Below are 72089 nucleotides of genomic sequence, written 5' to 3' on the forward strand. Positions count from 1 at the left end.
ATCCATTCCGATTTGGGCGAATGGCTTTGCTGGTACTTGAACGGAATGTAATAAGCCTGCCGGCCTGCCGGGTAGTGCTTTGCGTCTTTGACAGTCGGCACATGTTTGGACGTGATGTTTCACAGCAGCAGGTAGGTTAGGCCAGTAGTAACTGTTTTGCAGACGGGACAATGTTCGAGTGTAACCGAGATGACCAGAGGTGACTTCATCATGGCAGGCTTCCATAATTTCTTTTCGCAGTGATGCAGGGACGACGAGCAAGTATGGGCTGCCGGTGGGAGAAAAGTTTTTCTTGTATAGGACGTCGTTCCTTAAACAAAAAGATGGCACTCCTCTCGCAAAAATTCGCGGCACGTCTTCCCGTCGTCCTTCTAAGAAATCGATAAGTGAAAGCAGGTCAGGGTCACGGCGCTGCTCTTGTGAGATAGTGGCCGTGTTGATGACTCCCAAGAATGCGGCGTCCATAGACTCGTCATTAATAGCGGCAGGCTCAACAGGTGACCGCGAGAGACAGTCTGCGTCGGTGTGCTTCTTCCCTGATTTATAAATAATGGTCATATCAAACTCCTGAAGCCGAAGGCTCCAGCGTGCTAAACGGCCGGATGGGTCTTTCAAGTTAGCGAGCCAGCAAAGCGAGTGGTGATCACTGACGACCTTGAATGAGCGGCCGTACAGATACGGTCGAAATTTGAGAACCGCCCAAACCACGGCGAGGCACTCTTTCTCGGTAGTCGAGTAGTTCTCTTCCGTGCGAGAGAGAGCTCTGCTGGCATAGGCTATCACTTTCTCGCAGTTATCTTGCCATTGTATCAGTACGGCGCCCAGGCCTACATTGCTTGCGTCGGTGTGAAGTGCTGTTGGCGCTTCCTGGTCAAAGTGCGCCAGAACCGGAGGTGTTTGGAGGCGTTGGCGTAATTCGTTGAACGCTGTTTGTTCCTTTTCGCTCCAAAGAAAGGGGACATCCTCTCGTGTGAGCCGCGTCAGAGGCGCCGCAATAGACGAAAAGTTGGTGATGAATCGTCGGTAATAAGCGCAGAGGCCTAAGAAGCGTCTTACTGCTCTTTTGTCATGCGGTGCGGGAAACTTTGCGACAGCGTCGATTTTGCCCGGGTCAGGTCGAACACCTTCGTGGCTGACCACGTGGCCTAAGAAGCAAAGTTCTTTGAAACCGAAATGGCACTTCTCTGGCTTTAAAGTCAGGCCAGCCGAACGTATAGCTTGTAGAACTGCGAATAATCGACTTAGGTGTTCCTCGAATGTAGCTGAGAAGACGACAACGTCGTCTAGATAAACCAAGCATGTCTGCCACTTAAGTCCTGATAGCACAGTGTGCATTAAATGCTGAAAAGTGGCTGGCGCTGAGCATAACCCAAATGGAAGCACTTTAAATTCATAAAGACCGTCGGGCGTCACGAAAGCAGTTTTCTCACGGTCTCTCTCGTCGACCTCTATTTGCCAATAGCCACTTCGCAGGTCCATCGATGAGAAATAGCGTGCATGCCGCAGCCGATCAAGAGAGTCATCTATACGTGGCAGTGGGTAGACGTCTTTCTTTGTTACTTGGTTTAACTTGCGGTAATCTCTACAGAAACGCAAGCTGCCGTCTTTCTTTTTAACCAATACCACGGGGGATGCCCAGGGACTCTTGGAAGGCTGTATTACGTCATCTTGAAGCATCTTCTGAACTTGCTTTTGGATCTCCTCACGTTCTTTCGGAGCCACACGGTATGGGTTTTGACGGATCGGTCTCGTATTTTCTTCAATGATGATTCGGTGCCGGGTCAGTGGTGTTTGCTTGACTTTCGACGTGCACGAGAAACAATTTTTGAACTGGTGTATCAGCTCTAATAGACGCTGTTTTTCCGAGGCTGACAGGGTTGAGCAAATGTTGACAGACAAAGGTGTCGAGGCTGGGATGGTCGCCTCATCCGGTTGCAAAGCGAAGCAATCTCTGGCTTGGTCCACGTCGTCGTAGTAGGCAATCGCGGTGCCCTTCTGGATGTGACGACGCTCGTTGCTGAAGTTGGTGATGAGGACTTCTGCCCACCCATCAATTAGTGCCAGAATGCCTCTCGCTATTGAAACACCTTGCGTAAGCAATAGCGTGTCTATTCGCTCCGCTATCACCTCATTACGGCACGGCCGTTCACACAACACCGACACAAGGCAGCAAGATCTCGGCAGGAGCAACACGTCATCGGCTACACGTAAACGTTGCAGTTGTTCTTCAGTGGTGGCGTCGACGTAAGGATGGGCGGAAAAGGTGATGATACGTTCTGGGATGTTGATGATAGGACCGTACTCTCGCAGAAAATCCATACCCAAAATCAACTCTTTACAACAGTCCGGTAAAATGAGAAAAGTGGCGACGAAGTTCGAATCATCGATTACGAGCCGAGCGGTGCATTTACCGGTTGGCGTCATTAGCTGCCCACCAGCACTCCTTATGCTCGGCCCACTCCACGGCGTCTTAACCTTCTTAAGGCGGTCGGCGAGCTCTTGTCGCATAATAGAGAAGTCAGCACCAGTGTCAACCAGTGCTGTTACGTGGTGTCCGTCTATAATAACGCTGAGGTTGGCACGTACAATTTCATTGGCAGTAGTACTCGTGGTTGTTGTCGTCTTCGTCATCACCGTCTTCACGTCGTCTTTGTGTAGAGGCAAGGGGGTCTTTTTGGCGTCTCGGCAATTGGCAACCTTGCCCCCGGAGGTCGCGGCAGTTAGTTTCCCTGGCACGGGCTTGGGGAGCGGTTTCTGATGGCGTCCGCGTATCTTTGGCGATTCGGGGAATTCTGACCTCGTGCAGGTGAGGGAGACCGCCAGCGACGACTTGGTGAAGACGCTTGGTTGGTCGGTAGGTGATCAGCACCATGGTCACGACGGTCTTCAGAATAAAAAGAAGCGGGCCGAGAAAAGTTTCCAAACCGGGTTTCTCGATGATGGCAGTAGCGCGAGATGTGGCCTGGTTCGCCGCAGTGGAAACAAAGGGGTCGGCGGTCGGCAGTGCGCCACAAGTCGGTCCGACGTACTGGTGGTCGCCGCACAGGTTCACGCTGCCACCACGGCAAGGTAACGGGCCGCGGCTGAAAGGGTGGTTCTTCTTGGGCAGGTGGATGACGGCGGACGGCATCAGCATAGGTCAGTGGACGTGGTTCGGGTGGTGGCGCCGGTGATGGAAAGGCTTGCCGTAGTTCCTGGCGCACGATTTCTGCAACAGAAGCAACTGGGGGATCGGTAGACGGAAGGCCGAGGGCCCGCAGCTCTTCCCGCAGGATTTGTCGAATCATTTGCCGTAAAGAGTTTTCGGAAACGGCAGCGTTTTGAGCGGCGGCACCAACAGGCGTTTGGTCGGGCAGGCGGTCAAAGTGGCGGCATCGTTGCCGGAGCGCCCGCTCAATGACAGTCGCCTCTTTGATGAATTCATCCACTGTTGTTGGCGGATTTCGTACAAGGCCGGCGAAAAGCGGCTCCTTAACTCCCCGCATCAGATGACGAACTTTCCTTGCCTCGGGCATGTCAGGGTCAGCGCGGCGAAATAGGCGGGCCATATCCTCAGCGAACATGGCAGCGCTTTCGTTCGGCTTTTGCATGCGTGCTTCGATCATCTGTTGTGCGAGATCCCGTCGGTCCGCACTCAGGAACGTCTCGAGAAGCTTTTGGCGGAAGTTGTCCCAGGTTTGGAAAGTAGGCTCCCTGTTCTCATACCATGTGCGAGCGCTATTTTCCATTGCGAAGTAGGCACGGCCAAGTTTTTCTTGCACGCTCCAACGATTCACCACAGCGGTCCGCTCGAACTGGTCGAGCCAGTCCTCGACATCTTCATACGGTTCTCCACGGAAGACTTCGGGAACACGAGGAGTCTCGAAAGTTACCTGGTAAGGGTGAGTCGTCTGGGCCGGGGCCGGGGGAAGATTCGCAGACGCTGAAGGGGCCGCCATGTTGGTAACAGGAGATGCCGTCAAGAGTTCTGGACTTAGGCCTAATAGGCGCCGGCTGAATCGGTGTACTGGAGTCGCAACAAGACGTTGAGGCTCCGGACTGGGTGTACGGTCCCGAACAACGCTTTCTTGCATCAGGTTGCAGGCCCCAGCACCTCCACCAGTGTCGCGACGTCAAGAGAGAGGTCGTACTCGAAGACGCTGAGAAAACAGCAACCGGTCGGTATTTTTGTTAACCGCGTGAGAGAGAGTTCCTCATCTTTTTCGTTGTTGCGTTCTGCATAAAAGCGTGCAGATGCGCGTATGCGCTGTCGCCTTCGTCTTTTTCGCGGGACGTACGTGACAATATATATTCGAATAAAATAGGTAAATATACATCTTCAAATAAGTAAGATATATATCTTCGAATAAGTAGAGGTTGCAGCACTGACGCCGGCGAGGTTGACGAGCAGGGAAGCCTGGACGGCGTTTCAAGGCGGCTCGTATGTTGAAACAGTACCGCAACGGGCATGTAGGCCATGGGAAGCGGGAGTGGCATTCCCAAAGGACAGAAGCCAGTGCGGACCCCTGCCGTGAAACGGTGGCAGGGTGTCAATCAGGTCGTGCCTTACACTATAAACAGAAATAAGCCGAGATGGGAGTAGATGACCTTGTCTTCTAGCGCACGCCCCGATGGGAGGTTTATAAACACCGTCCGGAGAGAGTAAAAAATTTACTCTCCATCAGTAGGGGTTTTCGCATGTTGCCAGGGCGGTTTTCATATACATCCATTGGGGAACTTTTTCAAATAATTATGGGAGTAAATTTTTTGCATCAACCGAGAAAAAAAATTACGTCAGCAGCCGTACCATGCGCAAGCGCAACTTTAAATACATTACATTAATTGCGCACAACGATGATTACAGTACACAAACATTATCACAACGTTCACGTAATACCACAACACTCACACTCACCACAGCTTGCCAGACGCAGTACACACCTACCATATAGTCACCGGGTATATATAGGCACCACATTATTACCTCCCATGTAGCCCTGGTGAAAGCCTTTTTCGCTAATAATGAAGCAATAAATACGCACGGGGTAAGTATGAACTTGCGGTGGTCTGATGTAAGCACATCAGCACACATGCCTTTTATCCTAAGCCTGCCTAATATTCAATATTTTTCTACTATAGCGATAAAGTTTTATCAGTTTACGCTCTGTCGTACAGGCTGAATTTGCATTAGCAGTATACTGTTTGTGGACCCGTAAAATGCACTGAATCATACACAAAGTGCGCGCGGCATTGAATGAACACATTAACGAAGCTCATTCAGCAGCTCCAGCGATGAACCGAGGTAGACCGCCGCTACCGCGTTCGACGACTAGGCCTCAATCACGAGTACGGCACGGTGATTCGATGAATGAGAGCTGGCGATCACAAAATGCTTGCTGATGTGCAGTTTACGTCTCGTTGTTTTTCCCATGCACAGAAATAGGTGTCCGCTATCCACGCAGTTTAAGCTACGGAGCGATAGACCTAAACGAATGAGACGGTTCGTAGTCGCTGTTCCCGTTGCTCGCATGCATTGCATGTATAGCTCGTAGAGCTCGCCACGGCGGCCAGTGCGCAGTGCGAACTCGATACGATGCCGGCTTGATTCCGACGCCACAGCGAGGCCTTCCTACCGCTTAGATGTTGCAGCCGGTGAAATACCGGTGACACTCCGAGAACTCACCATCGGCGGAGACGGGGCGAGCGCGCCGCCGGCGCAACTCTCACACCGGTTGCTAACCAGCCTGCCGTGGTCGAGCTAAGCCTATTTCGAACCGCTTCGAAGTTTTACGGTGCAATCGCTGACGATCGTACTCCGCCTCGTTCGGCGCTCACCTCGTAGTTAGTCATTGACAGCTGCGGTCGCAAGCGCAGAAGACTGTTATACATCCCAGCAGCCTTCATTTTTTGTGAAACACATTCTTTGCATCGCCGGTGGTCGGTACTAGCTCGTGCGCTTGCCGCGGTGGCCGGCGCGCAGTGCGAGCTCGATACGATGCCGGCTTGATACCGACGGCATAGCGAGGCCTTCTTACCACTTAGATGTTAGAGCCGGCGAAATACAGGTGACACTCCGAGAAGCCACTATCGGCGGAGACGGGGCGGACGCGTCGCCGGCACAACTCTCAGACCGGTTGCCGGCTAGCCTGCCGTAGTTGAGCGAAGCCTACTTCAGACCGCTTCGAAGTTTTTGACGGTGAAACTCCAGGAGCAGCCGCTGACGATCGTAACAGCTCACTTTTGCTACCATTAATTTATTCTTCGAAGTTTTTTTTGTTACACGGCTCTTTGAAGCGCGGCATTCACGGCGTTTCGTTGAGGAATCGGACCGATGTGCAGCGTGGTTTAACGGTGCGAAATATATTGAAATGTTCACAGTTAATACCAACCAGTCGTTGCTATTCTTCGCTGCACTTATAATTTCGTTGCCTGTTGACATATGCTTACACGGTTGGCCACACAAAGCACATGTGTTTCACACCGACGTGCAAACATATGCCCGTACACACGCACACACACACGCACGCGCACACACACACACACACACGCCACACACACACACACACACACACGCTACACACACACACACACACACACACGCCACACGCACACACACACACACACATTCCACACGCAGACACACACACGCCACACACACACGCACACACACACACGTCACGCCCAAAGAGGGTTTTTAAAGCTCCTATAGGGAGTTTGTAACTATACGCGACCTGAAACTCCCTGGGGAGTTTAACAAGGTCATGTCGTTCATAAACTCTGTGATTAAGCAGGGGGCGTTTTACGATAACATGTGCCGAGTTCACTCCCTGTCGGGGAGTAAATAATTGTGGCAGGGGGGTTTTGTGGGCGCATGTGCTGGAGAAACTCCCATCTCGGCTAACTTTTGCTTACAGTGTAGAATCCCGGGGGAGGCCTGGACGCCATCCACTGGTGGTCTCAACGGTAGCTGAAGCGGCGACCCCATCACCAAGGAAGCGTGAACGACGTTCCTCGATGGAGAAGCCCGTGCTGCCAACGAACCACGAAGACAGGTACCGGTGGCTTCCTGCAGATGGTTCACTTGTCGGACTGCGCCCATTGGACCCGATCCTGGGCCAGCTCTGTTCCTATTCCGATATATATATATATATATATATATATATATATATATATATATATATATATATATATATATATATATATATATATATATATATGTATATATATATATATATATATATATATATATATATATATATAACATTCTGAAAAAACTGTAATGGTACGAGGCGAAGGTTACGCTGTATTGTGTCACAATTGTTCGCCTGAAGGCCAGTATCAACCAACATCAATTTGTGCGAGACAACATGGGCATTTCCTGAGCCAGGCTAAACCGCAACACCTAGAATTCTGTCGCAACAAAGGGAACTCAGAAATAAATAAAAATATGAAACCTGCTTGTTACTTTCAAGTGTACATAACTGCCGTGAATGTATAATGAAGCAAATGACCAGCCGCTCCCAGGTGCATTTTACCACTCACTTGCATATATGTTTTCTACGCCTAATTTGTTTTTGCGCACATTCTTTCCGTTTCTGTTCTCCCCCCCTTACCTAATGCTATGTGTCAAACAGAATTTCATCAGTGAAGTTTAACTCCCTTCCTCTCCACGCCAATTTTTCTTCACTGTTCGAGGAGTCGCTTTGTAAATAATCTATACGGGCTGAATTGCGTGGAGTTGATAATTTTGCATAACCAGACATACCTACTTCTCGCGCAGCTTAGTCTTCTTTCAGTATGATGCAACGAACCAGACATTCGTACTTCTCCCACAGTTTAGTCTTCTGTTATTATGATTCAACGAACCAGACATTCCTACTTCTCGCACAGTTCAGTCTTCTTTCAGTATGATCCAATGAACCAGACATTCCTTCTTGCACAGTTTAGTCTTCTTTCAGGATGATCCAATGAACAAGACATTTCTACTTCTTTCACAGTTTAGTCTTCTTTCAGTATGATACAACGAACCAGGCGCTCCTACTTCTCACACAGTTTAGTCTTTCTTTTCAGTATGATCAGATAAACCTGACATTCCTACTTGTTGCTCAGAGTTTAGTTTTCTTTCAGTAAAATCCAACGAACCAGACGTTCCTACTTCTCACACAGTTTAGTTTTCTTTTAATATAATCCAACAAACTTGATATTCCTATTTCTCTCAGAGTTTAGTCTTTTTCTTCTTCAGTATGTTCCAATGAACCAGACAGAGAGAGATAGAAAACTTTATTCGCGCATAACGCGGAGCATTCCAAATGGTCGGGCCCGCCATAGCCATAATCTCTACCCCTCGGACCAGCCAGTGCTGATAAGCAATGACCGAGCTGGACAGCAGTGCGTCCTATCGTTCCTCTGTGTTGTTCATGTTGTGCTGTTCTTCATTGTGATGTGTACACTCCCACGCGATGTGAAACAGAGCTGGTGTGGTCTCATACCACGGACATATATCTCTGTGTGCTGTGGGGTAGAATACATGTAGCCTGTGTAAGTTCGTGTATGTGTTTGTTTCGACTCTGCGTAATTCCACCGATTTCATTGCTGTGAGGTTCTTATGCGGTGCAGAATACAACTTTCTATTGTCCCTGTAATACTGATAAACTGTACCAAAGTGAGTGTCTAGGGGCGTTGGATCCTCTATTGCAGTGTGCAAGGAAGCTCGTTGATTTGTGAAATCTCGAGCCGCCTTATTCGCAAACTGTTTCCCGGTGACGCCCTCGTGCCCTGGCGCCCAGATGATAGTTTGGGTGTATTCAAACAAAAGGCCTTTATGAGCTTTGGTTAGAATTTGAAATGCCTTCATACATATATTTTACGCTTTTCGTAATTCCCACATGCAGCCTTCGAATCCCTGATTATTATCAGAGGGGCTTTTCGCTCCCTGCCCTCCTTAATTGCCAGCTTGATCGCTATCGCCTCCGCTTCTGTGATAGAGGCTTGGGCTACGGAGGCACAACTTGTAACGTTTCCTTTTTGGTCTGTGACCACGGCCACCATGTTCTTGCATTTGCCTGATGTAGTGCAGCGTCTGTAAATCTCGCCGTATTCAAATGTTTTGTCTTTTTATCTATGTAAGCGGCCCTAGCTTTACGTCTTCCAGCATGTAGAACTGGGTCCATGTTCTTCGGTAGGGGACAGATATTGTACCAGACTCTGACCCAGCACGACAATTCCTTAGCTCAACCATGTGCTGTACTTGTTCACCGAGGCCGATCCACTGAAGAAGTTTTCTGCCGCTTGGCGTCTGTAGCAGGCGGTTAATCTGGGTGGTTACTTGCCCTTCAGCTAGCTCATCAAATGCATTGTGAAGTCTGAGAGCTAATAGCTCCGCAGTTGAAGTGCTTTGTGGTAGTCGCAGAGCCGCTTTACAGGCCATCCTTATTAGTTTGTCTGCTTTTTCTTTCTCCACTCTATTCATGTTGTGGTAGGGTAGCGAATATGTTATTCTGCTGATGACTAAGCTCTTTACCAAACGAAGCGCGTCTGCTCTTTCAGTCCAGCACGATTGTTCGTTATTCGAACTATCATACAAACAATTTGTTTAGCTGTTTGGTTAAGCATATTCAGTGTGTCGAGACATCACTGATTGAACTGTAACCACATCACTAAGATTCGAACGGTTGTATTCTCTGGAATAATATTGCCGTCTAGCTTGACCTCACGGTGGAGGCTCGGGTCTGTCCTTTGTTTTTACTCTTGGAGAACGAAATGAGTTCTGATTTGTCTGCTGAGCACTGATGTTCATTTTCTTTAGTGTACTCTTCGATGGTTTTAGCTGCCAGTTAGATGCGCTCTTCTTTTTGTGCCAAGCCACCCTTGGTTGTCTATATAGTGATGTTATCTACATAGAAGGAGTGCCGGATGTCGGGAATATTTTCGGGTTTTTTGGCCACACCAATCATGGCTATGTTGAAAAGCGTAGGCGAGATCACAGTGCCTTGTGGTGTGCCTTTGATCGGTGGGTGGAACACTTATGATTTGTCTTCTCCTAAATTGATGACAGTGGTTCTTTTAGTAAAGAAATTTTGTACACAATGGTACGTCCTTCGACCGCAGTTTGTCGCTGCTAGCCCATCAAATTTGGCTCTATGACTTACGTTGTGGACAGCGCATTTTATGTCAATAGCCGTGACAATGTTTACTCCGGCGTTTGGAACATTTGTTAGTACTTCCTCCTTTAAAAGCAGAAGGATGTCCTGCGTGGAGAGGTTTGAGCGGAAACAAACAAGGTGTTTGGCAACAAGTTATTTTGTTCAAGATGCCGTTGAAGACTGGTATTTTTTAATCTCTCAAACACTTTGCCTAAGCACGAGTTAAGAGAGATCGGCCTGAAGTTTTCTATTGCCAATTTCTTTCCTGATTTTGTATCATATTTACTACAGCAAGCCTCCATTGCTAAGGTATATAGTGCAATTTTCCCAGTGTTTGTTAATGAAGTTTAGAAGCCCAGTGTTTCCCAGTGTTTTTTCAGAAGTTTTGAAGTTATGGCTTCGTCAATCATGTTGCGAATGATGGCATCGGTTATTTGATCCGCGCCAGGTGCTGTGTTGCGTTTCATGCTGACGATTGCCGCTCTGACCTCGGCATGCGTGAAAGGTACATCGAGTTCTGAGTTTCGAAGTGCAGTGTATTCAGCCTGGTAAGGGACTGTGATGGCTCGGGCGCCGAAACACCTAATATTGTTGTCTTGAAGGAGATCGTCTCGTGTGCCTGGATATGTGTGCAACTATCTTTCTGGAGCTTTTTTTGTCCTTCGCGTTTAGTTTTCATAGGGTCAATCATGGCTGTGGGAATATTCCATGTCTTTGCTGTTCCTAGGGTTCCATTTAACGAATCGCAAAATGGTTCCCAGTTGGCTGTCGCGAGTTGATTAGAATACTGTTCGGCTTGCTGCGTTATTTCTTTAATTTTCGCTTTGAGTTTCTTATTTCGCTTTTGCCTTTTCCATCTTTCAGGGAGGTTTCTTCTTGCTTCCCACAGGTGGAGAAGGTGAGCGTCTACTTCAGGGGTGTCATGTGTTCTAGCGACAGTTTTGGTGTGCATTTGCTTTTCATTTCGGATTACTTTGCACCACTCGTACAAGTTTTCTATGGCAGTCACGTGCGCTTTTAGCGATTTTTTATATGCATGCCTGTGTGTTATTTTAGCTGTGCCGATGTGTTTGCGGATTCGGCTGGTGCGGATTGTGGTGCTTAGTATGTTGCGATCACTGCCCAGGTTTTCAAGGGTTTTGTACCAGTCCACACTGTGGCAGTTTTCTATCGTCAAGTCTGGACTTGTGTCCATATATATGCGGTTGCCTGTTCTCGTTGGTATTGCAGGGTCACTTAACAGCGTCATTCCCAGTTTCTCGATTTGTCTTGCGATATTCTTGCCTTTGGTGCCTTGGATCTTATACCCCCAGCTTGCATGCCGGGCATTAAAGCGCCAACTATGATTAACGAACTCCCTTTCACCAGTTTTGCGGTCTCTTGAAAGAGCTTGTCGAACGTTGCTCACTTTTGTCTTGGGGACTATAGATATTAAGTACGAAGGCGTTCTTTCCACTGCTCCCTTTGTAGGGTATTTCGGTTATGAGATGTGGGATATCCGCCTCTTGTGTGGGCTGATGACATATTGCTGTATTTTAGTTATCGACTAAAGTAGCAACTTTACATTCTGTGTCCCCGTTGCTATAAATTTCGTAGCCCCGTAATTTTGATTGTGTTCCGGTTTCCTTGACTGCTATGACAGCAGGTGGCTTTTGTTGCAACGCCACAAGCTGCAACAGTTGCCCTTTTTTCCGCCGAAAACCATGGCAGTTCCACTGCCATATTTCGCACTTTTCCGACCACTGCGTTTGATATTTGGCCATTATACGTCTCCTGGTTTATGACTGACAATCTAGGCCTGTTGTAAATTTTGTCAGCATTTTCTCCGATGTTGACGCCCGTGGCATGATTTCGCAAGGCTTTTGTGAATTCGATGTGATGTGCCTGGATTTTCTTGCCTAGAATCTCGAACTTTCTATCTACCTTTATATATACTTGTTCTATAAACGTCGGTATAACTTTCTTTAATGTTCCTTTCAGTATCGACAACGTAATTATTGAGTCGCCTTCTGCATTCGGTTACGTCTGCGATTTCTGGCCACTCTGGGCTGGTATAGAATTTTGTTGCGGCTGCTGCGTTTGTTGCCTTTTTAGTTTTGCATTTTCTCGTTTTAGGTCACCTATTCTCACCCGCATTATCTATAATTTGCGTTTTAGGTGCGTTAGTTGTGGTGTTTGGTGTGAGTGCAAGGAGAGTAATGCTGCCCAGCTCGCCTGGTTCTTTTCTTTTTTTTCTGCGTCTTTTTGCCATTGTGCTGTTGTTGCTTTGCTTGGGCCTGCTTGTGGTCACAATTCCTGGAGTTGGAGCCGTCTCGAGAGCTGGACCTGGTCGGGAACTGCAACACGCCCCGCCTGGTGGTGCAGAGTCCGTGCTGTCCGTGCTAAACCAGCGTCGCTTGAGTATGCCTGTGGTTTGTGGTGTGCTGCGTTTGTGCGACAGCAGCGACCAGCCCTTTTGAGGGACGCGTTTGAGATTTTGGTGCGTTCCGATGTTGCCTTGGGGTGGCGTCTGCCACACAGGGCACATTCCGTATTGCAAGTGTGGTCCTCATGTGGGTGTCTTAGCCGGCAGTTGCTGCACGCCTTTGTTATTTGCGTGGGGCAAACATCCGTCCTATGTTGCTGGCTCTTGCAGAGTTTACAGTACTGCCATGTGGGTTGATAAGGCACGCACGGCATTTCGCCAGCGTAACAATACACGAAGCGTGGCAGTATTGGTCCATCAAACGTGATCACTGCAGTTCGTGCCTGTCCGAGCATGCGAGCTTGAACAATTGTCGCTCCTTCAGTGCGCACTTGGAGATGGCTCAGGAGTTCAGCTTCTGGCGTTTCGCGTTCTAATTCGTGTACCACTCAATTCAAGTATCATGCAGGAGTGGATATGTAGGTGTTTATGGCATAGTTGGTGCCATTGAGCTCCAGTGTCTTTATCTTCAAGATCTTTATCTTCTTTATTTTCAAGTATGATCCAACGAACCAGATATTTATACTTCTCGCACAGTCTGGATTTTTCAGCATGATTCAACGAACCAGAATTTCCCACTTCTCGCAGAGGTTTGTCTTCTTTTAGTATGATCTAACGACTATGATATTTCTACTTCTCGAACATTTTAGTCTTCTTATAGCATGATCCATTGAACCAGACATTCCTACTTCTCGCACAGTTTCGTATTATTTCAGTATATTCCAATAAACCAGACAAATAGTATTGTTGATCATCTGTCTTTGTCTCCTGATATAAATGACAATCGCTCCATGTGCTCCGAAAAAAAAAGAAAACGCCCAGGTGATAACACTCCCGAGACGCTCAGAATAAATATGGCTTGTGTTCCGTTAGCAACTAAACCTAATAATCATCAAGTCTCAATCACGACCAGATTACAAAGCGGCATTGGCGTATTAGCCGGGATGGGGCAAGGGGGACCAACCCCCCCCCCCACCAAGAAAAGTAGAGGGGGCTGGGCCCCGCCACTTTGGACAGTGGTTACTATTGGCTTAACACTGGGGAAACCAACAAGGCGAAGTTTTTGTCACAACAGTAATCACTCAATTATATTCTTACGGGAGAATGGCAATGTTACGAGGCTGTGCTACAACATTGTGAAATTTAGCTAACATTACCGCTGTGGTGACTTTCTTAGTATGCTCTTTGCGGTGTGGTTCGCCTATGCGACGCTTTCGTGTCTTGTGCTGCATTGTACTGAAGATGAGGCAAATGCCGAACAGGGACCCTATATTAAGAAATCACTTGTTCATGCTTTTATTCTGCTGTTATTCGTTGATGCAGTTAAAGATGGGAACGAGCCAACCTTTAAAAGACCGGTCAAAAGTTTTGCTGCTTTTGGAAAATAATTTTTTCGAAAAAGGATATACCATCACCGCTGCTCTGTCGATGCTCTTGTGAGCTGTTGAGTGGGACGAATTGTTTTAGATGTTTATTTTTCCGTACTGGAATGCCAAAACTTTGTTCCGATTTCGTCTCTAGTATACCACATCAGCCTTGCTTATGGTAGTTTGTAGTTGTAGTGGCAGCTTGTAGATTGGCCACGATTAAAGCTGCAGTGTACTCGAGCTCAGTAGGAAGCTCAACGTCTAAGCTTGCACCACAACTTGACCCCAGTGGACCAGGGAGAAGGTCAAAGACTGTGGTTTTTAGCACTATCGAGGCTTAGTCAAGAGTCAGGCTATGGTTGGTTTTCATTCAACTCGAATTGTCAATTACGGCTCAAAATAGATCTCAAGAAGCTAAAAAGCACACACATGTCACGCTCAGCTTATTTTCTGTCTATTTCTCTTTCTCTCAGCAAGTATGAACTCACAGAATTGTGCACGCGTGATAACTACTAAACACCGTTATGCATGAAGTGAAAATATTTTATTATGCGTATAATTCATCTCGCCAGCTGCATTAAGTAGCCGCTGCTTTTATGATTGGCAGATAGCCCAATTGAATTACATATAAATGAAGAGGCTGTCCGGCTTCGTGACGTCATGTAACAAGCAGGCGATTTTGTGGCACACAGAAAATTTTAAATGCTGAACAAGCAATAGAAAAGATTATGCTGTATTGAAAATGATTTATTGTCGTATTTTTACATGGTCTTGCATAAGTGTTCAGTACGCGATGGACCATTTTCGCGTCATAGGTTGCCTCGCGTAACAAGCTGGTGTTGTGAGCATGACAGAGATTGTTTACACCAATCATATACAGCTAACGAATATTTCAAAACTAAGCAACGAGGAATGGTTCAACGTTATAATTAACATTTTGTTCTTTCAAAGGAAAATTTTGATTGCATGGTTTGTATTTGCATAATTATAAAGGTGCCTCAGGCTCCTTAAGAAATTGTAATACAAATACGATGGATGTAAACAATGTAGTACGCCCCTCTGAGCACAAATTATACTTTTTAAAAATGATGGTTGAGAATAAAATGGGTGTAAACAATGTAGTACACCCCTAACATCACAAAGTATACATTAAAAAAACGTTGAGAAGTTGATATTAAGTAAACTGTAATATAAAAATGGCAATAATATTAATATTCGCCCGCTCCAGAAACACTGTTCAGACAATTAGCAAACAAAGCAAATTATAATGCACACAAGCCTGAATATATCCAAGAAAGTGTAGTACTTATTATTAAAAATTATGACAGCAATCATTTCATAAAAAAATCAGGGTTGATCTTCCCCTCATGGGATCGGCATACAACACGAAAGTAAAATGCGCCTTTACAGGGGTAAATAAACGATTACTGTACATCGATAAAGAAGGGTTGACTGAATGTATGTTTTTGTGTTTATCAGCCATAGCCCTATTCAACGTGGATGTATTCTCGTTGAAGCTTGATACTTCTCCATCCCTACGACTAACATCCGCCAGGATAAATTTATTAAACAAACTATTGTGGTATTTGTAGATGGTATCCACCAAAGCTTAATAAGAGAAAGAGGCGTGATAGTAAGATGAGCTTCGCATATCAGACGCAAAAATTTGGCTAAGGGCACCTTTCTTCGGCCTGTTATTATTGAACTTCGTAGTATATAAGAAAGTGCGTCGGTGGACCTCTGTGTATGCGAATTAATATGAAATTGCGCGCGTGTCGAAGAAGTTCTCTTTTTATATGTATATATATATAAATATATATATATATATATATATATATATATATATATATATATATATATATATATATATATATATATATATATAAATACGGCCACTAAACACACAAAAGCGCACTACACTTTAACACGGCTTTAATCTGGCAGCCATTGCCACCAGTCTCATTGTTCTCAAAACACTTCGTCCCACTACGAGTCATTTTACCCCATATCATCTTTCCACCGGAGAGGAGGGAGGAGGTAGAAGAAGGAGAGAGGGTGGGGGATACCATTGTTTCTTGAGGGCAGTTCTACTTACGTTCTTGACCAAGTTGCAGTGCATGGTGCAGCACTGAACGCTGCGGATGGTCTTTGCGATGACGAACCGTCTTCATTCTCAAGACACAAGCCCTTGTGAAAAACTTGCACGGGCTGATAAAAAAGCTGTTGTCGACAACCGTTAGCTTGGGGAGAATCTTGTTCCGCACGGTACGTGACTTCACCTGCCGGATCATGAACAACGCACTCTCCCGTTGCGCTGCTTTTTCATTGGTGTTCTCCAAAGTATGAACCTGGTCCTCGTAACTTCTCTCCTGGCGCGGCGGTCTCTCCAGGATCATTTTATTTGTCACCAGCTGTAGAAGAGCAGGTTTCTGCTTGACGTTCTTCAGCTCAAAATGAGAGTGACGTATGTCTTCCACCTCTTCACCGTGCCCTGATATTCCAACGTTAGACGTAGAGGTTCCATAGCCACCTGTCTTCGGTGGTTCCCGGAAAGCTGTTTGAAGTGAGTGAAGTAGAGGCTTGAGCTGTTGCTATGATTTTCATGGTTGACACCGTAGCTTAGAAAACAGGTTCCTTGATGTGTCTTGCACAGTCATTGCGGTTTGTACCGGCTGCGATAGAAAGTCACAAGAAGCAAACGCCGGGCTAAGGAAATGTACTTCAGCAAAGTCGTCAAATTTTCTTTTCTTTTTTTTTTCAGCGTCTGCGTCGTGCTTCTCCGCTTGTTCCATTGGCATTCACTGGATTCTCTGAGCTGCTACTCTCAAAAAAGCTGAGTGGTGTCATTTCGCATACAGCCATCTCCTCCGTCTTGTTCACCTCATTTCACTCGTTTCGACGTCGTTCTCCACATGCGTCCTCCTCAATATCACACACACCACCCACACAGCACATCGGTTCATCTTGCCGCACGCTTGACCATAAGTCTTCATCGTCAGCAGTCACGTCATGTGGTCATGTGGTCTCACCTCAAAAGAAGTGGCAGCTATAATCAAGCAAAGACTGCCGGATGCCTTTCTCACCATCACATCGTTCGCAGCATAGGCCTGCGCCAGGGGGGGGGGGGCAGCAGAGAGCGCCCTTGCCCGCAGTAACCGGAAATGGTGGTGCAATGTCAGCCCCACACATTGACATATTAGGGAGGGGGACTGTGTCCTGGGGCAGGGGTGGGCGCAAAGTCAGCCCCTTACATTCCCATAATAGGGAGGGGCGCGGCGATGAACCGTATCTGAAGGTAAAAACTGCGCACGCACGCCTATGGAACCAATGTTCAGTTTGCCGTATATGAGGTTTATCGCGCCAGCATCGACCAAGAACTGCCACAGCACCATATCCTGGAATAATCTATTGAGGAGAGAGTACACGGTATCACGAGAGCTTCATTCACTGTCTTTGCTGTTCCTTAAGCTGCTATCCCTCCTTTCTAATGGCAGTGCCAAACATGGTTGTCGGCAGCATTTTCTTTTGGGGAGTGCAAACTAGTGTTGTTTCGAGGATGGAGGAGGGAGAAAGCACCGCTGTAGCTGTAGCCTAGGTTATGTTATTTGTTGGTGTGGCTTGAGAAAGGGGAGCAAGTACCCCTTCTGCACCCCCTTGCTGACACCCATGGTGCCAAACACTAGCTTCAACACATAATTTCCAACATTTTTGTAATCACCTGCGAAGATAAGATCCTACGAAGAGTACACGTGATCGCAACGAATGAATGGCTCGAAATAGGAAGGGTGTAAACTTCGTTGTAGGGGCGATTATTGTAGTATGGAACAGACAACGAAAGAGAGGAAAAAGCGCAATCTTGATTTTCACAGTTCCGAAACGTGCCGCTAGCCCCCTGGCATGTTATAGGAGGGTTGGCGATCGTGCGATAATCTTCCCATTGCGTGAACTGTATTTAGATCCCAGCAAAGTCAACCCAATTAAGGTATAGTTCATGAACAAGCAGTTTCAGCAGCTGCGAAGCAACTGACCATGGCGGTGGTCAGATCTGCAACGTAGCAGAGGGTGCGAAGAATCTCTGGACTACAGGCCGCCTTTGGAACCTGAACTTGGCAACGTTTAACGCTAGAACCTTATCTAGTGAGGGAAGTCTAGCGGTACTATGCGAGGAGCTAGAGGGTGTTAAATGGGATATAATCGGGCTCAGTGGGGTTAGGAGGACAGATGAGGCCTATACTGTGCCACAGAATGGGCACATCCTTTGCTATTGGTGCTTGGCAGACAGAAGAGAACTGGGAGTGGGGTTCCTAATTCAAAGAAACATTGCAGGCAACATAGAGGACTACTATAGCATCAATGAAAGGGTGGTAGGTATTGTAATTAAACTGAACAAAAGATACAAGATGAAGCTAGTACAGGCTTACGCGCCTACATCCAGCCATGATGACGCTTCAGTTGAAAGCTTCTATGAAGACGTGGAATGGGCAATGAGTAATGTAAAAACACAGTATTCTATAGTGATGGGCGACTTTAATGCAAAGGTAGGGAAGAAGCAGGCTGGAGACCAGGTAGTAGGAGATTATGGCATCGGTACTAGAAACGCAAGAGGTGAGCTACTAGTAGAATTCTCAGAACGCAATAATTTGCGGATTTTGAATACTTTCTACCGAAAACGAGAAAACCGCAAGTGGACATGGAGGAGCCCTAATGGCGAAATAAGAACGAAATAGACTTTATAATGACTGCACACCCAGGAATCGTGCAGGATGTGGAAGTGGTTGGCAAGGTACGATGCAGTGACCATAGAATGGTACATTCTCGAATTCGCCTAGACTTGAAGAAGGAACGACTGAAACCGATACGAAAGAAGCCATTCAATGAGCTAGCACTGAGAGGGAAAGTACAGGAATTCAGTGGTCTCGCTGCAGAACAGGTACTCGGCTCTTAGTGAGGAAACCAATCTTAGCGTAGATATAATGAATGATAATCTGACGAGTATCATTACGGATTGTGCAGTGGAAGTTGGAGGCAGGGTAGTTAGACAGGACACTGGCAAGCTTTCCCAGGAAACGAAGAACCTAATTAGGAAGCGTCAAATCATGAAATTGTCAAGTATAGCAGACAAAATAGAACTGGCAGCGCTTTCGAAGTTGATTAATTGACGTAAAGTATGCGATGTAAGAAGGTATAACATAGAGAGAATTGAACACGCTCTGAAAAACGGAGGAAGCGTCAAAGCAGTGGAGAGGAGACTTGGGATAGGCAAAAGTCGGATGTATGCACTTAGGGACAAAGAAGGCAAAATAACTAGCAATACGAATAGGATAGTTAAAATAGCGGAGGAGTTTTACAGAGATCTGTACAGTAGCCGAGAAAACCACGACCTTAATACTATAAGAACTAGCAGTAACCCAGATGACACACCACCAGTAATGATAGAAGAAGTCAGAAAAGCTTTGGAGAGCATGCAAAGAGGCAAAACTGCTGGTGAGGATCAGGTAACATCAGATCTGCTGAATGAAGGAGGACATATTGTGTTAGAAAAACTAGCCACCCTGTTTACGAGGTGTCTCCTGACGGGAAGGGTACCAGAGTCTTAGAAGAACGCTGACATCATCTTAATAACATAAGAAAGGAGATGACAAGGACTTGAAGAATTACAGGCCAATCAGCTTGCTCTCTGTAGTATACAAGCTCTTTACAAAGGTAATTGCTAACAGAGTAAAGAAAACATTAGAAGTCAATCAACCAAAGGAACAAGCAGGATTTCGAACAGGCTACTCAACAATTGACCACATTCATACTATGAATCAGGTAATAGAGAAATGCTAAGAGTATAACCAACCACTTTACATAGCCTTCATAGATTACGAGAAGGCGATTGATTCAGTAGAAATATCAGCCGTCATGCAGACACTGCGGAATCAGGGCGTAGATGAAGTATATATAAACATTCTGGAAGAAATCTACACGGGATCAACTGCTACCATTGTGCTTCATAAAGAAAGCAACAGAATATCAATCACGAAGGGTGTAAGGCAGGGGGACACAATCTCCCCAATGCTATTTACCGCGTGCTTACAGGAGGTTTTCAGAAGCCTAGAATGGGAACAGTTAGGGATAAGAGTTAATGGAGAATACCTTAGTAACCTGCGCTTCGCCGATGACATAGCATTGCTGAGTATCTCAGGGGATGAATTGCAACTCATGATTACGGAGTTAGACAAGGAGAGCAGAAAGGTGGGTCTTAAAATTAATCTGCAGAAAACGAAAGTAATGTACAACTACCTCGGGAAGGAGCAGCGCTTCGAGATAGGTAATAGTGCACTTGAAGTTGTAAAAGACTATGTCTACTTAGGGCAGGCAATAACCGCAGAGCCTAACCATGAGATTGAAGTAACTAGAAGAATAAAAATGGGGTGGAGCACATTCGGCAAGCACTCTCAAATTATGACAGGTAGATTGCCACTATCCGTCAAGAGGAAGGTATATAACAGCTGTATCTTGCCGGTACTTAGCTACGGAGCAGAAACCTGGAGACTTACAAAGAGGGTCCAGCTTAAATTCAGGACGACGCACCGAGCAATGGAAAGAAAATTGGTAGGTGTAACCATAAAAGACAAGAAGAGAGCAGAGTGCATTAGGGGACAAACGGGGGTTAGGGATATCATAGTTGAAATAATGAAGGAGAAATGGACATGGGCCGGGCATGTAGCGCGTAGACAGAATAACCGCTGGTCATTAAAGGTAACAAACTGGATTCCCAGAGAAGGGAAGCGGGTTAGGGGGAGACAGAAGGTTAGGTGGGCAGATGAGATAAAGAAGTTTGCGGGTATAAATTGGCAGCAGCAAGCACAGGACTGGGTTAACTGGCGGAACATGGGAGAGGCCTTTGTCCTGCAGTGGACGTAGTCAGGCTGATGATGATGATGATGATGAACAAGTGTGAGGTCTTACGTTCCGCGATGGTCCCGATATGCTATACAATCCGAGTTCTGCGCATAACTTTGACCCACTACTCTCTTTTAACGAAATAGTGAAACACTACGAGCTTGGCCACCGGAAATTCCCTTCCCGCACTCAAAGCTGAATTGACCTCAAATTACCCACTGAGAATGTCACTAACTGGATCTTTCACATAGAGAGGAAGGTTTTGTCACTTTCCTCTAAACATCGACTCACAGTTCTTGTGGGCAATGAAGAGTATTGCTCGTTAGCACTCTTATTCTAGTAACATTCCGCGTTACAGCATGCCTGTTTTATTAAACCAGGAGATTGATGGACAGCCCTCAAAAGTGGCGATCTCCAGCAACAGCTAAGGCCTGTCCAAGGGCAATTCAATCAGGTGGAGAACAATGGTCTTCCGGTCTCTACGTGAGCGCGGCCCACAACTACGACTATGTAGTTCATTAAAACAAGAGTGATGTTTGTTGACTGACTGGCTGCTCGTAAGGCAATGGGTACCATGCTTTTCATATTCATATTCATAAGAAGAACATTGACTTCTTTTAAAATGATAAACTGCACTCTGACAACTTTAATGCATACGCTTCACAATCATAAATTTATTATTAGGGTAGAAAATGGGATTTGAAGTTTGGTTTTTAAACTTCGCGCCAAAATGACTGCACGTTACGTTAGACATTTCAGAACGTAAATTCTGTATTTTGGCGGCATTGGTTCAATGAAATTTTCTAAGATTTCGTCTGGTGGGCCTGTCTTGCACGATTTAAAACTTCGTATGTTAAGTTCAAGGCAGATAACAATGTATTCAATTTTTGTTGATTGAAAGATAGGTAGGACCCAGTAGACACCTTCCACATGTCTTACGTCACGGTGTCTGGTGCAGGAATCTCAAGGTGGTGTTTTAACTCACCTTTTGTTTTCGCACGCCTTCCCGCTTTCTAAGCGTCATGTTGCACTAGAAATGGTGTTTTCGTGATTCTGAAATGGTACTTTTATATTACGCGAAAAATCGTTTCACTCTTTAGTGTCACTTTAAGGGCTCCTTGCACTATCCTGATTCTTATCATTAACCTCGATTCAAAAAGGATGCTTTTAAGATCCGTCCGTCTATAATACACAACACATATCTGTGTAGGTGCAAAAAATTTTTGGATTTCAAACTCTCACAATGCTTTTTCAGCCAACGTGTAGCCAGCGTTTGCCTTCGAAAATATCAGAAAAATGCCCCTGTAGTGGTGAGCACTTAAATATAACCTGGTTTTGAGGTGTTAGTGTAAATGCTACATGAATTATTTAATAAGATATTCTTATTCGCGAAATATGTACAACAACAAGCTATGAACTGGCGACCTGACCTCCAACAAAATTTGTCTGGACGTCGAAGCTTAATAAGAGAATTTGTAACAGGTAAACATCCTTTGAACATCTTCTGAACGAAAAAACATTGCCGTAATAAACTCGTCGGGCGTGTGAGAAAAACGCTCCATTTTCTTCGCCAAATGCCGATGGTTTATTTTGCCCTGACTAAGATGGCTGCCGCAGCCGCCATTTGTTGGACACGACTTCAATTCTGAAGAGCAATTTTCACCCTAGCATTTTTTTTGCCCTCGCCCGTATCTAGTGTTTTTTTTTTTGCTCCGAAACTGTTCATGACACATGTATGCATAAAAAGCGCAGCCTTCGAAATCCATTACAGCATTCAAAGAAAAGTGTGTCGGCGATGAAAAATAAATTCTTTTATTTAAAAGTTCAATAAGCTATGTGCTACCACATTACTTCTAGTGGGATTAGTGAGACGCCCTTTCAACCATACTTTTTATACTTTTGTCTTGAATAAATGATTGAGAGTAAGTTGAAAGTAGATGAAGTGCGAAGGTATCACGCACTCCCGTCTTTTTCCTGATCTCTCTTTGTGGGCGGCTGCCGGAAACGAGAGGAACCTCGTCAACATCTTTCTTTACCACGTAACCGAGGGGCATTGAACATGCACTTAGTTACTCCGGTTCGATGCGCTGACGTTCCGTGCAGTCATAAGGCTTGAGCAAGCTGCGAACGTTTGGTGTTCTTCACGGTTGCCGAGGTTTCCTTCTTGCTGACCTCAACGGGGTGTTTTCGACGGCAATACTCGATGACGGTATTGCATCGAGGCCATGTGGAACGGCCATGCAGGCGATGGAAAACGGCCATTCGCGCTGCGCCCTGGCCTACCAATGGAAATCCATCGCTGGTGTGGCTCAGGTCAGCTTTGAGGCCAGCTAGCTAGCACAATGACACTGTGACCCATACCTGACCATTGAGGATTGTTGAGATCAGTGCCAGGAAGTGCCACTGGGCTGCCGGCCGTTCAAGATTCCCAGGCGCAGGCAAGCCAGTCAAGCCATGTCAGGGAAGCCATGCCCGGTGAAGTGGAAACCAGTCTATACCCAGGTACCTTGGCTATGGCCAGACATGGGTGGCTTGACTCTGGTGCTGTGGCCAGCTGCGAGGCCAATCAGCGCATCGACACCAAGAGCAGTATCTGATCGTCGAGGGTCAACGATGTAAATAAATCGCACACACATAGCGTTGCTGGTTGTTGACGACGTTCTACCGGGGTTTCTGTTACTTCGAGGCTCCAAGTTAGAAAACACCGAGCGTGACGGAGACAACGAGGACAGACACCCGAAAGTGAAAACACGAAGCACGAGGACTCGTATTCCTCCATCGGATTTGAAGGTGACTGTTTGGAGATGTACGAGGAAGATTGTGAAAGGAGGTGATCGGGGTACATTGATGATAAGGCTTACCTCTAGCGGTAGTTTGTGCACCTCAAGGAACAGCGTTATCTCGAGCAAGAAAACCAAAAAAATTTAGACTTGAAGAGGTAAAACTGGGTCTTGTACCTGAATACCAGCGGCCCCTTTAAGACCTTCAGAACAACATAAGTATGCGGATAAAACTCACAGGTATTCTGAAGGAAATGAAGTTGAATAACATAAAGCGAAAGTACGAAACTGAGGAAATCGCTGCGTGCCCATATATTGAGAGTGAACGAGTTTTGTTGCCAGACTCCATTCGATGCGAGCTCGACGAAAAGATCAGGTGACTCGAGGAAATGCACAAGAGCATTGACATCAAGTAAGATTCGCTGACGGCCCTCTACCAGTACAGACGAGACGCTGCCAGCCAGTCGCACTGTCCCGGCTGCCTGTCATCCGAAAATCCCATCGCAGTCAGGCCAGGCGTATGTCACAAATACGCGTATGCTAGCCAGCCCCATGCTATCTAGGGGCCCAGGCCACCAATGGACTGAGGTCAGGGCCACACATGTCCGCTTTGAACCGGGGTGGGGCGATGTGGATGCGCTTGCCCGGACGCTGAAGGGGCGTGCAGGCGTTCGATCAAGTCGGGATATTTTGTCATTCGTTTATTATTTGTTTAATTGGCTATGACAACATCTTCGATTATTATATGAATACTATCGATCATAACTCTTCGCTGTTTTTGCTTATCCAAATTCATCAATTAAAATAGAAGTGCCTGAAATGTCTCGCTTTCGTGGTATCCGGCTTTTGAGTTTCTTCAAAATGAATGTGAATATTTATCTAATATCGATATCTGTCCTCGTAGGATTCTCGTTGGACCTATCCCGTTTTATCTATGATATCAAAACGAATAGGAGTCAACAAGCAACTCGCTAGGTTACGCATTTGGCAATAGCTGTTTCAAACGGTAAGCGTTGCTTTGCGCCCTTGGATTTACAGATTAAAATATGGTTATGTTTGTTGACGGGTCTGGGCGAGAGGCTTTCCCGCAAAGTCAAGTCGTTCCTTGGTGGTTGATTCATCTCTTGATTCATCTTAAAATCAAGTTATATGTAAACTTGTAAAGAAACTGCCATAGAACTCACGTATATGAAGTAGTTGACGGCATGGTGGCCCCGTTGCCATCTAGGTTATGTGGGGACGACGAACGGCAAAAATAAATTTTATATATATATATATATATATATATATATATATATATATATATATATATATATATATATATATATATATATATATATATATTAGGGAAAAAGTGGTTTCTGTCCACTGCAAGTTATCTTTTTACCCACTATTCTTTCTTCACACTTACTTTACAATTCGGTCTAACTTCCCCGATACTTTTCTTGATATTATTGTCTGTTACAACTCAATATTATTGTGTGAAAACACGGAAAAACGAGCCCTTAAGTATCCACTCCTTTCCCTTATTCAATACGAGGAACTATTGGTCAGTTGCCTTCTCGTAATAAGTTCACGTACTACGTGACGCCTCCTAGGCTCATAAAGATTGTGTCACACTCGCCGTCATGGCTACTGGTGGTGCTGGGAGACCCTTCCACGTTTAAATTCACATATATACCCAATAAAGTGGCTGGGAGGATAGCCGCCATGGTTGCTCTCTGGTGGAGCGTCGAACACGTTATTCGAAGGTCGCCGGTATGGTTCCTGCTCACGGCAAGTGATCTTATCAACCAATTTTCTTGCTTCATATTTACAATACCATTCGGTAGATTACCTTCCCCTATACTTTCTTTGGTATATATATATATATTTATGCATACATACACATTATGACGCGTGTATAACCGGCGGAAGCGGTAGTGACGTCCAGCATTTACATTTTAGGGCACGAAACTGCAAATTTTTCAAACTGCTGACATTTTACAAGCATTTGATCACCACATGATTTCACTACGCGTTTATGGCGCGCCAGTTGCCTGCGCAAGAGACAAAGTCCAACAAGAGAGATCGGGAAAGAAAGCTTATCTTATTAGCAGAACAGTGTACTTGGATTGTGCACAAAAATAACTTTCAGATGAAAAACGCTATCATAACTCCAAAGCACAATGCTCACAAAACTCACGTTACACATTCGAAAAAAAAACTACGGGAGTGAAACAGCAGCCGTGAGAGTATCGCTAGGGCAAGCTTAGAGTACGGCGTTTCATCACCGAAGGGGAACGCACGCCAAACGTGTGCCATCGAAAGCAGGCTGTTGTGCCTGGAGCCGTTAGCTACAGATTCCATGTGGTAGATCTGCGTCTCTGAGGTATCACGCAAGTAAATAACACATAAGCAAATGAAGCAAAGTGCCATGCCTGTGCGGAACGCGCCGTAGGGTCAGAGCGAAAGCTTGAAGAGTGGCATTTCAGAGCCTTTTTAAATCACTCTTTAGGTACATACTACAAGCACCCTTGCAGTGTACGCACTACACCATAAATCTTTATAATTTTCGGTTAGTAGGGAGGCATTCACTCTGTCATTCTTCCTAATCTTTCAAAGAAGCGTGCCACCCGGTACACAGTTGCAAGGAGTTAAGTGCATTTGTTGATGGCGTGGTTGACGACGATGAAACATTATGCCTGAGGCTTTTGTAAAGAGTGGGGGCTTTAGATCATTTATTCTTTACAGAATTGACATTGTAATGACTGGTTGTTCTTTCTCTTCTCTAAAGCACTTCATCCAATTTTTAACGCAATATGTTGCTTACTGGAAGCCTGCCTCAATTCAGTTTGTAACAGAGTTTCAAGCACCGGCGCCGCTCAGTGGTGAATTACTGGGCTGGCACGCAGAATGTCTAGGTCCAAATAGTATTCTGCCCTTAATATTTTAGGAGCGAAGTTCTTTAGAGTGTGGTTCGTTCTCTTTTCTGTCAATAGTACATCTCTATAGTTTATGAATTGCTCACTAGATGCCTTAGTGTGTCTATAAATAAAATTGTATAAAAGATAACTCAATGGCGGTAGGTTGTTCTTATAGTTGATGATTTAAATATGGGTTGAGTGGATGGACGGATGGACGGACGGACGGACAGACAGACAAACAGACAGACAGACACAGACAGACAGACGCTTCACTCCATGAATATGCTGTAATTTTTTCATTTATTTGTCTTCGAGGGATAGTGGTTACAGGCACCAGTGGCGGCGGTAGCGTAGGCGGACAGCTACAGCGTCAATAACGACCCTTCTTGCAAGCACATAACAGCTTTCGGTGCAAAAATGGAGGAAGCCTGAGCTTCACTTTCAAGAGTAAGTAACGATAGCGTAATCGGACCTTGTGCGCAATGAATTCTCAACTGCTAATTTGCGCCGCAAGAAAACGAATGAGTGAGCGCGTCATATTGGCTGTTACAAAGTGAATGCCTAGTGCAAGCACTGTTGTCAAGTGGCCACTACGCCATAATTATTTCGCGAATCAGTGGAGAGCCCACTACGCATCCGTACACGCGAACCTGCACAGCTGTTAACATTGTGGAGGGCTATGCTTCGGCTTAAAATATAACTGTCTATGAGTGTTTCGTTATGAGTTGGCCCTTAAAATGCCCGCTCATTGCTCAATTCAAATCTTTTAACGCCTGGCGCTATTCTACGCTTCTGCCACGCACTATGTGATGCTTTACGGAGGCTTCTCCTAATACATAAGATTCACATAATGTTTTAGGGGCGAAGCTCCTAAAGGCATGGGTCTGTCCATTCCTAATACGTACGTGACCGCCTAAAGTTCCACCTTTGCCAACTGCACACCACTTCGTCCTTGCACATATCCCACTACGCCCCATCACCGATCCACCAGTTTACTGACCATAAAGCAAATACTGTTTAGAAGTAGCACATATGAAATGCAAGATGGTCATGTACTTGTATCCAGGTGCGCGTTAAAGAACCATAGATTGTCCCACTGTGTCCATCCCTTGTTTTTACGTGACCGCCTAAGCCTTCACCTTTGCAAACGGCCCACAACCTCATCCTTGCAACAACCCACTACACCCCATAACCAATCCACCACTTTACCGACCATAAAGCCGTAAAGAAAAGGGAAGGAAGCGACGTATAGCTACCATTTACGAATAATACCATTTCTTGTATAAATATATACAGTGTTTGTCACGACTTTGATGACGTAGTGGGAGATATTCTTGAATGGTTCACGATTTAGCGATTAAACCTCCGGCGCTTCGCCCCACTCATCATCATTCACTCCGTATATATGCTGGGATTTTTTTCCACTACAGTTGGAACAAATCGCGTGGTTTTGTGGTAGAACACCAGCTTATCCGTAATTTGTTATAGTTATTTTATTTTTGTCTTTCTCGACTTTTTGGTCATGGACAAGATGATGATTTTACAGTGAAAACTGTTATGGCGGCGCCGTAGTTGTCTGCCGCCGCCGCCGCCCGTAAGCACTTCACAAGAAATAAGAAAAAAAAACACTACTACCAAGGACATAATGTGGCTAGAACCTGGGTTTACTGCGTGCCAGCCCAGATTTCTACCACTGAGCAGCATCGGTACTTGAAATTTGTACGCAAACTTGCCTTAGGTAGGCTTAAAGTTGGGAAAGGATTCACGTTTGTATGAGTTCTAAGACCAGCTGGCTACCCTGTAAGAAAAACCAGGCGCAACACAATGCGAATAGCGTAACGAGTGGATAGTCAAATGCCCCAACCCATTACAAAAGCTTGCTCTTGATCCCCTATTAACTGTGACGCATACCCACTTCAGACATAATTCCTCATCGTCATCAGCCACTGCATGAACAATTGGCACAGATTTCTTTGCAAGTGTTTAACGGATACCACACTACTCAGAAGAATAACGAAGATAGCACAGCGAATGCCGGCCTACTACCCAGAAATTATACCCAGCATGTGTGCTTGCAGCAGTTACTGAATGGGTGTTTAGAAAAGGCTCCGGAAGGCCACTGTTTTAGCTTTCGCTGTGACTCTGCTTTGTCTTCAGCGCAGGCCTGGTGTTTTTTCGCTCACAACCACTGACGCCGACGCAGAAATTTCTGTCAAACAAGCTCTTTAACACAATCCAGTAATAATCTACGGACGATACGCACGAAATCACTGTGAAAAAAAGTGAGCGATGGCTCGTGGACCCGACATTGCCCCGGACTGAACAGCTCAACACACGGCAACATGAGCCGGTATCCCACATAGAAGACTAATTACATACGCTTCGAGTTTATGGCGCTTGACAGAAAAAAAAAAAACGGAAAGCAGCTATTTAGCGAACTGTGATATGAGCCATAAAGTAAACTTCCCGTTTAATTTAGCCTATATGAAAGTAGGAGTATTCTAAACAAAATTTCCTTGTGTTTTTGATTTCCGTTATTTAGCCCCTCTTCACCTATTCACGCTTCAATCGCTCGGCGGGCGTTGATGTCTGTGATAATAGGTTTCTGACCAGTTTTACATTCAATTTTTGCGACCGTGGCAATGCTCAGGTCTAAATGAAGAGCGCATTTGAGCGCGTCTTCTTGACGCCACAACATGCCTCTTTTAATAAACAACAGGACTTCAAGGGAGCCCCCAAAAGTGGCGATCTCCAGCAACAACTAAGGGCTGTCCAAAGGGCCCTCGAACAAGTGGAGTACCATGGTCTTCCGGCCTCTACGTCGGGGCGGCCTACAACTACTACACTCGAGTTCCTTAGAGCCGGAGTGAAGTTTGTTGACTGACTGACTGCTCGTAAGACAGTTGGTACAATGCCTTTCTTAACAATAACGAATTGTGGCATAGTGCTGGATTCCCTCGTTTACTAAAATATGATGTTTATGGCAAAGTGCGTGCCATGCTAGCAATGCAGGTGTACTTGCAGTATAGTTATCCAGGGGAGCTTATAACGGGCTCTATATGGTCCATTTTTCAGCTTTTGCTAAGATTGTGTTAAGCGTTCGGCGCAGGCCTGGCGATTTCTTAAGGTATCCCAAAAATGCCATGTAGTTTGTAATAGGAACATTGACTTATTTTAGATTGAAAAACTGCACTCTGAGAACTATAGTGCTTTACGTTTCACTATCATAGGTTTATTATTAGGGAAGAAAAAACTATTTGAAATTCTGTTTTTACACTTCCCGCCAAAATCATCGTGCATGAGGTTGGGCATTTCAGAATGTAATTTCTGTATTTTCGCAGTATTTGTTCGAAGAAATTTTCTAAGATTTCGTGTGGTGGGCCTGTCGTGCACGTTCTAAAGATTTATATTCTAAGTTTATGGCAGATAACAACGTATTTCATTTTTACCAATTGAAATATAGGTAGGACCCAGTGGACACCCCTAAAATTTCTTACGTAATGGTGTCTCGTGCGTGAATGTCAAGGTGGAATCTCAACCCACCTTTTCTTTTCGCACGCCTTTTTCTTTCTGAGCGTCATGTAGCGCTGAAAGTGGTGTTATTGTGATTGTGAAATTGTACTTTGATAATACGCGAAAAATCGTTTCACTCTTTAGTGTAACTTTAAGGGCTCCTTGCATTACCCTGATTCTGATCATTAACCTCGATTAAAAAAGGATACTCTTGACATCCCTCCGTTTATTTCGCACTACACATATCTATGAATGTGAAAATAAATTTTGAATTCCAAATTCTCACAATGCTTTTTCAGCAAAACTCTAGCCAGTGTTTGCCTACGAAAATCTAAAAAAATGTCCCTCTTGTGGTGGACACCTAAAATCCTAAATACAACGCGGTTTTAATGTGTTAGTATAAATGATACATGAATGATTTATGAAAAGACTCTTATTCCCGAATTGTGTACACGAACAAGGTATGAATTTGCCACCTGACCTCCAGCAAAACTAGTCATGACGTCGAAGCTTACTGAGAAAACCCGTAACAGATAGACATCCTATGAGTATTTTCAGACCGGAAAAACGTTGCCGTAATAAACTCGTCCGGCGTGTAAGGAAAACGTTCGGTTTTTTTTTTTTTTGCCGAATGCCGCTGGTTTAATTTGCCCCCACTAAAATGACTGCTGCAGCCGCCATTTCTTGGACAAGGCTTCAATTGTGAGCATCAATTTTCTCTCCAGCAATTGTTTTTGCCCTTGCCCGTATCTAGTGTTTTGGGGCTGCGAAACTGTTTACGACACAAGTACGCATCAAAATTTCAGCCTTCGAGATCCATTACAACATTCAAAGAAAATTGTATCTAGGATCAAGAAGAAATTCATTTTTGAAAAGTTCACTAAATCATGTGTTACCACATTATTTCCAAAGGGATTAGTGAGACGCCCATTCAACCATATTTTTTTCGTCTCTAATAAATGATTGAACAGTAAGTTGAAAGAAGAACAGGAAGTGCGAAGGTATCACGCGCTTCCGTCTTATTTCCGATCCCTCTTTGTGGGCAGCTGCCATAAATGAAAGCAACATCGTCATCATCTTTCTTTGCCACGTAACATAGAGGAATCTAAATGTATGCGTTACATAAGGCACCACACTTTCCTAGGTTATCGGTAATATTTCTATTATGTCTCCACTGTTCTAAATCTGAACAATAATTCTTTAAACCTCTCGATTCTTGGCCAATCCCTCCTAGTGGATTTGCGCCACGATCCATAGGTGAACAACAAGTGCAATTTGCGACTCCGCTATGATGCACTGACGTTCCGTGCCGTCATGAGGCTTGAGCAAGCTGTGAACGTTTGGTGTTCTTCACGGTGGCCAAGCTTTCCTTCCTGCTGACCTCAACAAGGTATTTTTAACGGCGACACCAGACGACGGTACTGCATCGAGGCCATGTGGAATGGCCATGCAGGTGACCGAGACCGACCATCCGCGCAGCGATCTGGCTTACCTTGTGGTGAGCCACCGCTTGTCCAATCCGGCGGCTCAGATCAGCTTCGAGGTGAACCAGCACAACGACACCGAGGCCCATACCTAACCGTCGAGGATCGTCGAGGCCAGTGCCAGCCAGCGCCACTGGGCCGCCAACCATTCCAGAATTCCAGGCCCAGGCAAGGCAGTCCTAAGCCATTCCAGGCAAGCTATGCCCAGAAAAGTGGAAGCCAGTAAATGCCCAGGCACCTTTACCAGGGCCAGACATGTCTGGCCCGGCCCAGGTGCTGTGGCCAGCTGCGAGGTCATCAGCGAAACGACACCCAGACCAGTATCGGACAGTCGAGGGTCAACGATGTAAAGAAATGGCACGCACACAGCGTTCCTGTCTCTTGACGGCGTTCTTCCAGGGTTTGTCTTACTTTGAGGCTCAAAGTCCGAAAATACCGAGCGTCAAGGAGTGCAACAATGACAACGAGGGTGAAGAGATGAACCGGCAAACACCCGACAGTGAAAACACAAACAACGAGGACTCGGATTCGTCCTTCGGCTCTGAAGATGACAGTTTGGAGATGTGCGACGACCATTGTGAAAGGAGGCTCTCGGAATACATTGACGACATGGCTTACCTCGAGCGATAGCTTGTGCACCTCCAGGAACAGGTTTACTTCGAGCGAGCAAACCAAAAATAATTGAAACTTGAAGATGTAAAACTGCGCCTTGCACCTGAATACCTGCAACCGCTTGAAGACCTTCGGAACAACATAAGTGCGCTGATAAAGGTCGCGGGTATTCTGAAGGAAATGAAGTTGAATAACATCAAGCGAAAGTACGAAGCTGAGGAAAGCGCAGCATGTCCATATATTAAGAGTGGACGAGCTTTGTTGCAAGACTCCATTCAATGTGAGATCGAGGAAAAGATCAGGGGACTCGAGAAAAACCAGAAGAACATTGACATCAAGTAAGATTAGATGACGGCCCTCTACCGGTATACAGTCGAGACAGTGCCAGCCAGCCGCACTGTGCCGTCTGCCTGTCATCGAAAAATAAAAAATCGCAGACAGGCCAGTCATATGTCAAGAATACGCGTACGCTAGCCATTCCCGTGCCATCCAGGTGCCAAGGCCACCTATAGGCATCCACTGCTGAGATCAGGGCCACCCATGTTCACTGCCTGAACCAGGGAGGAGCGACGTGGACGCGCTTGCACGGACGCTGATGGTGCTTGTAGGCATTCAAACAAGTCGGGATATTTTGTCACTCGTTTAATATTTGTTTAATTGGCTATGAAAACATTATCAATTTATATACGAATACTATCGATCATATTTTTCGTCATTTGTGTTTATCTTAATTCACCCATTAAAATAGAAATTCCTGAAATCTCTTGCTTTCCTGTTATCCGGTTTTTGAGTGTCTTACATATGAATGTGAATAATTATCTGCTATCGATAATTGTCCTCGTAAGATTCTCCTTGGACCCTTTTATCAATGATATCAAAACGAATAGGTGTCAACAAGCGAATTGCTCGGTAACGCAATTGGCAAAAGCTGTTGCGAACAGTAAGCGTTGCTTTGCCCCGTGGACTTTACAGAATAAAATATGGCTAGTTTTGTTGACACGTAAGTAAGCTTAGATCGCTTAAATAGCGGTATGGTCGTAAGGATCTTGTGTTCGTAAAGCTATATATTAGTTTGCTGGTCAGTCCACTGTTTTAAGTCATCGTAAAGCGAAGGTATGTAAACTTGTAACGAAACTGCCGTAGAAGCTCACGAGTAAACCATTTGGCGGCATGTTGGCCCTGTCGCCATCTACGTAATGTGGGGACGACGAACAGCCAGATTATAAACAAACAATAAACACACACACAGATACATATATATATATATATATATATATATATATATATATATATATATATATATATACAGCAAAAGCGGAGCCGGCGTTTGCCTTCGAAAATTCAAAAATATGCCCCTGTTGTGGCGACTATTAAAATTTTTAAATATAGCGTGGTTTTGATGTGTTTATGTAGATGCTACATGAAATATATAATAAAAGATCCTTATTTCCAAATTATGTTCAAGAACAAGGTATGAATTTGCCACCTGACCTCCAATAAAACTCGTCATGACGTCGAGGCTTACCTAGAAAACTATTAACAGATAGACATCCTTTGAGTATGTTCTGAACGGAAGAACATTGCCGTAATATACTCGTCTGGCATGTAAAAAAACCAGCCGTGAGCAGGCTCATGGCTGGTTATCTTTTCACCTACTTTTGTTTCTTCTTATTTACATTCTATTGGCTCTAATAACTTCCCCTATACAATCCTTGATCTCATTATTATTGTGTCCGAACACGAAAAAACGAGCCCTTAGGTATACACTTCCCTTGTATATATATGTTTGTTTGTTTGTTTTCTTGCATTTCGTCGTCCCCACAATAGGGCCCACTACTTCACACACGAGCCTTTATGGCAGTTTTGTTACGAGTTTACGTATACCTTCATTTTACGATGAATCAAAAGAGTTGTCAAACCAGCAAATTATTATATACCTTCACGAGCACAAGGCCCTTACCACCTTACCGCTATTTAAGTGACCTAAGCTTACTTAACTGTGAACAAACATACCCATACTCTATTCTGTAAAGTCTACAGGGCAAAGCAACGTTTTCAGTTCGCAACAGCTTTTGTGAAATGCGTAACCAAGCATATTGCTTGTTGACACCTTTTCGTTTCGATTTTGGATAAAACGAGATAGGTCCCACGAAAATCCTACGAGGTCAATTATCAATATCAGATAAATATTCCCATTCACTTGAAGAAACTCAAAAACCAGATAACAGGCAAGCAAGTGGTTTCAGGAATTTCTATTTTAATGGGTGAAATAAGATAAACACAAATGGCGAAGAAATATGATCGATAGTATTCATATATAGATTGATAATGTTTTCATTGCCAATTAAACAAATATTAAACGAGTGACAAAATATCCCGACATGTTCGAACGCCTGCACGTCCCTTCAGCGTCCGTCGAAGCGCGTCCACATCGCTCCTTCCCGGTTCAGGCAGTGAACATGGGTGGCCCTGATTTCAGCAGTGGAGGCCTATAGGTGGCCTGGGCACCTGGATGGCACGGGAATGGCTAGCATACGCGTATTCGTGACATATGAGTGGCCTGTCTGCGATGGTTTTTTTTGGATGACAGGCAGACGGCACAGTGTGGCTGGCTGGCATGGTCTCGACTGTATACCGGTAGAGGGCTGTCATCTAATCTTACTTGATGTCAATGTTCTTGGGGTTTTCCTCGAGTCCCCTGATCTTTTCCTCGAGCTCGTATTGAATGGAGTCTTGCAACAAAGCTGGTCCACTCTCAAAATATGAACATGCTGCGATTTCCTCAGCTTCGTACTTTCGCTTGATGTTATTCAACCTCAATTTCTTCAGAATACCTGCGACCTTTATCCGCTTACTTATGTTGTTTTGAAGGTCTTCAAGTGGTTCCATGTATTCAGGTGCAAGGCCCAGTTTTACATATTCAAGTTTCAATTCTTTTTGGTTTGCTCGCTCGAGGTAAACCTGTTCCTTGAGGTGTACAAGCTGTCGCTCGAGGTCAGCCAAGTCGTCAATATACTCCGACAGCCTCCTTTCACAATGGTCCTCGCACATCTCCAAACTGTCATCTTCAGATCCGAAGGATGATTCCGAGTCCTCGTTGTTTGTGTTTTCACTGACGGGTGTTTGCCGGTCCATCTCTTTACCCTCGTTGTCGTTGTTGCACTCCTTGACGCTCGGTATTTTCGAACTTTGAGCCTCAAAGTAAGACGAACCCCGGAAGAACGCCGTCAAGAGCAAAAAATGCTGTGTGCGTGCCATTCCTTTACATCGTTGACCCTCGACGGTCTGATCCTGGTCTGGGTGTTGTTTCGCTGATTGATCTCGTAGCTGGCCGTAGCACCTGGGTCGGGCCAGACATGTCTGGCCCTGGTCAAGGTGCCTGGGCATGGACTGGCTTCCACTTTCCTGGGCATGGCTTGCCTGGCATGGCTTAGGACTGCCTTGCCTGGGCCTGGAATTCTTGAATGGTTGGCGGCCAAGTGGTGCTGGCTTGCACTGGCATCGACGATCTTTGACGGTTAGGTATGGGCCTCGGTGTTGTGCTGGCTGGCCTCGAAGTTGGCCTGAGCCGCCGGGTCGGACGAGCGATGGCTCCCCATAAGATAGGCCAGATCGCTGCGCGGATGGTTGGTCTCGATCACCTGCATGGCCGTTCCACCTGGCCTCTATGCGATACCGTCGTCTGGTGCCGCCATCGTAAACACCACGTTGAGGTCAGCAGGAATGAAAGCTCGGCGACGGTGAAAAACACCAAACGTTCGCAGCTTCCTCAAGCCTCATGACAGCACGGAACGTCAGTGCATCATAGCGGAGTCACAAATTGCACTTGTTGTTGTTAACCTATTGATCGAGGCGCAAACCCACTATGAGGGATTGGCCAAGAATCAAGTGGTTTTAAGAATTATTGTTCAGATTTAGAACAGTGTAGACATAATAGAAATATTACCGATAACCTAGGAAAGTGTGGTGCCTTATGTAATGCATACATTTAGACTCCTCTATGTTACGTGGCAAAGAAAGATGATGACGATGTTGCTTTCATTTCTGGCAGCTGCCCACAAAGAGGGATCGGAAATAAGACGGAAGCGCGTGATACCTTCGCACTTCCTGTTCTTCTTTCAACTTACTGTTCACTCATTTATTAGAGACGAAAAAAATATGGTTCAGTGGATGTCTCTATAATCCCTTTGGAAATAATGTGGTAGCACATGATTTCGTGAACTTTTCAAAAAACTAATCTCTTCTTGATCCTAGATACAGTTTTTTTAATGTTGTAATGCATCTCGAAGGCTGAGCTTTTTATGCGAACATGTGTCGTAAACAGTTTCGCAGCCTCAAAACACTAGATACGGGCAAGGGCAAAAAAAAAATGCTGGAGAGAAAATTGATGCTCACAATTGAAGTCTTGTCCAAGAAATGGCGGCTGCAGCAGTCATCTTAGTCGGGGCAAAATAAACTAACGTTATTCGGCGAAAAAAAAACAGACGTTTTCCTCACATGCCGGACGAGTTTATTACGGCAACGTTTTTGATGATTGATGATTAGTGGATTTTATTGGCGCAAGGGCCAGATATGGCCAAACAGCGCCAGAGCGATGAAATGAACTGTGGGATGTGCAGTGTAGATAAAACAGATGTGACGTGGCTGTAAATGGGCCTAAAAAACAGTCGCTGTAGGTGCGTAAAAATATACATATAGTAAAATTATGACAATGACAAATGATGTGAACTATGGAGACGTAAAATGGTGTAAAAGTGATAAGTATGTGAAATGAAAACTTGGCATGGAGCACCAGTGCCTCGACAGAGCCCTAAAACAAGAGCATGGAGACCTGGGCTCGTTGAAAGCTGCTATCACAGCGGCATCCGCTGAACAGAGGATGCGCTATGAACCTGTTGGGATAAAAACATTCAATGTTGGGCTAAAAACCTTCAATACTACATTTTTTAAAAAGCTTAAAACTGATTTTGCATCGAAAAGCGGCTCTTCAGCGAGAAACATAATCGGATGTAAAGGAAGATTATAGCGGTATGCTAAAGCAAAATATTTCTTTCTCTCCCTTTCAGCTTCCGCACACTCCAGGAGGACGTGGAGGACGGTTAGCCTGTCGCCACATCTACCACAAGTAGGAGGTTCATCGCCAGTCAGCGAAAAGCTATGGGTACCATAAGTGTGTCCTATTCTGAGGCGACAGAACAGGACATCAGTTCGCCGTGTTCTTGTAGCGGAGGGCCAGTAACCCAACCGCGGCTTAATCAAATGAAGCTTATTATTTATTTCTGTGTCCCACAAGCGTTGCCAGTGGTTTCACAGTTTCTTACGTACGAAGGGTTTTAGATCTGTTGCAGGGACAGTAGCGGTGGGGTTAATAGCGCGCAATATAATTGACGTGGCCATTTGGTCAGCTAACACATTGCCCTCGATACTTCTATGACCAGGTACCCAGAAAACAGTAACATGCCAGTTGGACATATACGCTGTACACAGAATGGAATACAGCTAGATTATTGCCGGATTTCTGAATCAGAAAAGGGATCTAATGCATTTACGACGCTTAACGAGTCTGTGAATATAATTGATTTTTGTATGTTTGATTTCCATATATGCTTCACAGCGGGCAATACTGCATAACCCTCAGCCGTAAATATACTTGTTTCCGGGTGCAGCAGACCGGATTCCAAGAAGGATGGTCCGACGGCTGCATAAGACACCCCTGCATGCGACTTAGAAGCGTCAGTATAAAACTCTACGCATGAGTAGTTGGACTGGAGTTGTCGGAAATGCATTTTAATATGTGCTTATGGTGCGTGTTTAGTGATCTCGGCAAATGAAGTGTCACAATGTATGAGCTGCCACTGTCACGGCGGTAAATGTTTTGTTGTGGGCATAGGACAAAGTTCTAGCAATGGAACACCCATCTCCTCACTTAAGCTTCTCACACGCAAAGAAAACGGCTTTCTCGCTGAGGGTCGATTATGGTAGAGTGTGGCAGCGGTCAAATCGTTTGTAGCTGAATAAGAAGGATGCTTTATGTTTGCGCGTACCTTTATAAAAAAATAAGTGAAACTGCTATAGGATCGCTGCAGGTGAAGTGACCACCGATTCGACTCTACGTAGAGACTCTGGATCGGACTTGTCCTGAAGGCCCCGGTTGCCAGTCGGATACCCAGATGGGGAACGGGGTCTAGGATTTTCAAAGCACTTGGCGTTGCGGAATGATAAATTATAGAGGCATAATCAAGGCGCGGCCAGACAAGGCTTTTGTACAAGTTCAAGAGACACTTCCGATCACTACCCCATGCTGTACGTGATAGGAGCTTTAGGAGGTTCATCGCTTTCAGACATTTCAGTTTTACATGTTTAATATGGGGCATAAACGTGAGCTTAGAATCTAAAGTGGTTCCCAGGAATTTATGCTCGTTGCTCGCAGAGAGTTGGTCTCCATTGATCGCAATATTTGGTAGTGGCATTACCCCTTGTTTGTTGAAGAAGGGTACGCAAGTACTTTTCTGGGTGTTTATTTTAAAACCATTCTCATCCGCCCATTTAAAGAATTTATTCATTCCAAGCTGCACTTGTCGTTCGCAGATAGATAAATTGCGTGATTTGAAACTCATCTGCACATCGTCTACATACACGGAATAAAACATCGCGCTTCGAATTACTGACTGCAGGGAGTTCATTTTTACAAGGAAGAGTGTGCAACTAAGCACGCCCCCTTGCGGAACACCAGTCTCTTGGGTAAATGATCTAGAGAGAGCATTTACCACTTTTACGCGAAAGGTTCGATTAGACAGATAGCTTTCAATTGTGTTTAACATGTTCCCATGGATGCCCATGGCGGCAAGATCGCGTAGAATCCCGAATCGCCATGTGGTATCGTACTCTTTCTCCAGGTCTAATAATACAGAAAGTACAGACTGCCTATGAATAAATGCATCTGTGATATATGTCTCTATGCGAACAAGGTGGTCTATTGTCGACCTCCCCTCTGTGAAACCACACTGAAGGCGGTCTAGTATACTGTTACTTTCTAGGAAGTGGGTTAAGCGCCGGTTTAACATTTTCTCATATAGTTTGTATAAACAGCTTGTTAACGCTATTGGCCTGTAGCTGGCGGCCAAGGACGGGTCTTTGCCTTGTTAAAGTACCGGGATGACTATCGCTTCTTTCCATGACAATGGAATATATCCAGCTTTCCACATGGTATTGAAGAGGGTTAGGAGTGTTTTTCGTGCTTCTGGGTGAAGATACTTGATCATTTCATACATTATACGATCGCCACCTGGCGCCGAGTTGTTTCAGTACGCATGAGATGCCTTAAGTTCAGCTAATAAAAATGGGCAGTTGTAAGCCTCCCTGGATGGACGTTTACATTTAAGCGGTTGCCGCTCTTCGCGTTCTTTGAATCTTAAGAACGTTTCTCTGTAGTGCGATGTACTTTAGACGTATTCAAAGTGTTCGCCTAGGCAGTCCGCCTGCTCCTCCAGGCTCTCCCCTCGGCTACTTACCAAGGGTAGGGGGTGTGACTCCCGACCCAATAACTTGTTTACCCTATTCCAAACCTTCGTTTCGTCGGTGTAAGAATTTATACTGGAGATGTACCTATTCCAACTTTCCTTCTTTGCAAGACGACGCGTTCTTCTGGCTTGGGACTTAACCTATTTGAAATTGACAAGGTTTTACGCCGTTGGGTAATTTCGGAGTAGTCTCCAAGCTTTATTTTGTCTATTGCGCGCTTTCCGACAATCGTCGTTCCACCATGGGATGCGACGTTTATTGGTAATTCCGTTAGTTTGCTTGATACATTTCACTGCAGCGTCAATACTAAAACCTGTTAGGTATGCTACAGCATCGTCTATAATAAAATCAGATCTCATCTCCATCTAAAAATGTAATTTTTCGAAACAGATCTCAGTTGGCTCACTTGGTGTTCTAGCGAGGAAAGTCAGGCAAGCATGTATCTTCTTTTGTTAGCTTCAACATAACCGGGAAGTGGTCACTCCCAAAGAGGTTCTTGAGAACGGACCACTCCAGATATGGAATTAATGTACTCGAGACAATACTCAGGTCTATAGAAGAGTATGTGTTTTGTGTAGTGCTATAGCACGTTGGTTCTTTTTTGTTTAGTAGACATGGACCTGACGAAAACAGAAAGTGTTCTATTAGGCGTCCTCGCGCACCTTAACGGCAGTCGCCCCACAGGGGATTATGTGCATTTAGATCACCAACGACTATATATGGCGGAGGAAGTTCATCAACTAAGCTTTGAAATTGTGTCTTTGAAAGTTGACAGCACGGGGGAATGTAAATAGAGGTAATTGTTAGTAGCTTCCCGAACAGCACTGCTCGGACAGCAACTGCCTCAAGAGAAGTTCGGAGGTTTAATTGCTTACAGGCAACACCTTTATCAACTATTATAGCGGCACCGCCCGACGAAACGGCAGCGTCGTCTTGGTCTTTGCGGAAGATGGCATATTGCTTTAGAAAGTTTGTTTGTGTGGACTTGAGATGTGTTTCCTGAACACACAGCACCTTTGGAGTATGTTTATTAAGAAGTTCTCTAATTTCATTGAGGTTTTGGAGAAGTCCTCTCACATTCCACTGTAAGATCTGTGTATCCATTTTAGATGTGTTTTGTGCTGTGTGATCAAGAATGGAATGTTAGCTCACGGACCCTTTCCAGGGGCTGTCACACGAGATTTTTCTTTTTTGGATCGGTCGACGGAGTCGCGCCGATCCTTAGGCGCTGGCTGCGCCCTCACACTCGGTGTTGTGTCCATTGCCTCTTGCGAGGCGCTGGACACGCGCTCTTGCGAGCGCTGCATTTGTTTTGAGGGCCTCGCCTCAAAAGACGACACCTTCGCGGCCCCCAGCCCGGAGGTTGGTGGGTCTTTTTTGGATGGCGGAGCAGCACTGGCTGCAACCGCCGAGGGGGTGGATGGCTTCACCGCTGGCTCACTACGCGTGTGTCAGACAGGCGCCGGGGGCCGTCGTAGCACTGCCCCCTGACGCGCCACTTCGGCAAAGCTAGTTTCTGGTAGGCAGGACACCTGCCTTCGTGCCTCTTTAAATGAAATGTTTTGTTTTACTTTAATTTTGACAATTTCTTTTTCTTTTTCCAGCATGGGCATGACCGCGAACATGCGGCATGTTCCCCAATACAGTTCGCACAGTGAAGAAAGTTTTCACAGACATCTGATTTGTGCTCTTCAGCACTGCATTTCGCGCAAGTTAGGCGGCCTCGGTAGTTCTGTGAACTGTGGCCGTACCGCTGGCATTTGAAACATCGGAGAGGGTTTGGTATATATGGCCTCACTTTAAGCTTGATATACCCAGTCTCAACGGAGTCGGACAGTACACTTGAATTGACGGCAACGTTTTTACGGCCTGAAAATACTCAAAGGATGTCTATCTGTTACTAGTTTTCTCAGTAAGCCTCGACGTCATGACTAGTTTTGCTTGAGGTCAGGTGGCAAATTCATACCTTGTTTGTGTAGATTTTCGGAGGCAAGCACTGGCTCCAGTTTTGCTGAAAAAGCATTGTGAGTGTTCGGAATTCAAAATTTATTTTCACATTGATATATATGTGTAGTGCAAAATAGACGAAGGGATGTCAAGAGTATCCTTATTGAATCGAGGTTAATGATCAGAATCAGGGTAATGCAAGGAGCCCTTAAAGTTACACTAAAGAGTGAAACAATTTTTCGCGCATTATCAAAGTACAATTTCACAATCACAAAAACACCACTTTCAGCGCTACATGACGCTCAGAAAGCAAAATGCGTGCGAAAAGAAAAGGTGAGTTGAGATTCCACCTTGACATTCACGCACGAGACACCAATACGTAGGAAATTTTAGGGGTGTCCACGGGGTCCTACCTATCTTTCAATTGGTAAAAATGAAATACTTTGTTATCTGCCATAAACTTAGAATACAAATTTTTAGATCGTGCACGACAGGCCCACCACACGAAATCTTAGAAAATTTCTTCGAACAAATACTGCGAAAATACAGAAATTACATTCTGAGATGCCCAACCTCACGCACGATGATTTAGGCGCGAAGTTTAAAAACAGAATTTCAAATATTTTTTTCTTCCCTAATAATGAACCTATGATAGTAAAACGTAAAGCACTATAGTTCTCAGAGTGCAGTTTTTCAATCCAAAATAAGTCAATGTTCCTAATATTAATATTACAAAATTCAAGGCATTTTTAGGATACCTTAAGAAATCGCCAGGCCTGCGCCGAACGCTTAACACAATCTTAGCAAAAGCTGGAAAATGGGCCATATAGAGCCCGTTATAAGCTCCCCTGGGTAACTATACTGCAAGTACACCTGCATTGCTAGCATGGCACGCACTTCGTCATAAATCATCATATTTTTGTAAACCAGTGAATCCAGCACTATTCCACAATTCGTTATTGTTAGGAAAAGCATTGTACCAACTGTCTTACGAGCAGTCAGTCAGTCAACAAACTTCACCCCGGTTCTAAGGAACTCGAGAGCCGTAGTTGTAGGCCGCGCTGACCTAGAGGTCGGAAGACCATGGTGCTCCACTTGTTCGAGGGCTCTTTGGACAGCCCTTAGTTGTTGCCGGAGATCGCCACTTTTGAGGGGTCCCTTCGTTTATTAAAAGAGGCATGTTGTGGCGTCAAGAAGACACGCTTAAATGCGCTCTTCATTTAGACCTGAGCATCGCCATGGTCGCAAAGCTTGAATGTAAAACTGGTCAGAAACCTATTATCACAGACATCAACGCCCTCCGTGCGATTGAAGCGCGAATAGGCGAAGAGGGGCCAAATAACGGAAATCAAAAACATAAGGAAATTTTGTTTAGAATACTCCTACTTTCATATACGGTAAATTAAACGAGAAGTTTACTTTATGGCTCATCTCACAGTTGGCTAAATAGCTGATTGCCGTTTTTTTTCTGTCAAGTGCCATAAATTCGAAGCGTATGTAGTTAGTCTTCTATGTGGGATCCCGGCTCATGTTGCCGTGTGCCTAGCTGTTCAATCCGGGGCAATGTCGGGTCCACGAGCCATCGCTCACTTTTTTGCACAGTGATTTCGTGCGTATCGTCCGTAGATTATTTTTGAATTGTGTTAAAGAGCTTGTTTGACAGAAATTTCTGCGTCGGCGTCAGTGGTTGTGAGTGAAAAAACACCAGGCCTGCGCTGAAGACAAAGCACAGTCACAGCGAAAGCTAAAAGAGTGGCCTTTCGGAGCCTTTTCTAAACACCCTTTGGGAAACTGCTGCAAGCACACAAGCTGGGTATAATTTCCGGGTAGTAGGCCGGCATTCGCTATGATATCTTCGTTATTCTTCTGAGTAGTGTGGTATCCGCTAAACACTTGCAAACAAATCTGTGCCAATTGTTCATGCAGTGGCTGACGACGATGAGGAATTATGTCTGAAGTGGGTATGCGTCACAGTTAATAGGGGATCAAGAGAAAGCTTTTGTAATGGGTTTGGGCATTTGACTATCCACTCGTTACGCTATTCGCATTGTGTTGCGCCTGGTTTTTTTTACAGGGTAGCCAGCCGGTCTTAGAACTCATAAAAACGCGAATCTTTTCCCAACATTAAGCCTACCTAAGGCAAGTTTGCGTACAGATTTCAAGTACCGATGCTGCTCAGTGGTAGAAATCTGGGCTGGCACGCAGTAAACCCAGCTTCTAGTCACGTTTCGTCCTTGGTAGTAGGTATTTGTTTTCTTATTTCATGCGAAGTGATTACGGGCGGCGGCAGTTTTCACTGTAACAATTTTCACATAACAGTTTTCACTGTAAAATCATCATCTTGTCTATGACCCAAAAGTCGAGAAAGACAAAAATAAAATAATTAGTACAAATTGCGGATAAGCTGGTGTTCTACCACAAAGCCACGTGATTTGTTCCAACTGTTGTGCAAAAAAATTCCAGCATATATACGGAATGAACGGTGATGAGTGGGGCGAAGTGCCCGAGGTTTTATTCGCAAAATCGTGAACCATCCATGAATATCTCCCACTACGTCATCAAAGTCGTGAGAAACTCTGTATATATTTATACAAGAAATTTTATTATTCGTAAATGGTACCTATACGTCGCTTCCTTCCCTTTTCTTTACGGCTTTATGGACAGTGAAGTGGTGGATCGGTTATGGGGTGTAGTGGGTTGTTGCAAGGATGAGGTTGTGGGCCGTTTGCTAAAGTGGAATCTTAGGTGGTCACGTAAAAACAAGGGATGGACACAGTGGGACAATCTATGGTTCTTTAACACACACCTGGATACAAGTACATGATCATCTTGCATTTAATAAGTGCTACTTCTCAACAGTATTTGCTTTATGGTCAGTGAACTGGTGTATCGGTGATGGGGCGTAGTGGGATATGTGCAAGGACAAAGTAGTGTGAAGTTGGCAAAGGTGGGGTGCACGTTAAAGAACCCCAGGTGGTCGAAATTTCCGGAGCCCTCCACTACGGCGTCTCTCATACTCAAATGGTGGTTTTGGGACGTTAAACCTCACATATCTGTTGGCAAGGGTGGAACTTTAGGTGGTCACGTACGTATAAAGGAATGAACAGATCCACGCCTTTAGGAGCTTCGCCCTAAAATATTATGTGAATCTAATGTTTTAGGGGAAGTCTCCGTAAAGCATCACATAGTGCGTGGCAAAAGGGTAGAATAGCGCCAGGCGTTAAAAGATGTGAATTGAGCAACGAGTGGGCATTTTAAGGGCCAGCTCATAACAAAACACTCATAGATGGTTATATCTTCAGCCGAAGTATAGCCCTCCACAATATTAACAGCTGTGCAGGTTCGCGTGTACGGATGCGTAGTGGGCTCTCCACTGATTCGCGAAATAATTATGGCGTAGTGGGCACTTGACAACTGTGCTTGCACTAGGCATTCACTTTGAAACAGCCAATACGACGCGCTCACTCATTCGTTTTCTTGCGGCGCAGTTCAGCTATGCACCGAAAATCAAAGCAGCTTAGCCGTTGAGAATGTGATGCGCACAAGGTCCGGTTACGCTATCGTTACTTACTTTTGAAAGTGAAGCTCAGGCTTCCTCCAATTTTACACCGAAAGCTGTTATGAGCTTGCAAGAAGGGTCGTTATTGACGCTGTAGCTGTCCACCTACGCCGCCGCCGCCACTGGTGCCTGTAACCACTATCTCTCGAAGACTAAAATAAATGAAACAATTACAGCATATTCATGGGGTGAAGCGTCTGTCTGTCTGTCTGTCTATCTGTCTGTCTGTCTGTCTGTCTGTCTGTCTGTCTGTCTGTCTGTCTGTCTGTCTGTCCGTCTGTCCGTCCGTCCATCCGTCCATCCACTCTACCCATTCCTAAATCATCAACGATAAGAACACCCTACCGCCGATGAGTTATATATCTTCTATACAATTTTACTTATAGACACACTAAGCCATCTAGTGAGCAATTCATAAACTATAGAGATGTACTATTGACAGAAAAGGGAACGACCCACACCCTAAAGAACTTCGCCCCTAAAATATTAAGGGCAGAATACTATTTGGACCTAGACCTTCTGCGTGCCAGCCCAGTAATTCATCACTGAGCTACGCCGGTGCTTGAAACTCTGTTACAAACTAAATTGAGGCAGGCTTCATGTAGGCAACATATTGCGTTAAAATTTGAAGAAGTGCTTTAGAGAAGAGAAAAAACAACCAGTCATTACAATGTCAATTGTGTAAAGAATAAATGATCTAAAGCCCCCACTCTTTACAAAAGCCTCAGGAGCAATTTTTCATCGTCGTCAACCACGCCATCAACAAATGCACTTAACTCCTTGCAACTGTGTACCGGGTGACACGCTTCTTTGAAAAATTGCGAAGAATGGCACAGTGAATGCCTCCCTACTACACGAAAATTTAAAATATTTATTTTGTAGTGCGTACACTGCAAGTGTGCTTGTAGTAATTACCTAAAGAGTGATTTAAAAAGGCTCTGAAATGCCACTCTTCCAGCTTTCGCTCTGACCCTACCGCGCGTTCCGCACAGGCATGGCACTTTGCGTCATTTGCTTATGTGTTATTTACTTGCGTGATACCTCAGAGACGCAGATCTACCACATGGAATCTGTAGCTAACGGCTCCAGGCACAACAGCCTGCTTTCGATGGCACACGTTTGGCGTGCGTTCCCCTTCGGTGATGAAACGCCGTACTATAAGCTTGCCCTAGCGATACTCCCACGGCTGCTGTTTCACTCCCGTAGTTTTTTTCGAATGTGTAACGTGAATTTTGTGAGTATTGTGCTCTGGAGTCATTGTATGATAGCGTTTTTCATCTGAAAGTTATTCATGTGCACAATCCAAGTACACTGTTTTGCTAATAAGATAAGCTTTCTTTCCCGATCTTTCTTGTTGGACTTCGCCTCTTGCGCAGGCAACTGGCGCGCCATAAACGCGTAGTGAAATCATGTAGTAATCAAATGCTTGTAAAATATCAGCAGTTAGAAAAATTTGCAGTTTCGTGCCCTAAAATGTAAATGCAGGACGTCACTACCGATATATATATAAATATATATAAATATAAATATATATATATATGTATATATATATATATATATATATATATATATATATATATATATATATATATATATATATATATATCAAGGAAAGTATAGGGGAAGGTAATCTACCGAATGGTATTGTAAATATGAAGCAAGAAAATTGGGTGATAAGGTAACTTGCCGTGAGAAGGAACCATACCGGCGACCTTCGAATAACGTGTTCGATGCTCCACCACAGAGCAACCATGGCGGCTATCCTCCCAGCCACTTTATTGGGTATATATGTGAATTTAAACGTGGAAGGGTCTCCCAGGACCACCAGTAGCCATGACGGCGAGTGTGGCACAATTTTTATGAGCCTAGGTGGCATCATGTAGTACGTGAACATAGAGGGCAACTGACCAATAGTCCCTCGTAATGAATAAGGGAAAGAAGTGGATACCTAAGAGCTCGTTTTTCCGTGTTTTCACACAATAATATTAAGATGTCACAGACAATAATACCAAGAAAAGTATCGGGGAAGTTATTACACCGAATTGCAAAGTAAGTGTGAAGAAAGAGTAGTGGGTGGAAAGATAACTTGAAACCACTTCTTTCCCTAAATTATATATATATATATATATATATATATATATATATATATATATATATATATATATATATATATATATATATATATATATATATATATATATATATATATATATATATATATATATATATATATATGTAATTTATTTTTGCCGTTCGTCGTCCCCACACTACGTAGATGGCGACGGGCGACGGGGCCACCTTGCCACCAACTACTTCATACGTGAGCTTTCATGGCAGTTCCTTTATAAGCTTACGTATAAATTGATTTTAAGATGAATTGAGAGATGAATCAACCACCAAGCAACGACTTGACTATGCGGAAAAGCGTTTCGACCAGACCCGTCAACAAACATACTCATACTTTAATCTGTAAAGTCGACAGGGCAAAGCAACGCTTACTGTTCGCAACAGCTTTTGCCAAATGTGTAACGTAGAAAATTGCTTGTTGACACCTTTTCGTTTTGATATTATAGATGAAAGGGGACCGGTTCAACGAAATCCCTACGAGGACAATTATCGATAGCAGATAAATGTTCACGTTCATATTGAAGAAACTCAAAAACCGGATTACAGGAAAGCAAGAAATTTCACGAAATGCTATTTTAATGGGCGAAATAAGATGGATACAAATGGCGAAGAAATATGATCGATAGTATTCATATATAAATTGATAATGTAGCCATAGCCAATTAAACAAATAATAAACGACTGAAAAAACATCCCGACTTGTTCAAGCGCCTGCAAGCCCCTTCAGCGTCCGTGCAAGCGCGTCCATGCTCCTGCCGGGTTAAGGCAGCGGACATGGGCGGCCCTGATCTAAGAAGCGGAGGCCTATAGGTGGCCTGGGCACCTGGACGGCACGGAAATGGCTAGAATACGCGTATTCGTGACATATGTCTGGCCTGTCTGCGATGGGCGTTTTGGATGACAGGCAGACGGGACAGTGTGGCTGGCTGGCACCGTCTCGACTGTATACCGGTAGAGGGCCGTCATCTAAATTTACTTGGTGTCAATGCTCTTGTGGTTTTCCTCAAGTCACCTGATCTTTTCTTCGAGCTCACATAGAATGGAGTCTTGCAACAAAGCTCGTCCACTCTCAATATATGGACATGCTGCGAATTCATCAGCTTCGTACTTTCCCTTGATGTTATTCAACTTCATTTCCTTCAGAATAGCTGTGACCTTTATCCGCTTACTTATGTTGTTCTGAAGGTCTTCAAGCGGTTGCAGGTATTCAGGTGCAAGGTCCAGTTTCACATCTTCAAGTTTAAATTCTTTTTGGTTTGCTCACTCGAGGTAAAGCTGTGCCTTGAGGTGCAAAACTGTCGCTCGAAGTCAGTCATGCCATCCATGTACTCCGATCTCCACGTTTCACAATGTTCCTCGTAGATCTCCAAACTGTCATCTTCAGATCCGAAGGAGGATTCCGAGTCCTTGTTGTGTTGTTTTCACTTTCGAGTGTCTGCCGGTCCATCTCTTCACCCTCGTTGTCATTGTTGCACTCTTTGACGCTCGGTATTTTCAAACTTCGAGCTTCCAAGTAAGATGAACCCCAGAAGAACACCGTCAAGAGCCACGAGCGCTGTGTGCGTGCCTTTTCTTTAGATCGTTGACCTTCGACGGTCAGATACTGGTCTCGGTGTCATTTCGCTGATTGACCTTGCAGCTGGCCATAGCATTTTAGTCGGGCCAGCCATGCCTGGCCATGGCCAAGGCGCCTGGGTATAGACTGGTTTTCACTTCCCAAGCATGGCTTGCCTGGCATGGCTTGCCTGGCATGGCTTGCCTGGCATGGCTTGTCTGGCATGGCTTAGGTCTGGCTTGCCTGGGCCTGGGATTTTTGAATGGTCGGCGGCTCTGTGACACTGCTTGGCACTGGTCTCGACGCTCCTCGACGGTTAGGTATGGGCATCGGTGTCGTTGTGCTGGCTGGCCTCGAAGCTGACCTGAGCCGCCGGGTTGGACGAGCGATGGCTCATCATAAGGTAGGCCAGATCGCTGCGCGGATGGTCGGTCTCGATTGCCGGCATGGCCGTTTCACATGGCCTCGATGCAATACCGTCGTCTGGTGTCACCGTTGAAAACTCCCCGTTAGAGTCAGCAAGAAGGAACGCTCGGCGACCGTGAAGAACACCAAACGTTCGCAGCGTGCTCAAGCTTTATGACAGCACGGAACGTCAGCGCATCGAAGCAGAATCACCAATCGATCTAGTTCGATGCCTCTCATTACGTGGAAAATAAAGATGATGACGATGTTCCTCTCATTTCTGGCAGCCACCCACAAAGAGGGATAGGAAATAAGGCAAAAGTGCGTGATACCTTCACACTTCATCTTCTTCTTTCAAGTTTGTCTCAATCACTTATTAGAGACGAAAAAATATGGTTGATTGGGCATCTCACTAATCCCATTGGAAGTAATGTGGTGACACATGGTTTAGTGAACCTTTCAATACAATAATTTCTTTTTTGATCCCAGATACAGATTTCTTTGAATGTTGTAATGGATCTCGAAGGCTGCGCTTTTGAGGCGTGCATTTGTCGTAAACAGTTTTGGAGCCCAAAAACACCAGATACGGGCGAGGGCTCAAAAATTGTTGGAGTGAAAATTGCTGCTCAGAATGGAAGTCGTGTCTAACAAATGGCGCCTGCGGCAGCCATCTTAGTCAGGGTAAAATAAAACATCGGCATTTGGCGAAGAAAACGGAGCGTTTTTCTCACACGCCGGACGAGTTCATTACAGCAACGTTTTTCCGTTCAGAAGATACTCGAAGGATGTTTACCTGTTACAAGTTCTCCTATTAGGCTTCGACGTCATGACAAATTTTGTTGGAGATCAGGTCACCAATTCATAGCTTGTTGTACATATTTCGCTAATAAGAATATTTTATTAAATAATTCAAGTAGCGTTTACGCTAACACATTAAACCAGGTTATATTTAAGTGCTCACCACTACAGGGGCATTTTTCTGAAATTTTCAAAGGCGAACGCTGGCTCCACGTTTGCTGAAAAAGCATTGTGAGAGTTTGGATTCCAGAATTTTTTTGCACCTCCATAGATATGTGTTGTGCAATATAGACGGACGGATGTTAAAAGCATCCTTTTTGAATCGAGGTTAATGATAAGAATCAGGATAATGCAAGGAGCCCTTAAAGTGACACTAAAGAGCGAAACGATTTTTCGCGTATTATAAAAGTACCATTTCAGAATCACGAAAACACCATTTTTAGTGCGACACGACGCTTAGAAAGCGGAAAGGCGTGCGAAAACAAAAGGTGAGTTAAAACGCCACCTTGAGATTTCTGCACCAGACACCGTGACGTAAGATATGTGGAAGGTGTCTACTGGGTCCTACCTATCTTTCCATCAACAAAAATTAAATACATTGTTATCTGCCTTGAATTTAACATACGAAGTTTTAAATCCTACGACAGGCCCACCAGACGAATTCTTAGAAAATTTCATCGAACCAATGCGGCGAAAATACAGAATTTACATTCTGAAATGTCTAACGTAACGCGAAGTCAATTTGGCGCGAAGTTTAAAACCGAACTTCAAATCACATTTTCTACCCTAATAATAAATTTATGATTGTGAAACGTATGGCATTATAGTTGTCAGAGTGCAGTGTATCATTCTAAAAGAAGTCAATGTTCTTCTTGTGAATATGAATATGAAAAGCATGGTACCCACTGCCTTACGAGCAGTCAGTCAGTCAACAAACATCACTCCGGTTTTACTGAACTACATAGTCGTAGTTGTGGGCCACGCTCACGTAAAGACCGGAAGACCATCGTTCTCTACCTGATCGAATTGCCTTTGGACAGCCCTTAGCTGTTGCTGGAGATCGCCACTTTTGAGGGCTCTCTTTCAATCTCCTTGTTTAATAAGAGGCATGTTGTAACGCGGAATGTTACCAGAATATGTGCGCTAACGAGCAATACTCTTCATGGCCCACAATGAAGTGTGAGTCGATGTTTAGAGGAAAGCGACAAAACCTTCCTCTCTATGAGAAAGATCCAGTTAGTGACATTACGAATGTGTAATTTGAGGTCAAGTCAGCTCTGAGTGCGGCAAGGGACTTTCCGGTGGCCAAGCTCGTTGTGTTTCACTATTTCGTGAAAAGAGAGTCGTGGGTCGAAGTTATGCTCAGAACTCGTATTGTATAGCATATCGGGACCATCGCGGAACGTAAGACCTCACGCTTGGTCATGAACTATAACTCAAATGGATTGGCTTTGCTGAGATCTAAGTACAGTTCACGCAATGGGAAGATTATCGCACGATCGCCGACCCTCCTATAACATGCAAGGGGGCTAGCGGCACGTTTCGGAACTGCGAAAAATTAAGATTGCGCATTTTCCTCTCCTCCGTTGGCTGTTCCATTCTACAATATTCGCCCCTACAACGAACTCTACACCCTTCTTAGTTCGAGCCATCCATTCGTTGCCATCGCGTGTGTTCTTCGTAGGACCTTATCCTCGCAGGTGATTACAAAAATGTTGAAGATTATGTGTTGAAGCTAGTGCTTGGCACCATGCGTGTCAGCAAGAGGGTGCAGAAGGATACTTGCCCCCCTTTCTCAAGCCACACCACACATGACATAACCTACGCTACAGCTACAGCGGTGCTTTCTCCCTCTTCCATCTTGGAAACAAGACTAGTTTGCACTCCCCAAAAGAAAATGCTGCCGGCAACCATGTTTGGCACTGCCATTAGAAAGGAGGGATAGCAGCTTAAGGAACAGCAAAGACAGTGAATGAAGCTCTCGTGATACCGTGTACTCTCTCCTCGAAAGAGTATTCCAGGACATGGCGCTGTGGCAGTTCTTGGTCGATGCTGGCGCGATAACCTTCATAGATGGCAAACTTAACATTGCTTCCATAGGCGTGCGTGCGCAGTTTCTACTTTCAGGTACGGTTCATCGCCGCGCCCCCTTCCTATTATGGGAATGTAAGGGGCTGATTTTGCGCCCACCCCCACTCCAGGTCACAGTCCACCTTCCTAATATGTCAGTGTGTGGGGCTGACATCGCACCACCATTTCCGGTTACTGGGGGCAAGGGCGCTCTCTGCTGCCCCCCCCCCTGGCGCAGGCCTATGCTGGGAACCATGTGATGGCGGGAAAGGCATCCGGCAGTCTTTGCTTGATTGTAGCTGCCACTTCTTTTGAGGTGAGACTACATGACGTGACTGATGACAATGAATACTTATGGCCAAGCGTGCGGCAAGATGAACCGATGTGCTGTGTTGGCGGTGTGTGTAATAATGAGGAAGACGCATGCGGAGAACGACGTCGAAACGAGTGCAACGAGGTGAACAAAACGGGGGAGATGGCCGTATGCGAAATGACACCACTCAGCATTTTTGAGAGCAGGAGCTCAGAGAATCTGGTGATGCGAATGGAACAAGCGGCTAAGCACGACGCAGACGCTGAAGAAAGAAGAAAAGAAAATTTGACGACTTTGCTGAAGTACATTTCCTGAGCCTGGCGTTTGCTTCCTGTGACTTTCTATCGCAGCCGGTACAAACCACAATGACTGTGCAAGACACATCCAAGAACCTCTTCTCTAAGCTACGGTGTCAACCATGGAATTCAGAGGAACAGCTCAAGCCTCTACTTTACTCCCTTCAAACAGCTTTCCGGGAACCACCGAAGACAGGTGGCTATGGAACCTCTACGTCTAACGTTGGAATATCAGGGCACGGTGAAGAGGTGGAAGACATACGTCACTCTCATTTTGAGCTCAACAACATCAAGCAGGAACCTGCTCTTCAACAGCTGGTGACAACTAAAATGATCCTGGAGAGACCGCCAAGCCAAGAGAGAAGTTACGAGGACCAGGTTCATACTTTGGAAAACACCATTGAAAAAGCAGCTTTAACGGGAGAGTGCGTTGTTCATGATCCGGCAGGCGAAGTCACGTACCGTGCGGCACAAGATTCTCCCCAAGCTCACGGTTGTCTACAACAGCTTTTTTATCACCCCGTGAAAGTTTTTCACAAGGGCCTGCGTCTTGAGAAAGAAGACGGTTCGTCATCGCAAAGACCATCCGCAGCGTTCAGTGCTGCACCATGCACTGCAACTTGGTCAAGAACGTAAGTAGAACTGCCCTCAAGAAACAATGGTATCTCCCACCCTCTCTCCTTCTTCTACCTCCACCCTCCTCCCCGGTGGAAAGATGATATGGTTTAAACTGACTGGTAGTGAGACGAAGTGTTTTTGAGAACAGTGAGACTGGTGGCAATGGCTGCCAGATTAAAGACGTGTTAAAGTGTATTGCGCTTTTGTGTGTTTAGTGGCCGTATATATATATATATATATATATATATATATATATATTGCTACGGGGCGCCACAAATGAACATTGTAGAAAAGAGGACGATGTTTAGGGCGAGCTCGTGCAGACCGGGCTCCATATTGTATGCCTGCCTGTTTACCGAAAGTAAAGGCATTATTCAGATGCCTTCTCCCCGTAACATTTTGGTGGAGAGTGCGGGTCTTTCCACAGTCAACACCACGACGATTCTACGCAGCGGATGTTCCTTGGCTGCCTTTGCGATGCCTGATCAAGACGAACACGAGGATTCTTCGGAGACTACCCCAACCGTGCTTCGTCCAACTACGCAGCAACCAACAGCACCGCATCCAGCTGCAACTAACCGCACCGTCGTCCTGACTCAACCGCGTGACCCAGGCAAATTTTCGGGCAGTGACAGTACCGACGTGGAGGAATGGCTTCAGCTGTACGAAAGGGTGAGCGCTCTTTACAACTGGGATCCGACGCTCATGTTGGCCAATATTATTTTATACCTTGACGGTACAGCTAAAGTTTGGTTTTCCAACCACGAGGAAGATATCACGAGTTGGGACATCTGTAAGCAGAAACTCATCGATCTCTTCGGCAAGCCCATCGGGCGTCATCGTGCTGCGCAAAGAGAACTAGCGTCCCGACTCCAGTCCGGCACCGAGTCATACGTCACATACATACAGCATGTGCTCGCCCTCTGCCGGAAGGTTGATGACAAGATGCCGGAATCTGAAAAGGTCGCGCACATCCTCAAAGGAATCACCGATGACGCCTTTAATCTCCTCGTATTTCGCAACTCATCGACCGTAGACGACGTTGTTAATGAATGCCGACGCTTCGAAGACGCGAAAAGTCGCCGTATCACTCCACACTTTTCACGTCTTCCCAACACGGCTGCAACATCAACCTGCGAGGACGCCCGTTTGGCACCAGCCCCTGCTGCTTCCGACAATATCGTGCGCATTGTGCGCCACAAAATCGAGGCAGCATCTCCCCTGTCTGACCAAGTCGAGGCCCCTGACGATTCTCGCGCCACGATTTCTTTAATCAAGAGTGTCGTACGCCAGGAACTGGCCAACGCCGGACTTCAGACGCTATGCCCCGTTAACCGACCTGACTACCGATTGCCCAGTACACCTAATATGTCCCGCGGACTGAACAACCGCCCACGTTACCGGAACCCGGCAGAATGGCGAACTTCCGATGACAGGCCGATCTGCTTCAACTGTGGACGAGTGGGCCATATTTCACGTCATTGCCGCACTTCCTGGGGTTGGCAGCCATGGTCGCATTATGCCAACACCCGACGCCCCCCTTCTGGCTCTCGGATGCCGATCTACACGGCACAAGACGATGCTTCGCCATTCAGGCCCGCCCGACCAAGCCGCTCCCCGTCGCCCTCTGGACGCATGTCCCGCTCAACTAACCGACGTCGCTCCCCCTCACCCTCCTACCACCAGTCCTCGGAAAACTGACGGGCGCAGCTCCTAGAGGTGAGCCTTCTTCGACGACCCGACCCAAAATTCCTCTACAAACGATACCCGGACACAACAACTTGATTAAAGTAAATGTTGACGGTACTTCTGTGGCAGCACTCATTGACACCGGCGCTCACATATCAGTCATGAACTCCAGCCTTTGTGCTCGACTCAAGAAAGTGCTCACTTCTGCTCCGATCACTCTTGTCCGAGTAGCTGATGGTGCAACACCAGCGGTCACCGGGATGTCTGCCGCCCGTGTCACTGTTGCTGGACGTCATACCACTGTTCTGTTTTACGTACTGGACCACTGCCCACATGACATCATACTGGGACTCGATTTTCTGTCGGAGCATTCCGCCCTAATTGACTGTTCTGCTGGTGTTGTTCAGCTTGTCCTACCACACGCCGTTGACCCTCCTGATCCTGCGCTGCCAAAGCTATGCTCCGCCGACTTTGTTCGCCTATCTTGTCGAGCTGTGACGTATATCGACGTCTCTTCTTATCCACCTGTGGCTGACGGCGATTATGTCATTTCGCCTAATCCTACAGTACTCTGTTCGCTCAATGTTACGTTCCCCCACACCATCATCACAATGAAGAACAACGTGGCATGTCTCCCTATTGTAAACTTTGGACTTTGCCCTGAAGTGCTGCCACGAGGAATATCCCTTGCAACCCTTGCCCCGGCCGGCGACTACCACATATCGGCCCTAACAGAGGATACACTGTCATCTGCAAGTATTCAATCGCGTAGTACACTAGACTGCATAACTGGAATGATTGCCTCTGATCTCCCGGCAGAGCATGTGTCTGCGCTTCGTGGCCTTCTTGCGTCGTATCAAGACGTCTTTGATTTCTGCGACCAACCCCTAGGTCAAACGACCGTCGTAAAGCATCGGATCAACACCGGTGACGCAAATCCAGTACACCGGCGACCCTATCGAGTTTCCTCCACCGAGCGCCACGTGATCCAGCAAGAAGTCGACAAGATGCTTGCCCGAGACATCATTGAACCTTCTTCAAGTCCTTGGGCTTCGCCCGTTGTGCTTGTGAGAAAGAAGGATAACAGCTGGCGCTTCTGTGTCGACTACAGAAATCTTAACAAGGTTACAAAAAAAGACGTGTATCCTCTGCCGCGGATAGACGACGCTCTTGACTGCCTTAGTGGAGCAAATTATTTCTCTTCCATCGACCTCCGTTCCGGGTACTGGCAGATATCAGTTGATGATCTGGACCGTGAAAAGACGGCATTTATAACTCCCGACGGGCTCTATCAGTTCAAAGTAATGCCTTTCGGGTTATGCAATGCCCCAGCTACATTCGAACGAATGATGGACGCTCTTCTTCACGGTTTCAAGTGGTCAATCTGCTTATGTTACCTTGATGACGTCATTGTTTTTTCGCCAACTTTCGAAACTCACCTCGAGCGTCTCTCACAATTCTTTCGGTTTTCCGCAAAGCAGGGCTCCAACTAAACTCGTCCAAATGTCACTTCGGCCGCCGGCAGCTCACTGTCCTTGGACACCTTGTCGATTCTTCTGGTGTTCGTCCCGATCCTGAGAAAATCCGTGCCGCCAAAGATTTCCCTGTGCCGACCTCTGCGAACGATGTTCGAAGCTTTGTGGGCCTTTGTTCTTACTTTCGTAGATTTGTGCGGAATTTTGCTGACGTCGCACGACCACTCACGAAACTACTAAAAAAAATGTGACTTTTGTGTGGGGACCTGAACAAACCAGAGCATTCGTTGAACTGACGAGTAGACTTACGACGCCACCGATTCTCGGCCACTTTGATATATGCGCTCCAACGGAAGTGCGTACCGACGCAAGCGGCCATGGAATCGGAGCCGTTTTGGCACAACGACAGCACGGCTGCGAGCGCGTTATTGCATACGCTAGCCGTCTTTTATCGCCAGCAGAGCGAAATTACTCCATCACAGAACGCGAATGCCTCGCACTCGTCTGGGCAGTGGCTAAATTTCGGCCGTATTTGTATGGACGCCCGTTCACGGTTGTCACTGATCACCACGTCTTATGCTGGTTGTCGGCCTTAAAAGATCCTTGTGGACGTCTCGGCCGGTGGGCTCTACGGCTACAGGAATATTCCTACACGGTTGTCTACAAATCAGGTCGCCACCATGAGGATGCTGATTGCTTGTCGCGTCATTCAGTAGACCCAGCAGACCTTTCTGAGAGCGATGACGCTACTTGCGTTTTGGCACTTTCCGCGTTTAGCAACATGGGAGATCAGCAACGCCGTGATCCTCACCTCAGAGATATAATCCTTCGGCTAAGTGGTCCCACAACTCCTCCGTCTCTCCGTATGTTCCTGCTCCAAGATGGCGTCTTATATCGCTACAGCATGCATCCTGACGGACCTGAGCTGCTGTTGGTCATACCACAACATATGCGTCAGACTGTCCTTGCACAGCTGCATGATATTCCGACAGCTGGTCACCTGGGAGTTTCAAGAACTTATGACCGCGTTCGACGTCGCTTCTTTTAACCCGGTATTTACCGATCCGTCTGCCGTTACGTCGCCTCATGCAAATCCTGTCAACACCGCAAAAAACCAGCAACACTTAAAGCGGGACACCTTCAACCCATTCAGATCCCATCCGAACCATTTTATAGGATAGGTGTTGACTTACTTGGACCGTTTCCTTTATCGGCCAGCGGAAACAAGTGGATAGCAGTCGCCACGGATTACACCACTAGGTATGCCATCACACGGGCCCTTCCTACCAGTTGTGCGACTGACGTCGCTGACTTTCTTCTAGAAGACGTCATATTACACCACGGCGCTCCTCGGCAACTGCTTACCAATCGGGGTCGCTACTTTTTATCACAAGTTATCCAAGACATATTGCACTCTTGCGCTACAAAGCACAAGTTCACAACGGCGTATCATCCTCAAACCAACGGGCTCACGGAGCGGCTGAATAGAACCATCACGGACATGCTCGCCATGTATGTTTCTTCCGACCATCGTGATTGGGACACCGCCCTTCCATTTGTAACATTTGCCTATAATACGTCTCGGCATGACACTGCAGGTTTCTCGCCATTTTTCCTCCTGTACGGACGAGAACCTACGTTGCCTTTCGACACGCTCCTTCCTGCCGTTGGCCACACGTCAGAATATGCCCGCGATGTGATTTCTAGAGCTCTAGAGGCACGTGAGATTGCTCGCCAGCGTCTGAGCGATTCCCAGGAACGACAACGACAGGTCTACAACGCGTGCCATCGTGATGTCCACTTCAGTCAAGGTGACACAGTCCTTCTCTGGACGCCGTCGCGGCGAGTTGGCCTGTGCGAAAAACTGACTTCACCGTACTCGGGTCCGTACCGTGTGGTGCGCCAAGTCACCGACGTGACATATGAAATTGAACCTCTTAACGCCACCAGCGCGCGATCGTGTTCTGACGTTGTTCACGTCACTCGCCTGAAACGATATTACTCAGACCAACCAGGCAACGAGACGGTGCCTTCGCCGCCGGTGGTGATGCTACGGGGCGCCACAAATGAACATTGTAGAAAAGAGGACGATGTTTAGGGCGAGCTCGTGCAGACCGGGCTCCATATTGTATGCCTGCCTGTTTACTGAAAGTAAAGGCATTTTTCAGACGCCTTCTCCCCGTAACAATATATATATATATATATATATATATATATATATATATATATATATATATATATATATATATATATATATATATATATATATATATATATATATATATATATATATACATATATATATATATATATATATATAAAGAGAACTTCTTCGACACGCGTGCAACTAGATATCAATTCGCATACACAGAGGTCTACCGACACGCTTTCTTATGTACCATGAAGTTCAATCCCAGATTAATAGGCTGAAGAAAGGTCTCTTAGCCAAATTTTTGCGTCCAATATGCGAAGCTCATTTTACTATCACGCCTCTTTCTCTGATTTTGCTTTGGTGGTTACCATCTACAAATACCACAATAGTTTGTTTAATAAATTTATCATGGCGGATGTTAGTCGTAGGGATGGAGAAGTATCAAGATTCAACGAGAATACATTCACGATGAATGGGGCTATGGCTGCTAAACACAAAAACACACATTCAGCATACCCTTCTTTATCAATGTACAGTAAACGTTTATTTACCCCTGTAAAGGCGCATTTTACTTTCGTGTTGTATGCCGATCCCATGACGGGAGATCAACCATAATTTTTTATGGAATGATTGCTGTCATAATTTTAATAATAAGTATTACACATTCTTGCATATATTCAGGCTTGTGTGTATTATAATTTGCTTTGTTTGCTAATAGTCTGAACAGTGTTTCTGGAGCGGGCGAATATTAGTAAAATTGCAATTTTTATATTACTGTTTACTTTTTATCAACTTCTCAACCTTTTTTTAACGTATACCTTGTGGTATTAGGGGTGTACTACATCGTTTACACCCTATTTATTCTCAACCATAATTTTTAAAAAGTATAATTTGTGGTCAGAGGGGAGTACTACAATGTTTACATCAATCATATTTGTATTACCATTTCTTAAGGAGCCTGAGGCACCTGCATAATTATGCCAATACAAACGGTGCAATCAGAATTTTCCTTTGAAAGAACAAAATGTTAGTGATTATAACGTTGAACCATTCCTCATCGCTTAGTTTTGAAATAGTCGTTAGCTGTATATGATTGGTGTAAACAGTCTCTGTCTTGCTCACAACACCAGCTTGTTACGCGAGGCAACCTATGATGCGAAAATGGTCCATCGCGTAATGACCACTTACGCACGACCATGTAAAAATAGGACAATAAATAATTTTCAATACGGCATAATCTTTTCTATTAGTTGTTCAGTATTTAAATTTTTCTGTGTGCCACAAAATCGCCTGCTTGTTACATGACGTCACGAAGCCGGAGAGCCTCTCCATTTATATGTAATTCAATTAGGCTAGCTGCCAATCACATAAGCAGCAGCTACTTATAGCAGCTGGCGAGATGAATTATACGCATAATAAAACATTTCACTTGATGCATAGCGGTGTTTAGTAGTTATCGCGCGTGCACAATTCTGTGAGTCCGCACATGCTGAGAGAAAGAGGAATAGACAGAAAATAAGCAGCGTGGCACGTGTGTGCGTTTTAGCTTCTTGTGAGTATTTTGAGCCATAAAAAACAATTCGAGTTGAGTGATAATCAACCACAGCCTGATTCTTAAGTAAGCCTCGATAGTGCTAAAAACCACAGTCTTTCACCTTCTCCTTGGCCCGCTGAGGTCAGGTGATGGTGCAAGCTTAGAAGTTGAGCTTTCTACATAGCTCGAGTCCACTGCAGCTTTATTCGTGGCCACACTACAAGCTGCCACTAAAACTACAAGTTACCATAAGCAAGGCTGATGTGGTATATTAGAGACGAAATCGGAACAAATTTTTGGCATTTCAGTCATCATCATCATCATCATCATCATCGGCCTGACTACGTCCACTGCAGGACAAAGGCCTCTCCCATGTTCCGCCAGTTAACCTGGTCCTGTGCTTGCTGCTGCCAATTTATACCCGTAAACTTCTTAATCTCGTCTGCCCACCTAACCTTCCGTCTCCCCCTAACCCGCTTCCCTTCTCTGGGAATCCAGTTAGTTACCCTTAATGACCAGTGGTTATCCTGTCTACGCGCTACCTGCCCAGCCCATGTCCATTTTCTCTTCTTTATTTCAACTATGATATCTTTAACCCCCGTTCGTCGCCTAATCCGCTCTGCTCTCTTCTTGTCTCTTAAGGTTACACCTACCATTTTTCTTTCCATTGCTCGCTGCGTCGTCCTCAATTTAAGCTGAACCCTCTTTGTAAGTCGCCAGGTTTCTGCTCCGTAGCTAAGTACCAGCAAGATACAGTTGTTATATACCTTCCTCTTGAGGGATAGTGGCAATCTACCTGTCATAATTTTAGAGAACTTGCCGAATGTACTCCACCCCATTCTTATTCTTCTAGTTACTTCAATCCCGTGGTTAGGCTCTGCGATTATTACCTGCCCTAAGTAGACATAGTCTTTTACAACTTCAAGTGCACCATTACCTATATCGAAGCGCTGCTTCTTTCCGAGGTTGTTGTACATTACTTTCGTTTTCTGCAGATTAATTTTAAGACCCACCTTTCTGATCTCCTTGTCTAACTCCGTAATCACGAGTTGCAATTCGTCCCCTGAGTTACTCAGCAATGCAATGTCATCAGCGAAGCGCAGGTTACTAAGGTATTCTCCATTAACTCTTATCCCTAACTGTTCCCATTCTAGGCTTCTGAAAACCTCCTGTAAGCACGCGGTAAATAGCGTTGGGGAGACTGCGTCTCCCGGCCTTACACCCTTCTTGATTGGTATTCTGTTGCTTCCTTTATGAAGCACTATGATAGCAGTTTATCCTCTGTAGATTTCTTCCAGAATGTTTATATATACTTCATCTACGCCCTGATTCCGCAGTGTCTGCATGACGGCTGACATTTCTACTGAATCAAACGCCTTCTCGTAATCTATGAAGGCTATGTATTGTGGTTTGTTATACTCTGAGCATTTCTCTATTACCTGATTGATAGTATGAATGTGGTCAAATATTGTGTAGCCTGTTCGAAATCCTGCTTGTTTATTTGGTTGATTGAATTCTAATGTTTTCTTTACTCTGTTAGCAATTACCTTTGTAAATAGCTTGTATACTACAGAGAGTAAGCTGATCGGCCTGTAATTCTTCAAGTCCTTGTCATTTCTTTTCTTATGTATTAAGATGATGTTAACGTTCTTCCAAGACTCTGGTACCTTTCCCGTCAGGAGACACCTCGTAAACAGGGTGGCTAGTTTTTCTAACGCAATCTGTCCTCCATGTTTCAGCAGATCTGATGTTAACTGATCCTCACCAGCAGCTTTGCCTCTTTGCATGCTCTCCAAAGCCTTTCTGACTCTTCTATCATTACTGGTGGAGTGTCATCTGGGTTACTGCTAGTTCTTATAGTATTAAGGTCGTGGTTGTCTCGGCTACTGTACAGATCTCTGTAAAACTCCTCCGCTATTTTAACTATCCTATCCATATTGGTAGTTATTTTGCCTTCTTTGTCCCTTAGTGCATACATCCGACTTTGCCTATCTCAAGTTTCCTCTCCACTGCTTTGACGCTTCCTCCGTTTTTCAGAGCGTGTTCAATTCTCTCCATGTTATACCTTCTTACATCGCATACTTTACGTCTATTAATCAAGTTCGAAAGCTCTGCCAGTTCTATTTTGTCTGTTGTACTTGACACTTTCATGCTTTGACTCTTCTTAATTAGGTTCTTCGTTTCCTGGGAAAGCTTGCCAGTGTCGTGTCTAACTACCCTGCCTCCAACTTCCACTGCACAGTCCGTAATGATACTGGTTAGATTATCATTCATTGTATCTACACTAAGGTTGGTTTCCTCACTAAGGGCCGAGTACCTGTTCTGCAGCGACACTCTGAATTCCTGTACTTTCCCTCTCAGTGATAGCTCATTGATTGGCTTCTTGCGTATCAGTTTCTGTCGTTCCTTGTTCAAGTCTAGGCGAATTCAAGACCGTATCATTCTATGGTCACTGCATCGTATCTTGCCAACCACTTCCACATCCTGCACGATTCCTGGGTGTGCAGTCATTATAAAGTCTATTTCGTTCTTATTTTCGCCATTAGGGCTCCTCCATGTCCACTTGCGGTTTCCTTGTTTTCGGTAGAAGGTATTCAAAACCTGTAAATTATTGTGCTCTGCGATTTCTACTAGTAGCTGTCCTCTGGAATTTCTAGTACCGATGCCATATTCACCTACTGCCTGGTCTCCTGCCTGCTTCTTCCCTACCTTGGCATTAAAGTCGCCCATCACTGTAGTATACTGTGTTTTTACCTTACTCATTGCCGATTCCACGTCTTCATAGAAGCTTTCAACTGAAGCGTCATCATGGCTGGATGTAGGCGCGTAAGCCTGTACTACCTTCATCTTGTATCTTTTATTAAGTTTAATTACAATACCTACCACCCTTTCATTAATGCTATAGTATTCCTCTATGTTGCCAGCTATGTTTCTGTGAATTAGGAACCCCACTCCCAGTTCTCTTCTGTCTGCCAAGCCCCGATAGCAAAGGACGTGCCCATTCTGTAGCACAGTATAGGCCTCATCTGTCCTCCTAACCTCACTGAGCCCTATTATATCCCATTTAACACCCTCTAGCTCCTCGAATAGTACAGCTAGACTTCCCTCACTAGACAAGGTTCTAGCATTAAACGTTTCCAAGTTCAGGTTCCAAAGGCGGGCTGTAGTCCAGAGATTCTTAGCACCCTCTGCTGCGTTGCATATCTGACCACCGCCATGGTCAGTTGCGTCGCAGCTGCTGGGAACTGAGGGCCGTGAGTTATTTGACGTATGCATGTGGGAGGTAGTGGGTGGCTAGATACTGCACCAAGGTGGCCAATCCTTCTCTGGTGAGGCAGTGCGTTCCCGGCGGTGGTTAGCGGTGAGGCCGCACCCCAGGCCTGTTAATGCAGTTCCATCAACACGCGGATTTTTTTTTCCGGTTGGGAACTGCGCGGCACCGGGATTTGAACCACGGACTTCTTGCATGCGAGGCGGATGCTCTAACCACTACGCCATCGCCGCACCCGGATTGTTATGTTCTAAATGCAGTTTTCAGCGGTGTATCAGTCAAGTTTGTGGTTATTTTCATAAAAATATTTTAATGAAAATAGATTTCTGCTGATTATCCCCTAAATAGAATCTAGAGAGTACGGAGTTGGGCCTCCGATTAGCCTATGGGGTGCTGTTTATTAATATATTAAGCGGACAAAATTGAAATCCGTTTGTGAGGTGATGTTACCAAATTATTCTTTTTAGTGATAAGGCTTAATTTTGGTCGCGAAATAGTTCCGGTACTATTACTCCTGTCCTGATGAAACCTGAGTGGCGACAGGTCTACAATCAGGGCTTTGCACTGTATGAGTTAGAAGTTTCACGGTAGGTTATTAGCAAAGTTAAAAACGATCATAAAGTAAAAAAAACCGTGGTTCAAGACTGATCTGACGGGCGTACCTTTTTCCCGAGCAGTGAGCCACCCTCCTCCTCTGAGCGAGGGAAGACGCGGGCGCCACACGTTTATTAGTGGTTTTTGTTATATTCTTTCTAACTCTGTATCTTCCGGTTACCTTAAGCTATCAAAATTATTTTTACACGGAAAGAACCGGACTGCTGTGTTTTAAAAGAAGATATTAGGTATTTTTTGGTGGCGTTTGTCGCTCCTATTGAAAATTTCTGTTAATGAAATGGGATTTTTGCTGATTACCACCTTAATAAAGGACCTAGAGTGTACCTCCTGGTAGCCTGTGGGATGTGGTTTATTATTATATTAAGCGGACAAAATTTAAATGCGTTTGCGAGGTGATATTACCAATTTATTCTTTTTAGTGTTTAGGCTTAATTTTGATTGCGGAATAAATCTGGAACTATTAAACCTAGCCTGATCAAACTTCAGTAGCGTCAGGTATACCCTAAGGACTTTCAACTTTATAAGGAAGAAGTTTCCCGGCAGAATATTAACGAAGCTACAAGCAATCGTAAAAAAACACGTGGTCCGACTGTTGTTCTTTTCACAGATTCACACTGTTTTCCGCTCCTAAAATTTGAAATTTTTGTTTGTAATTGCAGTATTTGTAACGGTTGAGTTCCGTGTATCTTCACAAACAAATAGACACCACTCTGACCCTCCTAGAACCAAAATTGCTAAAGTTATTGGCAGATATGTGCAGAGCTCACTTACACGTGCTGCTGACGCTGCCGCTCCCCCATTTCAGTACGGAAAAATAAATATCAAAAATGATTCGTCCCACTCAACAGCTCACAAGAGCATCGACAGAGCAGCGGAGATGATATATCCTTTTTCTAAAAAATTATTTTCCAGAAGCAGCAAAATTTTTGACCGGTATTTAAAAGGTTTGCTCGTTCCCATCTGTAACTGCATGAACAAATCACAGCAGAATAAAAGCATGAACAAGTAATTTCTTAATATATGGTCTCTGTTCGGCATTTGCCTCATCTTCCGTACAATAGAGCACAAGACACGAAAGCGTCGCATAGGCGAACCACACCGCAAAGAGCATACTAAGAAAGTCATCACAGCGGTAATGTTAGCTGAATTTCACAATGGTGTAGCATAGCCTCGTAACATTTTCATTCTCCCATAAGAATATAATTGAGTGATTAATGTTGTGGCAAAAAACTTCGCCTTGTTGGTTTCCCCAGCGTGCAGCCAATAGTAACCACTGTCCAAATTGGGGGGGGGGGCAGCCCCCTCAACTTTTCTCGGTGGGGGGAGGGGCTTGTGCCTTCCTAGCCCCATTCGGGTAATACGCCTATGCCGCTTTGTAATGTGGTCATGATTGAGACTTGATGATTATTAGGTTTATAGTTGCTAACGGAACACAAGCCATATTTATTCTGAGCACCTCGGGAGTGTTATCACTTGGGCGTTTTCTTTTTTTTTCGGAGAACATGGAGCGATTGTCATTTATATCAGGAGACAAAGACACATGAACAACATTACCTATTGTCTTGTTCGTTGGAATATACTGAAATAATACGAAACTGTCCGAGAAGTAGGAATGTCTGGTTCGTTGGATAATACTATAAGAAGACTAAAATGTGCGAGAAGTACAAATATCATAGTCGTTAGATCATACTGAAAGAAGACAAACCTCTGCGAGAAGTACGAAATTCTGGTTCGTTGAATCATGCTGAAAAAGTCTACACTGTGCGAGAAGTATGAATATCTGGTTCGTTGGATCAGACTTGACAATAAAGAAGATAAAGATCTTAAAGATATAGACACTGGAGCTCAATGGCACCAACTATCCCGTAAACACCTACATATCCACTCCTGCATGATACTTGAAGTGGGTGGTACACGGAATAGAACGCGAAACGCCACAAGCTGAACTCCTGAGCCATCTCCGAGTGCGCACTCAAGGAGCGACTATTGTTCAAGCCCGCATGCACGGACAAACATGTGCACAAACTGCAGTGATCACGTTTGATGGACCAATACTGCCACGCTTCGTGTATTATTACGCTGGCGAAATGCCGTGCGTGCCTTATCAACCCACATGGCAGTACTGTAAACTCTGCAAGAGCGAGTGACATAGGACGAATGTTTGCCCCACACAAATAACAAAGGCGTGCAGCAACTGCCGGCTAAGAGACACACCTGAGGACCACACTTGCAATACGGAATGTGCCCTGTGTGGTGGACACCACCCCAAGGCAACATCGGAGTGCACCAAAATCTCAAACGCGCCCCTCAAAAGGGCTGGTCGCTGCTGTCGCACAAACGCAGCACACCATAAACCACAGGCATACTCTAGCGACGCTGGTTTAGCACGGACAGCACGGACTCTGCACCACCAGGCGGGGCGTGTTGCAGTTCCCGACCAGGTCCAGCTCTCGAGACGGCTCCAACTCCAGGAATGGTGACCACAAGTAGGCCAAAGCAAAGCAACAACAGCACAAGGGCAAAAAGACGCAGAAAAAAATTAAAAGAACCAGGCGAGCTGGGCATTAATATCCTCCTTGCACTCACACCAAACACCACAACTCACGCACTTAAAACGCCAACTAGAGATAATACGGGTGAGAATAGGTGACCTAGAACGCGAAAAAAGAAAACTAAAAAAGCAACAAACGCAGCACCCGAAACAAAACTCTATACCAGCCCAGAGTGGCCAGAAATTGCAGACGCAACCGAATGCAGGAGGTGTCTCAATAATTACGTTGTCGATACTGAAAGGAACATTAAAAAAGGTAAACCGACGTTTATAGAACAAGCAATGATAAAGGTAGATATGAAGTTCGAGATCTTAGGCAAGAAAATCTAGGCACAACACATCAAATTCACGAAAGCCTTGCGAAATCATGCCACTGCCATCAACATCGGAGAAAATGCTGACAAAATTTACAACAGGCCTAGATGGTCGGTCATGAACCAGGAGACGCATAATGGCTAAATAACAAACGCAGTGGTCAGAAAAGTGCGAAATATGGCAGTGGAACTGCCATGGTTTCCGGCGGAAAAAAGGGCAACTGTTGCAGCTGGTGGCGTTGCAACAAAAGCCACCTGCTGTCATAGCAGTCCAGGAAACCGGAACAAAATCAAAATTACGGGGCTACGAAAAATATAGTACCGGGGACGCAGAATGGAAAGTTGCTACATTAGTCGATAACTCAAATACTGCAATATGTCATCAGCCCACTCAAGAGGCAGATATCCCGCATCTCACAACAGAAATACCCTACAAAGGGAGTCGTGGAAAGAGCGCCTTCGTACTTAATATCTACAGTCCCCAAGACAAATGTGAGCAACGTTCGACAAGCTCTTTCAAGAGACAGCAAAACTGGTGAAAGGGAATTTGTTAATCATAGTTGGGGGCTGTAATGCCAGACATGCAATCTGGGGATATAAGATTCAAGGCACGAAAAGCAGGAATATCGCAGGACAAATAGAGAAGCTGCGAATGACGCTATTAAATGACCCTGCAATACCAACGAGAACAGGCAACAGCATATCTAAGGACCCAAGTCCAGACTTGACGATAGTACAAAACTGCCACAGCGTGGACTGGTACAAAACCTTTGAAAACCTGGACAGCGATCACAACATACTAAGCACCACAATTCGCACCGGCCGAATCCGCAAACATATCGGCCCAGCTAAAATAACGGACAGGCATGCATATAGAAAATCGCTAAAAGCGCACGTGACTTCCACAGACGACTTGGACGAGTGGTGCATTGTAATCCGAAATGAAAAGCAAATGCACACCAAAACTGTCACTAGAACAGATGACACCCCTGAAGTAGACGCTCACCTTCTCAACCTGTGGGAAGCAAGAACAAACCTCACTGAAAGATGGAAAAGGCAAAAGAGAAATAAGAAACTCAAAGAAATAACGCAGCAAGCCGAACAGTATTCTTATCAACTCGCGACAGCCAATTGGAAACAATTTTGCGATACGCTAAATGGAACCCTAGGAACAGCAAAGACATGAAATATTCCCAGAGCCATGATTGACCCTCTGAAAACTGAACGCGAAGGGCAAAAAAAATCTTCAGAAAGATAATTGCACACATATCCAGGCACAGGAGACGATCTCCCTCAAGACAACAATATTAAGCGTTTCGGCGCCCGAGCCATCACAGCCCCTTACCAGGCTGAATACACTGCACTCCAAAACTCAGAACTGGATGCACCTTTCACGCATGCCGAGGTCAAAGCGGCAATCGTCAGCATGAAACGCAACACAGCGCCTGGGGCGGATCAAATCACATATGCCATGATTCGCAACATGAATGACGAAGCCATAACAGCGCTTCTAGACTTCATTAACAAACACTGGGTGAATGGCACTATACCTATGTAATGGAAGCATGCTGTAATAATTAGGATACCGAAATCAGAAAAGAAATTGGAAATAGAAAACCTCAGGCCAATCTCTCTTAACTCGTGCTTAGGCAAAGTGTTTAAAAGATTAAAAAATACCAGTCTTTAACGGCATCTTGAACAAAATAACTTGTTGCCAAACACCTTGTTTGGTTTCCGCTCAAACCTCTCGACGCTGGACATCCTTCTGCTTTTAAAGGAGGAAGTACTAACAAATGTTCCAAACGCAGGAGTAAACATTGTCACGGCTATTGACATAAAATGCGCTGTCAACAACGTAAGTCATAAAGCCAAATTAGATGGGCTAGCAGCGACAAACTGCGGTCGAAGGACGTGCCATTGTGTACAGAACTTCCTTACTAAAAGAACCACTGCCATCAAATTAGGAGAAGACGAATCCAAAGACTTACACCCACCGATCGAAGGCACACCACAAGGTGCTGTGATCTCGCCTACGCTTTTCAACATAGCCATGATTGGTCTAGCCAGAAAACTCGAAGATATTCCCGACATCCGACTCTCCTTCTATGTGGGTAACATCACTATATGGACAACGAAGGGTAGCTTGGCAGAAAAAGAAGGGCGAAACCATCGAAGAGTACTCTAGAGAAAAGGGACATCAGTGCTCAGCAGACAAATCAAAACTCATTTGGTTCTCCAAGAGTAAAAAACAAAGGACAGACCCGAGCCTCCACCTTGAGGTCAAGCTAGACAGCAATATTATTCCAGAGAAAACAACCGTTCGAATTTTAGTGATGTGGTTACAGTTCAATCAGTGATGTCTCCACACACTGAACATGCTTAACCGAAGAGCTAAACAAAATGTTCGTAGGATAATTCGAATAATGAACAATCATGCTGGACCGAAAAAGCAGACGCGCTTCGTTTGGAAAAGAGCTTAGTCATCAGCAGACTAACATATTCACTACCCTATCACAACATGAATAGAATGGAGAAAGAAAAAGCAGACAAAATAATAAGGATGGCCTGTACAGCGGCTCTGCGACTACCACAAAGCACTTCAACTGCGAAGCTATTAGCGCTCGGACTTCACAATGCATTTGATGAGCTGGCTGAAGTGCAAGTAACCACCCAGATTAACCACCTGCTACAGACGCCAACCGGCAGAAAACTTCTTCATTGGATCGGCCTCGGTGAACAAGTACAGGCACATGGAAGAGCTAAGGAATTATCGTGCTGAGTCAGAGCCTGGTACAATATATGTCCCCTACCGAAGAACATGGACCCAGTTCTACATGCTGGAAGACGTAAAACTGGAGCCGCTTACGTAGATAAAAAGACAAAATATTTGAATACGGCGAGATTTACAGACGCTGCACTAAATCAGGCAATAGCTATCAACATGGTGGCCGTGGTCACCGACGAAAAAGGAAACGTTACAAGTTGTGCCTCCGTAGCCCAACCCTCTATCACAGAAGCGGAGGCGATAGCGATCACGCTGGCAATCAAGGAGGGCAGGGAGCGAAAAGCCCCTCTGATAATAATCAGGGATTCGAAGGCTGCATAAGGGAATTACGAAAAGCGTAGAATATATGTATGAAGGCATTCCAAATTCTAACCAAAGCTCATAAAGACCTTTCGTTTGAATACACCCAAACTATTATCTGGGCGCCAGGGCACGAGGGCGTCCCCGGGAAGCAGTTTGCGATTGAGGCACCTCGAGGTTTCACAAATCACGAGCTTCTTTGCACACTGCAATGGAGGATCCAATGCCCCTAGACCCTAACTTTGGTACAGTTTATCAGTATTACAGGGACAATAGAAAGCTGTATCCGGCACCGCATAATAACCTCACAGCAATGAAATCAGTGGAATTACGCAGAGTCGAAACAAACACATACAAAACTTACACAGGCTACATGTATTCTACCCCACAGCATACAGAGATAGATGTCCGTGGTGTGAGACCGCACCAGCTCTGTTTCACATCGCGTGGGAGTGTACACATCACAATGAAGAACACCACAACATGAACAACACACAGGAACAATTGGACGCACTGCTGTCCAGCTTGGTCATTGCTGATCAGCACTCGCTGGTCCGACGGGTAGAGATTATGGCTAAGGTGGGCCCGACCATTTGGAATGCTCTGCGTTATGCGCGAATAAACTTTTCTATCTCTCTCTCTCTGGTTCATTAAGACATACTGAAAAAAAAAGACTAAGCTCTGAGAGAAATAGAAATGTCTAGTTCGTTGGATTATATTAAAAGAAAACTAAACTGTGTGAGAAATAGGAACGTCTGGTTCGTTGGATTACACTGAAAGAAAACTAAACTGTGAGTGACAAGTAGGAATGTCAGGTTCGTTTGATCATACTGAAAAAAATACTAAACTGTGTGAGAAGTAGGAATGCCTGGTTCGTTGTATCATACTGAAAGAAGACTAAACTGTGAAAGAAGTAGAAATGTCTGGTTCATTGGATCATCCTGAAAGAAGACTAAGCTGCGCAAGAAGATTTGTCGGGTTCATTGGATCATCCTGAAAGAAGACTAAACTTTGCAAGAAGGAATGTCTGGTTCATTGGATCATACTGAAAGAAGACTGAACTGTGCGAGAAGTAGGAATGTCTGGTTCGTTGAACCAAAATAAAAGAAGACTAAACTGTGCGAGAAGTACGAATGTCTGGTTCGTTGGATCATGCTGAGAGAAGACTAAGCTGTGCGAAAAGAAGGTATGTCTGGTTATGCAAAATTATCGACTCCATGCAATTTAGCCCGTATATATTGTTTACAAAGCGACTCCCCGACCAGAGAAGAAAATTGGGGGAGGGGAGGCAGGGATGTAACTTGACTGATGAAATTCTTTTTGATACCTAGCATTAGGCCACGGGAGGGGGGTAGAACAGACAGGGAAAGAATCTGCGTGAAAACCAATTAGGCGTAGAAAACATATATGCAAGTGAGTGGTAAATTGCGCCTAGGAGCGGCTGGTGATTTGCTTCATTATACGTTCACGGCAGTTATCTACACTTGAAAGTAACAAGCAGGTTTTAAATTTTTATTTATTTCTGAGTTCCCTATGTTGCGACAGAATTCTAGGTGTTGCGTTTTAGCCTGGCCTCAGAATTGCCCATGTTGTCTCGCACAAATAGATGTTGGTTGATACTGCCCTTCAGGCGAACAAATGTGACACAATACAGCATAACCTTCGCCTCGTACCATTACAGTTTTTTCAGAATGTTATATATATATATATATATATATATATATATATATATATATATATATATATATATATATATATATATATATATATATATATATATATATATATATATATATATATATATATATATATATATATATATATATATATATATATATATATATATATATATATATATATATATATATATATATATATATATATATATATATATTTATATATATATATATATATATATACATATCAGAATAGGAACAGAGGTGGCCCAGGATCGGGTCCAATGGCGCAGTCCGACAAGTGAACCATCTGCAGGAAGCCACCGGTACCTGTCTTCGTGTTTCGTTGGCAGCACGGGCTTCTCCATCGAGGAACGCCGTTC

The 72089-nt window shown here is 45.1% G+C and overlaps 2 protein-coding genes and 1 pseudogene across 2 annotated transcripts; 1 reads left to right on the forward strand and 2 right to left on the reverse strand.

Annotated features, from left to right (window-relative positions):
- Nucleotides 1-31346: 31346 nt before the first annotated feature.
- On the forward strand, nucleotides 31347-32765 carry LOC142776955 (uncharacterized). The gene has a single exon (XM_075881270.1). The coding sequence runs from the start codon at nucleotides 31779-31781 to the stop codon at nucleotides 32151-32153; it is 375 nt and encodes a 124-aa protein (XP_075737385.1). The 5' UTR covers nucleotides 31347-31778; the 3' UTR covers nucleotides 32154-32765.
- A 1715-nt stretch (nucleotides 32766-34480) lies between these two features.
- LOC142776956 (breast cancer metastasis-suppressor 1-like protein) lies at nucleotides 34481-35964 on the reverse strand. The gene has a single exon (XM_075881271.1). The coding sequence runs from the start codon at nucleotides 35520-35522 to the stop codon at nucleotides 34794-34796; it is 729 nt and encodes a 242-aa protein (XP_075737386.1). The 5' UTR covers nucleotides 35523-35964; the 3' UTR covers nucleotides 34481-34793.
- A 12162-nt stretch (nucleotides 35965-48126) lies between these two features.
- LOC142775086 (breast cancer metastasis-suppressor 1-like protein) lies at nucleotides 48127-49292 on the reverse strand (annotated as a pseudogene).
- Nucleotides 49293-72089: the final 22797 nt, after the last annotated feature.

This window comes from Rhipicephalus microplus, chromosome X (assembly GCF_043290135.1).
Source record: "Rhipicephalus microplus isolate Deutch F79 chromosome X, USDA_Rmic, whole genome shotgun sequence".
Lineage (NCBI taxonomy): Eukaryota > Metazoa > Arthropoda > Arachnida > Ixodida > Ixodidae > Rhipicephalus > Rhipicephalus microplus.

Bases quoted from the DNA above. Each gene is read 5' to 3' on its own strand.
- LOC142776955 (XM_075881270.1), top strand. From the start codon at position 31,779: ATGTCTGGCCCGGCCCAGGTGCTGTGGCCAGCTGCGAGGTCATCAGCG.
- LOC142776956 (XM_075881271.1), bottom strand. From the start codon at position 35,522: ATGCCCAGGCACCTTGACCAGGGCCAGACATGTCTGGCCCGACCCAGG.